We start from the raw sequence: 72,089 nt of genomic DNA, 5'->3' as shown, positions 1-72,089 counted from the left end.
TGCATAGTCAACTAAGTTTGTGCCAAGCACAAAGTGTGATTCAGTTCCCCTCTATGACCTGACTATTCAACATGTGATGACCATCTGAAATTCAGTTCCTACACACCATACATAAACTCCTAAACTACAAGACTACTAATACTTGTGGCATACATTCATCATATACAAGAGGGCCATGATGGCCCTATATTGCTCACCTGTTATCATTGCACTTGAGGACAAGAAGGTACTCAGAAAAAATATCTAATTCCGAAGGACAGGAACAACAAAGGGAAGAAAAACCAAAAAGAAAAAAAAATTCTAACAAGGTACAGATATGTCAAAATACACCTAAAAATTGGAGGTACCATCCATGTTGTACCACAGAAAAGTGGTCGTGGTTTTTCCCTACGGCCAATAATAAAAAAGTTACTAAAAAAAAACTATTTATAGTAATGTAAAAGGGAAGTAAAAAAAATTATTGTAAGTGAACAAAAGAAGGATCTGCCAAATAAATCTGTTGACATAAATGAAATTTCAGATCAGTATCTTCATTAGTTACGGAGATATACCTATTTTAATTTGAAATAAAGGGAGGTAATTTGAGATTAAATCAGTCCATATGTATCTACCCTGATTGTCTTAGTCCAACTAATGACAATAATGAAATTTCAAATAAGTCCTATAAGTACTTACTGATATAAATCCATTCTGATTACAATCAGGGGAGGTAATCAGATATAAAATAACTCTGGAACGTACAATTGGATCTGATTCATCATGGAATCCAAGATTTATTGTTGTTGAAGATATTTTGGAAGTTTGTATCAAATAAAACCTTAAATGAAGGCTCTATATGGCTGCAAAAGCCAAAATAGCCAATTTTGGACCTTTAAGGGGCCACAACTCTGGAACCCATGATGGAATCTGGTCAGTTCAAGCAAGGAACCAAGATCTTGTGGTGATACAAGTCGTGTCCATGTTTGGTTAAAATCAAATCATAAATGAAGCTGCAATTGTGCAGACAAGATCAAAATAGCTAATTTTGGCCCTTTCAGGGCCATAATTCTGGAACCCATTATGGGATCTGGCCGGTTCAAGGAAGGAATCGAGATCTTATGGTGACACAAGTTTTGTGCAAGTTTGATTAAATTCAAATAAAAAATGAAGCTGCTATTGTGCAGACAAGGTCAAAATAGCTAATTCTGGCCCTTTCAAGGACCATCACTCTGGAACCCATAAAGGAATCTGGCCAGTTCAAGAAAGGAACCAAGATCTTATGGTGATACAAGTTGTGCGCAAGTTTGGTAAAAATCAAATCATAAATAAAGCTGCTATTGTGCAGACATGGTCAAAATAGCTAATTTTGGCCCTTTTAGGGGCCATAACTCTGGAACCCATAATAGGATCTGGCCAGTTTAAGAAAGGAACCAAGATCTTATGGTGATACAAGTTGTGTGCAAGTTTGGTTAAAATAAAATCATAAATGAAACCACTATCGTGCAAGAAATTGTTGACGCACGCACGCACCCACGCACAGACGACGGACAAAGGGTGATCACAAAAGCTCACCTTGTCACAATGTGACAGGTGAGCTAAAAACAACACAGCCTTGGCATATGAGAAGAATACAGGTAGGAATATGTGAACATTGCTGACTTTCCAGGTAAGAAAATAAAATGAAAAATTACATGTTATAAAATAATTACATGTGTAATTAGATAATAACCTGTTTATAGTAAAATCTGCTAATGGATTAGGCCAGGATTATACCAACATCAGTAAACAGTCCACTCCACACAGAATTGTGTACAGTTACGAAAAGAACATCTCATTCAGGGAATAGAACAAAACTAGAAGATGCTTTTGCAAAAAAGCGCATGTCTCCCCCAATTTAAAGTGGTATAGGCAAGAAGTCAACAGGAATCGGGAGCGAAAGTCAAAGAGACACTGATGGTTGGCTGCAATAGGGATCATCTACTTGGCATGTCCAGTCATCCTGCTAAGCTTCAACACTCTTGGCCTAGTGGTTCTCAAGTCACTGTTCAGGCTCATGTGACCTTGACCTTTGATCAAGTGACCCCAAATTAAATAGGGGTCATCTACTTGCATGTCCAATCATCCTATTAAGTTTCAACATTCTAGGTCAAGTGGTTCTCGAGTTATTTTCTGGAAATGATTTCACATGACCAGGCCCCTGTGACCTTGACCTTTAATAGACTGACCCAAAAAATCAATAGGGGTCATCTACTCTGCATGTTCAATCATCCTATGAAGTTTCAACATTCTGGATCGAGAGGTTCTCAAGTTATTGATCGGAAATGGTTATCAATGTTCAGGCCCCTGTGACCTTGACCTTTAATGGAGTGACCCCAAAATCGATAGGGGTCATCTACTATGCATGTTCAATCATCCTATGAAGTTTCAACATTCTGGGTTGAGTGGTTCTCAAGTTACTGACCGGAAATTGTTTTCCATGTTCAGGCCCCTGTGACCTTGACCCTTAATAGAGTGACCCCAAAATTAATTGGGGTCATTTACTCTGTATGTCCAATTATCCTATAAAGTTTTAACATTCTGGGTCAAGAGGTTCTCAAGTTATTGATCAAAAACGGTTTTCCATGTTCAGGCCCCTGTGACCTTGACCTTTAACAGAGTGACCCCAAAATCGATAGGGGTCATCTACTCTGCATGACCAATCATCCTATTAAGTTTCAACATTCTGGGTCAAGTTGTTCTCAAGTTACTGACCGGAAATGTTTTTCAATGTTCAGGCCCCTGTGTCCTTTACCTTTAACAGAATGACCCCAAAATTGATAGGGATCATCTACTTTGCATGTACAATCATCCTATGAAGTTTCAACATTCTGGGTCAAGTGGTACTCAAGTTATTGATTGGAAATGGTTTTCAATGTTCAGGCCCCTGTGACCTTGACCTTTAACAGAGTGACCCCAAAAACAATAGGGGTAATCTACTCTACATGACCATTCATCCTATTAAGTTTCAACATTCTGGGTCAAGTGGTTCTCTAGTTATTGATAATAATAATAATAATAATAAAATCTTTATTTAATGAAGGTAACATACAAAGTGTACATAACATGAAAATGAAACATAAACTTATTTTCAGTGTGACCTTACGTTAACAACAACAACAATACACATGTATACGAACATTTATGATAAATTTCACAAAATCATATTTAAAAAAAAAAAAAATATATATAAATATATATCAATGTATACATCAATGATCAATGTATTAAATACGATTAGAAGCTTCCCATTCATCCATCCGACAGACACTCACATAATTATAAGACTATTAAAGAGAAAAAAAACCAAAAAACTAACAACAGCAAAACAAAATAATAATAAAATAACTGACATCATGGTATGTAAAAACTGTTATTAATATAATTATTTTAAGCACTGGACTGTAACATGAACAAATGTCATTTGATATTATTTTTGAATGTTTGTAATGTATTTGATTCCTTAATTTCAGCAGGTAATTTATTCCAAATATTAACGCTGAAGTACGAGAATGAATCTTTAAGATAATTTGTACGAGGTGTTATACGCAAAACAAGATCTTTGTGAGCTGTTGATCGTAGATTATGCAATTTATTATTTGAGACACTTAATATTTCAGTCATGTAGACTGGTACCATGTTATGCATAGATTTGTAAACCATCACAGCTGTGTGATATTTTACCCTGTTACTAAATTTAAGCCATTCTAGATCATTAAAAAGTTCTAATGTAGGTGACCTTATAGGTCTGTTAAGTATAATCTTGGCCGCTCTTTTTTGTATTACTTGCACTTTATTTATGTAACATTTTGTATCTTTTCCCCAAATAGTACAACAATAATCGAGAATGGGAAGGATATATGCATTATAATACATCAATTTTGCTTCATCGCTAAGATAAAAGATGATATTTTTCAGAAGTGCAATTTTTGCATTCAATTTTTTACATACATTGTCTATCTGAGCATGCCAATTTAGTGTATTATCTAGATAAACACCTAACAATTTTTGCACTGTAACATTTTCTAGCTCTAGGTCATTTACTTTTAATTTTAGAGCATTACATTTCTTTACTTTCATCGAAGAACCGATGATCATATATTTCGTTTTCTTTGGGTGTAAAGACATGTTGTTTAGGATACACCATTCATTGACGTAGTCGAGGTTTTGTTGTAAAGTGTTTTGAATTTCATCTAACTGATAACCGGTGTTATGCAGTGTAGAGTCATCAGCATATAAGTCTATATTAAGTTCATGATGTATCATTGATATGTCATTGATATACAGTGCATTTGTGGTGCTACGAATCGCAATTTAACGAAATACCGGTATACTACGAAAAGGTGTTGTGGTCCCGGCTGCTTTCCTTCTTATTTCTATGTTACAAAGTCACGGTTTTACGAAAATGCAATTTTACGAAAAATGTGCTCCTACGAATGTATTGTTATGCCCTTAAAGCCTGTTTTCAACTTGTTTTAGTTGCGATTTTACGAATACCTGTGTCGTCAAAGTTTTCACACCTTCCATAACAGTGTGAAAAAAAGGCTTAAGAGTGGAAAGTGTCACTATCAATTAGCTGGGCATAAACAGTAATTAAGGTGAGTAATTAAATTCGAAATATATACGCTGTATACTATGACACACTTTAGTGGTTAATTTTTTCTCATATAACTATTAGATCGGATGGCATACCAGGCACACTTACTTCGAAATCTATACGTCTCAAACAGTCACTGCATAAAGAATATAAAAGAATTCTTAAGTCCTCATCGTCTGTAAATTGTCGTTTAATTATTCCGAAAAAAAAACAGTGTATGGTAGCTGAATCGGAATAGGCAATTGCAATTTTTGTTCTCGTGCAACAATATACCCTGTATATAGTTTATGTACAGTGAAAAAAGGTGAAGAAAAAAAAACGATTTAAAGTTCTAGATACCATCTGAGTTCAGATTCGAATAAGATTTGTAGAAAACCAAGTGGTACATATAAAATTGTTATACATGTACTCCGATACGAAATACCACTGGTTACGATGTGTAAATATTAAAGTGTTGTATAGCGAAATTTCCTATACTGCGCTCGAACGAAAATGCGATATTACGGTATTATTTTCCGCACTCGTGATTTAATTATTACGCATCCAAAATCCTGCCCATATTTTATTAACTGATAAAATATAGGAACATATTTATTATTTCTTAAATAGTAAACTACTGTATACCATAGAATACAGTCCTTGAAAGAAAACTCCCTAAACTTATGGCCTGAGCATTGGTCCCAACATTTCTGCCTTTCATTATTTATGAACTGGGGTTCAATGCTCAAATTTTCCGGGTTCACACACAGTGAAAAGTGGCATATATACACGTGTAGGCCTTCGGGTATTTTTAAAATATTTTTAGTGGCCTGACACATAAGTCTGTGCACATAATATTGTTTTCTGACAGTTTCTCCAGGCAGTTTTGTGGTTATTTTTCCATAGCTAGGATTTTTATTTACTGTCGTACAACCAAGCCATTTCCGACACCCTTTTTCCCCCACCGGTATAGAATTATCATTTATTTTTTGCTTAATTCTTTCAAAAATCAATTGTCTGGGTTGATGTGCCATGTTTACAAATTTTTTTTTATTTGCAGACGACAGAAAATTTTAGTAATTCTACCGGGTGACAATTCTTATAGGTTATAACACACTAAATAGCCACCACTTTATATTCTATATAAAATGACAAGTTTTCACAATGCTGCAATACACATCTAGACCCATTTTAAATTTCTTTAACTTACATTTTCTTGTAGAGCAACATTTATACTGTAAAAATATCCAAAGATATTTCTGGTCAAACGGACACACCATAATTTTTACACTGAAATGACAATCACAATTTAGGGTAGGGGTGTATGAATAAATTTCACATGTTAAATCAGTTTGGAGTCTTTTTTCAACATGCAAATGCTACCAGTATGTCAAGTATAGGCATGCAATATGATTTCAACCAATATATAGCAATGATTTCAAGGAAAAATCCTTCTTACAGCAAAAAAAACTGAGAACTATTTGAATCCGCCATTATGCGACTACCATTTTTTCATAGGTGCTCAGGCTATTTAGTGTCTGTATGCCTTCATAGGCACATGTTTCGACAAAACAGTATTTAAAACAGAGTAAAAGAAATCTAAAGACTGATTTGGATTAACAATAGTTTCAGTTATTTCAAGTCCAGAGTTTAAAAGGTCGCACTGAAAATTGTTTTCATCAAAATGTTTCAACATTCTATATTTTATTACTTTATGTACACCTTTCGGTTTAGAGCTATTTCTATCAATTGAACGCACCATACAAATAGGAAAATGATCACTAATAGACAGTGATGGAACAAATACTTTTTTTATATTATCAACATTATTTGCATATATGTGATCAATTATTGTTGAACTTTTTTTTGTTGTTCTGGTTGGATTTTGTATTAACTGTTCCAAACCGAACTTAGTTAAAGTGTTTACCCATTTCGAATTACTAAACATTTCTGATTTATTTCCTGGCAAATAATTGATGTTCAAATCACCTAGGACATAATATTCCAGAAGTGAAAAATCGGCCATTTCGATTTGTGCTTCAAAAGAATCAATCCAAGACTGAGAAGAATTCGGTGGACGATAAACAAAATTTAAAAGAAAAGGTTTACTGTTTGAAATAAAAACCTGTATCCAAATCGATTCAATATCATTTGTTTCTAAGTCATTGCGACGCTTGTAAGTTATGGTGTCCAATATATATATAATTATCCCCCCACCTTTTCTTTTGAGCCTATCACGTCTTTCAAAAACATAATTCTGTATGTTTACATAATCATTTGTGATGTTATCATTAAGAAAGGTTTCCCATAAACCAAATATTTTAGGCAATTTAGAATTACCTAATATATGTTTAATTTCATCTAAATTTGGTAATAAATGTTGTATATTTAGACTAGAAATAAAGAGTCCCTTTCCTTCAAAATATATTTTTTTATGCTCAGTTTTTGAATTATTTACGTTCATGAGATCTGTGGATAGAATTACGACCTCATTCACTGGGGATTTAGGTACGCCTTTTGAATTCTTGTCATTGTTATATAGATCGTTAACTACTTTTGTCTCATAACACAAACAATTATCTTGACAAATTTTCCCACATACCTTAACCGCCGATAACATGGACTGATCTGTATTATATGTCGAATTATATTTGGTTAGATTTTTGGTAATTTTATCTGAAAAGTCAGATATATATGACGCATCTTCTGTAATCTTTTTGTCGCATGAACATTTTTCAAACACTAGAAAACATATATTACATACCATATTTTCTGAATTACTTAATAAACAAGGCAGTCTGAAAGACAGCTAAATCCCCCGCCACTGCTATGGATAGTGAAAGGGTAAAACCTTTGATTTTAGCTGTGACCTTGACCTTGACTGACACGGCTGACTCATGAATTCTGCACAACGTCTTGATGAGGTGATCATTTGACCAAAGTTTCATGAAAATCCTTCAAGGGGTTTAGGAGATACAGAGCTGAAACCTTTGACCTTCAGTTGTGACCTTGACCTTGAGTTGACATGGCTGTCTCATGAGTTCTTGATGAGGTGATCATTTGACCAAAGTTTGATGAAAATCCTTCAAGGGGTTAAGGAGATACAGAGTGGACACCAAATGGAAGGCTCAAACCTTCGACCCTTAGTTGTGACCTTGACCTTGAGCTGGCATGGTTGACTCATCGTCTTGATGAGGTAATCATTTGACCCAGGTTTTATAAAATTCCTTCAAGGGGTTTAGGAGATATAGAGTGGACACGAAATGGAAGGCTCAAACCTTTGACCTTCAGTTGTGACCTTGACCTTGAGCTGACATGGCTGACTCATAAGTTCTGAACATCGCCTTGATGAGGTGATCCTTTGACCCAAGTTTGATGAAAATCCTTCAAGGGGTTTACGAGATATAGAGCGGACACAAAATGGAAGGTTCAAACCTTTGACCCTAAGTTGTGACCTTGACCTTGAGCCGGCATGACTGACTCATGGGTTCTGCACATCGTCTTGATGAGGTGATCATTTGACCCAAGTTTTATAAAATTCCTTCAAGGGGTTTAGGAGATATAAAGCGGACACAAAATGGCAGGCTCAAACCTTTGACCTTGAGTTGTGACCTTGACCTTGAACCGACAAGGCTGACTCATGGGTTCTGCACATCGTCTTGATGAGGTGATCATTTGACCCAAGTTTCATGAAAATCCTTCAAGGGGTTTAGGAGATATGGACCGGACACGAATTTGTTACGGACGGAAGTACGGAAGGACGGACGGACGGACGCAGACCATTCCTATAATCCCTCTGCCACGGCGGGGGATTAATACGTATTTTGACCAGGTATGCTATTTCGATGAATATATGAGTTATTTCTTATATCTTCACAAAAATCTTGTTTCAATATATTAAAATTTACCTCATTATAAGTATATTTACTATTGTTATCTAAAGTATGCTGACTGGTCCAGTTGCCAAAGTTTGAGCATCTGTCATATTTTTCCTAATGTTTAAAACTTCCGTGACTACCCTCTCCAGGAAAAAAAATAGTCACTTCCGGGCATTCCGTAGTCCCATAGTTGTCTCCTCGGTTGTTCACGTCTTCCTTCGTAATACATAGAATTTGTTGTCTGCACCCTACAATCACGAGTCAAATGGTTGCCAACCATCCCACATTTGAAACAAAATGCCCTATTGTGCTGTTGAAGTTTGTTTCCATATGTTCGAATATTATTATTAGCAAATGAACGCTGAGAAGCAGGTTGTTTCATGGATGCATTTTCAGCACGCTGACTGTTTTTCACTATTGTAGCATATTTATTTATCATCGCTACTAAAGTCCTTGAACCGTAATTGTTGAGATGAATACCATCACTTGAAAAGTAATGTTTAACCGTATCTACATTGCCGTAGATAAATGCCTGGTAAGTCTCAATTAATGTTGCCCCAGTTTCCTGACAGATAGTACGTACGTTACTGTTAAAAATGCTTACATCAACATCTTGTCTTGGGCAGACAGTACAAAGGTATACTTTGCAATGTTCATCTTGAAGTTTCCTTGTTAGGTCTGAGAGCTGTATAATGACCTTGGCATAGTGACGTGTATCTAACCTATTCAGTCTGTCTGATAAATCTGCAATTTTAGCACCACTGCCTTTGTTTATATCCACGTAATCCTTCAATCCCTTTGATTGAATCCTCGTATTATCGAATCACCAATTATAAGAGTCTTTTCTCTTTTTGGTGTTTCGTATTACTGTGAAATATTTGTACTCGTATACTGATTTTCAGTTTCATTCGGTTTCTGTTGCTGCACTAGCATATTTTTGACACAATCCATCGTTTGCTGCAGCTTTCGTGAAAGTGATTCATGATTCTGTTTGATGTTTTGTTTCATGGTATTTGTAACAGCATTTATTTCATCAATTTCCGTTTTTGTTTGTTCACTTACACATGTCACATGACTTTTTATACACTGAATTTCATCAGGAAGTTGACCAAAATTTCTGTCTGTAATTTGCATGTGACTTTCTAGGGTATCACGCAATAAGTTCACACTTTCATGGATAGTTGCTAGCATGCATAATACCTTGTCATTATTAATATCATACACGCCGATATCATTTTCAACATTTTGAGAACTAACGTTAACATTTATTTGTTCACTTACTGTAGATTGGTCATGAATATTTGCATAGCTGTTCTCCAAATTGTAAACAGTTTTTAGGTCTGTATGATCGAAACTCTTCTCTAAAAACCTTTCCGACTCTGTAACATGTAACAGTTTTGGGAGGTCTATTTCAGTAAAACGCTGAGCATTCTTTCCATTGACTAATGCTGACCATTTAGTATGATATAAATTAAGTGTGTAAAGATGGGTTTTGTCGTCCGATATTTTATATTTTTCTTCAACCAAGTTCCCCTTTTTGTCAAACACTGGTAAATGTGAACATGTGTAACAGTTTCCTTGAGATACAAAATAGTTACCTGCGGTTGATTTCAGTGTCGAGTACGATTTTGCGTTGAACAAAATTTTGATGCCCCCTCCCGTTTCTGTTATTTGATAATTATCTCTTTCTGCTGCAAAAAGTTTCTTCTTTGTAGTGCGGTCTAGATTTAGGCTGTAATCTCTTGTTTCAGCTGTCCCTACCGGAACGATATCGTTCATTTCATCGTTTTCGATGAGTGGCACTGAATCTGTAACTGTATTTTCTGTCATTATTTCAATTTGCCTTCACTTTTAAACATAAAATTTACGTCTGGTTGTTTGTATTAAATTTCTCCAGAATGTCACAATATAAGCCCATCACAGCAAATTTCTTTACAGTAGCACCTGTATTTGCAAATGGAATTTTAATTTTCTAGTTCTTTACAATGTTTTTTTTTGTTTTAGAAATTATTGTAATTCTTTTATTTTTCTAAGTCCACAAAAAAATCCTTACCAGGTAGAGATACCTTAAAAAACACCAAAAATTTGAAAGTAACATCAATGTTGTACCACAGAAAAGTGGTCTTGGTTTTTCCCTACGGTCAATTATAAAAAAGTTACAATGTAAGTTATTTATAGTAACAACTAAGGGAAGTTAATCTTTAAAGAATGAGAAAAAAAAAAAAAAAAAAAATTACAAGTCCATACAAAAATCCTTACCAGGTAGAGATAGCTCAAAATACACCTCAGAATTGGATGTAATATGCATGTTGTACTACAGAAAAGTGGTCTCGATTTTTTCCTACGACTAGTAATGAAAAAGTTACAATATAAGCTATTTATAGTAACAGCAAAGGGAAGTAATTCAAAAGAAGGGACCAGTGCATGGCACTCCGTCTCATGATGGTGTACAATTGTGCCAAGTTACATCAAAATCCCTCCATGCATGAAGAAGAAATGCTCCGGACAGTCATTCTTGTATCTGACCTTTGCCCTCTAAGTGTGACCTTGACCTTAGACCTAGGGACCTGGTTCTTGCGCATGATACTCCATCTCATGCTTGTGAACATTTGTGCCAAGTTGTATCAAAATCCCTCAATGCATGATGAAGAAATGCTCCGGACAAAGTTTTCATTCTTGAATCCTTGACCTCTAAGTGTGACCTTGACCTTACCCCTAGGGACCTGGTTCTTGCGCATGATACTCCGTCTCATGATGGTGAACAATTGTGCCAAGCTACATCAAAGTCCTTTCATGCATGAAGAAGATATGCTCCGGACAAAGTTTTCATTCTTGTATCTTTTGACCTCTAAGTGTGACCTTGACCTTAGACCTAGGGACCTGGCTCTTGCGCACGACACTCCCTCTCATTATGGTGAACAACTGTGCCAAGCTACATCAAAATCCTTCCATGCATGAAGAAGATATGCTCCGGACAAAGTCATTCATGAATTTTTCATTCTTGTATCCTTTGGCCTCTAAGTATGACCTTGACCTTAGACCTAGGGACCTGGTTTTTGCGCATGACACTCGGTCTCATGATGATGAACAACTGTGCCAACTTTCATCAAAATCCCTCCATGCATCCCTGCCATACGTTTATAAGAACAATATCATAATAATAAAATCAAAGCCCTTATTAACGAGGGAACTCATTTGAATGAGTTAGTCTTCATTGAGGGCCATGCGTACGCGTAATTATTTTTCTAATTGTACAGGCTTGGATCCAGGGCTAGGCCCGATGGCCGTGCCACTCCCCCCCAACCCCCTGCTCCCAATCGGCCAACTGAGAAGAGACCTGTACTCATCAAAGTTGCACCAATCTATTTTGGCAAAGTAACAATATTTTCTCACAATTTAGAACCAAAAATGCACCAGAGGCCACCATTTCATACCTATAAAAATTATTTCAAAAATGTCCATGGGGATACCCTCTGACCCCTAAAATAAGGAGGGCATGACCCCCTCACTTACATCAATTGTTGGACAAAAAATGCAGCAAGGGCCACCATTTTATACCTATATTTCAAAAATGACAAGGGAGAGACCCTGTGACTCCATTGTCAGGAGGGGTTTAACCCCTCATGTACCTCAAAATTTGGACTAAAAAATGCAGCAGGGGCTACCATTTGATACATATATTTCAAACATTTCCAGACCGACACGCCCTAACCCACCTAACGGGAAGGGTTACCCCCTTTCGTACCTAACCCCACTCGGCCCGCCGATGCCGCCTTCATTCTTAAATGGTGCCGCTCCCCCACCCCAATGAAATATTTCTTGGAACGGGTCTGTTATAAGTACAATTTGTATTCTTAAAACGATAACTGATGTCTGACATATTTTTGTACTCTTTTATAATCTCACATCTCCTAATGCAGCTTTTGTATATATAAATAAATTCTGAACTGACGGTTCGTTGGAATAAAAAGAAAAAGGCCTCTAAAACCCTTTGTCACTGGCTTCAGAATAACTGTACATTTTATTAGCTCATCTTAGCCAAAGGGTCAGGGTGAGCTATTGTGATCACTCACCATCTGGCGTCCATTGTCCATCCGTAAACTTTTACTTTAAACAACATCTCCTCATAAACCGCTAGGCCAATTTCATCCAAACTTCACAGGAATGTTTCTTGGGGGAAGCTCTACAAAATTTGTTCAAAGAATTGAATTCCATGCAGAACTCTGGTTGCCATGGCAACCGAAAGAAAAAACTTTAAAAATCTTCTCAAAAACCAGAAGCCCTAGATCTTAGAAATTTGGTGTGAAATATTCTCTAGTGGACCTCTACCAAGTTTGTTCAAATCATGACCCTGGGGTCAAAACTGACCCCGCCTGAGGGGTCATATGATTTTACATAGGAAAATCTTAAAAAATCTTCTTCTCAAAAACCAGAAGTCCTAGAGCTTAGATATTTGACTTATAGCATTGCCTAGTGGACCTCTACTAAAGTTGGTCAAAATTGACCCCGCCCCAGGGGTCACTTGATTTTACATAGATTTCTACAGGAAAATCTTCAAAATTAAAAAAAAAAAAAAAAAACCAAAAGGCCTACAGCTTAGATATTTATCATGTAGCATTGCCTAGTGGACCGCACTACAAAATTTGTTCAAATCATGACCCCCGGGGTCAAAATTGACCCCGCTCCAAGGGTCACTTGATTTTACATAGGAAAATCTTCAAAAATTTTCTAAAAATAAACCAGAAGGCCTAGATCTTAGATATTTGACATGTAGCATTGCCTAGTAGACTTCTACAAAATTTGTTCAAATCATGACCCCTGGGGTCAAATTGACCCCGCCCCATGGGGTTACTTGATTCTACATAGAAAAATCTTCAAAATTTTCTAAAAATAAACCAGAGGGCCTAGATCTTAGATATTTGATATGTAGCATTGCCTAGTGGACCTCTACAAAATTTGTTCAAATCTTGATCCCCCAGGGTCAAATTGACCCAGCCTCAGGGGTTACTTGATTGTACATATGGAAATCTTCATAAATTTGCTAAAAATAATCCAGAAGGCCTAGATCTTAGATATTTGATATGTAACATTGCCTAGTAGACTTCTACAAACCTTGTTCAAATCATGACCCCCGGGGTAAAATTGACCCCGCCCCAGCGGTAACTTAATTGTACATCTGAAAATCTTCAAAAAATTCCTAAAAATAAACCCGAAGGCCTAGAGCTTAGATATTTGACATGTAGCATTGCTTAGAGGACCTCTACAAAATGTGTTCAAATCATGACCTCCAATGTCAAATTGGCCCCGCCCCAGGGGTTACTTGATTGTACATAGGAAAATCTTCCAAAAAATGTCTAGAAATAAACTAGAAGGCCTAGAGCTTAGATATTTGGTGTGTAGCATTGCCTAGTAGATCTCTACCAAGTTTGTTCAATTCATGACCCCGGGGTCAAGCTTAAATGCAAATCTTCATAGCAACCATTTAACCAGGTGAGCGATATAGGGCCATCATGGCCCTCTTGTAAGAGATGTCTGAAAAGTATTTGTCGTGTTTTTGTGTTTAGATATTTTTCGTGTTAGCGGGGCAAAAACACGACAAATAAAGGGTGCCAACACGTCATATGTATACTCGCCAACATGAAAACTCGACAGATAGATTTGTCGTGTCGGTGCCCTCTAAACGTTGTTTTTTTGAGTAAAAAATGTGTTGTCTTTTCGCCCTGCCAACACAAAAACTTGACAAACAAGCAAATTCAATGAATTGGTATCCACCGCCGAAAGGGCTTGAGGTGAGGAATGGCAAAAAATTTTATCTGGCAAAAATTTAAGGATGTTACTAAGAAGCAAATAATTTCATTAGTCAAAATCATTTTAACAGAAAATGAATGCTTTTTTTTGAAGGCGGGGGGGGGGGGGGGGGGGGGTGACCGGGTGAGGGTACAAAATTTCACATGTTGATTATAAATATTGATGGAAAATATAAAATGAAAACAAGAGGGCCATGAAGGCCCTGTATTGCTCACCTGTCCTATTGACCTAAAGACCATCAAGATTAACATTCTGACCAAGTTTCATTAAGATATGGTCATAAATGTGGCCTCTACAGTGTAAACTAGCTTTTCCTTTGATTTGACCTGGTGACCTAGTTTTTGATCCTACATGACCCAGATTCAAATTGGACCCTTGAGAATATCAAGATTACCATTTTGACCAAGTTTCATAAAGATACAGTCTTAAATGTGGCCTCTACAGTGTTAACAAGCTTTACCTTTGATTTGACTTGGTGACCTAGTTTTTGACCTGACATGACCCAGGTTCGAACTTGACCTAAAGATTATCAAGATTAACATTCTGACCAAGTTTCATAAAGATATAGTAATAAATGTGGCCTCTAGAGTGTTAACAAGCTTTTCCTTTGATTTGACCTAATGACCTAGTTTTTCACCCCACCTGACCCAGATTCAAACCTGACCTATACAGCCTCAAGACTAACATTCTGACCAAGTTTCATTAAGATACGATCATAAATGTGGCCTCTACAGTGTAAACTAGCTTTTCCTTTGTTCTGACCTGGTGTCCTAGTTTTTGATGACCCAATATCAAACTCGTCCAAGATTTTATTGAGAGTAACATTCTGACCAAGTTTCATTAAGATTGGGCTAAAACTGTGACCTCTAGAGTGTTAACAAGCTTTTCCTTTGATTTGACCTGGTGACCTAGTTTTTGACCCAAGATGACCCAATATCGAACTCATCCAAGATTAAACTGAGGGTAACATTCTGACCAAGTTTCATTAAGATTGGCTCAAATTTGTGACCTCTAGTGGTAACGGACGACGGACACAGGGCTATCACAAAAGCTCACCTTTGAAATATTGGGGTGGTGGGCAAGACTGAGTGGATAGTGAGGTGGGGGAACAGTACAACTTTGCATGCTAATAAATTTTCATGGAAGGTTTGAAAGAAAAAAAAATTTAAAAAGAATGATTTTTTTTTTTTTTGCCGGGGGGAGGGGGGCGGGGGGGAAGGGACCAAGGCAAGATGACCAGGCGTAGGTACAAAACTTCACATGTTTATAATAAATGTTCATGGAAAAGAATGAAAGAAGTTTAATGAAATTCTACCAATTGGTTGGTTTGTAGTACAAATCTGTAGATTTTTAAACAATTAAAGGGCAATAACTCTATGGAAAATTGACCAATTGAAAAAAAAAAGACAGACATCATCAAAGCATGATGGTTCATATTTATTTCAAGTTTTATGAAATTCTACCAGCTTGTTATTGAGAAATGGCTGCAGACGTGGATTTTTCATTAAATCAAGGGCAATAACCCTAAGGGAAATTTTTATGAGATTCTACCTGATAGTTACTGAGAAATGCCTGCGGAAGGACATTTTTGGGTATTTTTCATTAACCTTTAGCCTGCTGGCGGCGAATATTTCAGCCTTTGCGACCAGTGCAGACCAAGATCAGCCTGCACATCCATGCAGTCTGATCATGGTCTGCACTGTTCGCTATTCTATCAGTCAGTAAATTTTCAGTGAACACCCCTTCAAATAATAAATGGTATTGCCCAAATTGAATGATGGACCAGTCCATTTAGGAAATTTAGCAGGCTAAGGGTAAAATCAAGGGCAATAACTCTAAGGGAAATTGACCAATCCAAAAAAACAAATTAACGGGCATCATCGCAGTATGTTGGTTCATCTTTATTTCAAATTTCATGAAATTCTACCAGCTAGTTACTGAGAAATGGCTGCGGACGGACATTTTTGGGCATTTTTCAGTAAATAAAGGGCAATAACTCTAAGGGAAATTGACCAATCGAAAAAAAAACTTGACGGGCATCATCGCAGTATGTTGGTTCATGTTTATTTTAAGTTTCATGAAATTCTACCTGCTAGTTACTGAGAAATGGCTGCAGACGGACGGACGCACGGACTGACTGACGGACAACGCCATTTCAATACCCCCCTCCCGATTTCATCGGCGGGGGATAATTAGGTATTTGTCGAGTTTTTGTGTTTTCATTTTGACGTGTTTTTGCCCCTCCAACACAGAATGGCAGAAATCAGCCACCATAGTTAAGTGTTGTTTTTTCATGTACACAAAATAATAATGGCGGGTAATCCTTCGTTTTAGTAGTTGTCTTATTTTAAGGAAAAATTGTAATGACTTGAAGTTAGTATAATTTAAAAAGGCTTAAATATATTCCCTTTATATGCTGATTTAGTGTAACTAAAGCAAATTGCATTATCATTTTTGAAACACTCTTGTAGCATGGAAAATACTGACCTCGGTCTGCTAATGATATATCTTTGAGTGAATTAATAAATGTGAAACAAGAGTGGCAGACTGTCACAAAATACGCCCGTCATCGAACTTGGCCTAATTCAAGGGCCATAATCCAAGAGTGCCTGGGGCGATTTGGCTGGTTATCGAACTTGGCCGAGATATTATGCCCATAAACATTGTCAGCAAGTTTGGTGAAGATAGGATGAAAACTGTTTGACTAAGAGAGTGGACAAGGCTAAATTCGCAGATTTCAAGTAATTCAAGGGCCATAATCTAAGAGTGCCTGGGGTGATTTGGCTGGTTATCGAACTTGGCTGAGATATTACGCCCACAAACATTATCTGCAAGTTTGTGGAAGATCAGATGAAAACTGTCCTACTTAGAGAGCCGACAAGGCTAAATTCGCAGTTTTTCAAGTAATTCAAGGGCCATAATCCAAGAGTGCCGGGGGCGATTTGGCTGGTTATCGAACTTGGCCGATATATTATGGCCACAAACATTGTCATCAAGTTTGGTGAAGATCAGATGAAAACTGTCCTACTTAGAGAGCCAACAAGGCTAAATTCGCAGTTTTTCAAGTAATTCAAGGGCAATAATCCAAGAGTGCCTGGGGTGATTTGACTGGTTATCGAACTTGGCCGATATATTATGGCCACAAACATTGTCATCAAGTTTGGTGAAGATCAGATGAAAACTGTTTGACTTAGAGGACGGACAAGGCCAAATTTGCAGATTTTGACTATTTAAGGGCCATAACCCAAGAGTGCCTGGGGCGATTTTGCTGGTTATCGAACTTGGCCGAGATATTATGCCCACAAACATTGTCACCAAGTTTGGTGAATGTCCGATGAAAACTGTTCGACTTAGAGAGCGGACATGCTTTTGGACGCCGACCGCCCGCTACAGGTGTTCATAAAATACGCCCCGCTCTTTCAGACACGGGCGTATAAAAATGGTTGTTTTAAGTTTGTATACAATGTCACAACTGTACATATCTCTTATAAAGAGTAAGTTGAAAAGTTTTAGATAATTCCTGCTTTTATGCCCCCCACCCCGGAAGGTTGGAATATTAAAATCGCACTGTCTGTCCGTTCGAGTGTGCGCACCTCCGTGTAAATTCTTGTCCGGGCTGTGCCATCAATAAAGGAATTTTGAAATAACTTGGCATAAATGTTCACCATAATGAGACGACGTGTCATGCGGAAGACCCAGATCCCTAGCTCCAAGGTCAAGGTCACACTTAGAGGTCAGAGGTTAAAACATGGTCTGTTTTGTGTCTGGTCCAATACTCTGCCATCCATAAAGGGATTTTGAAATAACTTGGCATAAATGTTCACCATAATGAGACAATGTGTCATGCACAAGAACCAGACCCCTAGCTCCAAGGTCAAGGTCACACATAAAGGTCAAAGGTTAACAGGGTCTGTTAAGTTTCTGGTCCATAACTCTGCCATCCATGAAGGGATTTTCAAAATAACTTGGCATAAATGTTTACCATAATGAGACGATATGTCATTTGCAAGACTCAGACCCCTAGCTCCAAGGTCAAGGTCAGACTTAGAAGTCAAAGGTTAACAGTGTCTTTTTCGTGTCCGGTTCATAACTCTGTCATTCATCAAGGGAGTTTGAAATGACTTGGCATAAATGTTCCCCATAATGAGACAACGTGTCATGTGCAAGATCCAGACCCCTAGCTCTAAAGTCAAGGTCACACTTTAATGACTTAGAAGTTAAAGGTTAACATGGTCTGTTTCTTGTCCGGTCCATAACTCTGCCATCGATGAAGGGATTTTAAAAATTACCTGGCAAAAATGCTCAAGGGGCATTTGTCACTAATAGTGACAGCTCTGGTTTCTGTATGCAAATGTGTAGGATTTCATTATTTCAGTAAGCCACGGGGTTGAAAAAAAACCATTAAAATTTTGATTGTTCTGCTTGTTATTTGTATTTATTTCAGCTTGGAAGATTTTCAATAGACGGGTAAGCTGCACATAAGTGTACATACGAGGGTTAATCCAAAAGTTATGTCACTGGAGCCATGAAAATGTGTTTATTTTATGCTAACTCATGAAATACTGTATTTTATCAGTTAAATATTTTCATATCTCATCACTCACACTGTGAAAATATGAAATCTATATTTTCACACTGTGAGAGATATAGCTCCGCCCCCTCATTACATTGTGTATGAATTTTAAATTATTTGCTTAAAACAGTTTGTGGAAGATCAGATGAAAACTGTCCTACTTAGAGAGCCGACAAGGCTAAATTCGCAGTTTTTCAAGTTTCATGTTAACCTTTGACCTTTGACATCTTTTCGCCGCATGCAAAAATAGTGATTCTTTCATGAACAGTAAAAACAACCAAGAAGTTTAATGAAATTCTACCAATTGGTTGGTTTTTTATGTACAAATCTGTAGATTTTTAAACAATAAAGGGCAATAACTCTAAGGAAAATTAGTTTAAACATATTTATTTCGAAAATACATCAATTTAAATTTTTACAGGTATACATATTTAATACAAATACGAAAGGGATAAGAACGAAAGAGAACTTATATAGTTCCTCTCCCTAAGGAAAATTGACCAATTAAAAAAAAAAAAGACAGGCATCATTGAAGTATGTTGGTTCATATTTATTTTAAGTTTCATGAAATTCTACCAGCTTGTTACTGAGAAATTGCTGCAGACGTGGATTTTTCATTAAATCAAGGGCAATAACTCTAAGGGAAATTGACCAATCAAAAAAAAAATTTGATGGGCATCCTCGCAGTATGTTGCTGCATGTTTATTTCAAGTTTTATGAAATTCTACATGACAGTTACTGAGAAATGGCTGCGGACGGACATTTTTGGGCATTTTTCATTAAATCAAGGGCAATAACTCTAAGGAAAATTGACCAATCAAAAACAAAACTTGACAGGCATCATCGCAGTATGTTGGTTCATTTTTATTTCAAGTTTCATGAAATTCTACCTGCTAGTTACTGAGATATGGCTGCGGACGGACACACGGATGCACACACTGACGCGACGGACAGACAACGCCATTTCAATACCCACCTCCCGATTTCATCGGCACGGGATAATAAATGTGCAATGTACAAAGTGACATTATTTCTGGATCAACCCTTGAACATGCACGCTTGAAGCCATGTTAATCCTTTGATCATTTGAGATAATCTTATGAGATCTTTAAAAAGATCTCACTGATATCTTATAATTCAAAGCATGATGTTATATTTAACACAATATGATACAAAGTACAGAAAATATTAAAATACAGAGTAAAATATGCATTATTTGCATATTTCTCTTATTATCAAATCAACTTGATGCTGACAATAAACAAGAGCACCGCCTTACAGGTGCTGATGCTCATCTGATTTTTTTGTATAATAGAAAAATTGTCCTACCCATGATTTTCTAAGTCCAAAAAGGGCCATAATTCTTGCAAAAAGCAGGATGGAGTTATGTTTCTTGATGTACAGATTCAGCTTATGATGGTGAACAACTGTTGCAAGTTTCAAAGCAATAGCTTGAATAGTTTAGGAGAAAAGCTGAACTAAACATAAAACTTAACCAAGAAATCTGATATTTTCTAAGTCCAAAAGGGGCCATATTTTTGCAAAAAGCAGGACAGAGTTATGTTTCTTGCTGTACATGGTCAGCTTATGATGGTGAACAAGTGTTGCAAGTTTTAAAGAAATAGCTTTGATAGTTTATGAGAAAAGCTGACCTAAACATAAAACTTAACCAAGAAATCTGATTTTCTAAGTCCAAAAGGGGCAATAATTCTTGAAAAAAGCAGGATGGAGTTAAGTTTCTTGATGTACAGGGTCAGCTTATGATGGTGAACAAGTGTTGCAAGTTTCAAAGCAATAGCTTTGATAGTTTAGGAGAAAAGTTGACCTAAACATAAAACTTAACCAAGAAATCTGATATTTTCTAAGTCCAAAAGTAGCCATAATTCTTGCAAAAAGCAGGATGGAGTTATGTTTCTTGCTGTACAGGGTCAGCTATTGATGGTGAACAAGTATTCCAAGTTTCAAAGCAATACCTTTGATAGTTTAGGAGAAAAGCTGACCTAAACATAAAACTTAACCAGGCAATGCCGACGCCGACACCGACACCGATCAAGTGATGACAATAACTCATCATTTTTTTTCAAAAAATCAGATGAGCTAAAAATGTAATAATTATACGTTACACATCATAAAAAAAAAGCATTTCTTTTTGTATGTGTATTTTGAGTTCTCCAGTCTCATTTTCTTATGAAAGCCATCTTGAAAGTGTGTTTTGGTTCTGTAAGCCAACATATTATTATCCCTCACCTTGGAGGCGGAGGGATGTAATTTTGGTGTTGTCTGTCCATCCGTTCATCCGAAGTCATATCTATGACATGGTTTGGAGTAATTAAATACAACATGGTAAAATTATTAACTGCTGTATACAGAAATGCCACCAAGGAAGTTTTGGTCAGATTGCCTTAGTAAGACAAGATTTATGGCCCTTTGTACATGTATTTTTATATGTATATTACGTTTTCTGTCTCTCCGGAGTCATATCCCAGGCATGGGTGAAAGGATTTTAATAAAACATGGTAGAAATGTTAACTGTTATAGAGCAATGCGGCACTGCAAGTTTCATTTAGTTTGGTTGATGAAGACAAGATTTATGGCTCTGTGCAATCATATATTTATTACATAAATAGTTTTTATTCCATTTTGTTTGTCCGGTGTCAATATTTCAATAAGCAGTGAGTAACTTTTAAAAAGACTGAAATTGCATTTAAGTGCTCTTTTATAGACAGAGAATGCTTCTTCAAGGGTGTAACCTTTATTCCGTTTGGCGGGGGATACCAAAGTCACTGAATTTGTTTGTTAAAGGGACTGGTCTCCAGATCGTTCGACAACAAAAAATTTTTTTTTTAGATATCTGGAAATTATGCTACATTTCTTAAGAAGGCTTTAAAACTTAATTACTAACAAACTATATGTTACGGAAACACAGGAGAATTTGCTGTTTTTACTACTTTTTACGATGAAAATCGAAAAGCATTTGTAACGCTTTACTCAAGGTAAACTGCCTCGATTATAAATATCTATATTTTGAAGACATAATTCACTAATGCAGCTTTAGCGCTATTGGTTACGACGACGGGAAAATGTCTTTATTGCCGTGAAGTCCGGGATTCGATTCCCGATGTGGTCATCTTTTTTTCTTGATTTGGAATTTTTAAAACATTTTAGAAACAAAAACTTATATTCCAATGTTCATAATATGACCAAACTTCAATTTGAAAGGATTGTTTTTAGCCAGATCTAAAGGTCAGTGCCTTATAACAGTTGGTAGTTTAATTGAACTTTATTTCGATGTCTGCATTAACTTAAGTCTGATGTATTTAAACCATTTCAGAAACATTACGACTTAGCTGGGTTTCTTCTACATAAGATAGACAGATAGCAGTTTTTGTAAATTTGTAAGGAAATCCGCTTTCATATGAGGATATGTCAAAATTATCAGAAATGCAAACGCACTTTCATCTGCTTATTGTAAATAAGAAGTAAAAGCAAACTTGGTAGGACTTTCACAAAACAACAGATTTTTTAGTAAATGAACAGCATCCTGACACAACTTATCTGTCCAATGCATGTTTAACTGTTCTGTCCCAAAGAGTTGGATACTTAAAATATTCTAAATGAGTTGTCCCCCTTTAAATAAGAATGCCATTTGTAAAGAAATAAATGTAAACAATTGTCCAAAACGATGTTTTACCTAGTTATGTTAAGTTTAAACACTTGCATGATATTGCAAATGCATCAAAACGAAGACTGTGATGATGTAACAGCTTTTTAAAAATGGTGAGTTTTTAAAGGTGCTGAACTATTCCGAAGTGTGGACCATTCATGCTTTTGTTTGTTTGTTTGTTTATTTTGGATTTAACGCCGTTTTTCAACAGTATTTCAGTCATGTAACGGCGGGCAGTTAACCTAACCAGTGTTCCTGGATTCTGTACCAGTACAAACCTGTTCTCCGCAAGTAACTGCCAACTTCCCCACATGAATCAGAGGTGGAGGACTAATGACCCCGCGATCTGTAGACCAACGCTCTTACCTACTGAGCTAAGCGGGCGGGCATGGACCATTCATGCAGTCCCTTTCTGGAATTCAATATATACATGTATATGAGTAAATTGACAATGGTTTTGTAGAATAATATAAATGTTTCATATGCTGTTAAAATTTCATGTAAAACAATGCTTTCTTTCTTTGATTTGATGACGTTCAAACTTTTTTCTCCGAAACATGTACCTATATCTTAAGGCTATTTTTTCAGGGTGGGATTTCAGAATTTTAAAGAAATCAGGGTGGCTTTTAGGGTGAGATTATAAATATTTCTGTTAAAGGCAATTTAAAATGTTAAAAGTTAGATTTACAGTTGTTTTTATCTTTACTTTTAAAGAAAGTTCAATGTCTATTTTTGAAGCCCTGTGCATCTATTAATGAGATTTTCAGCAAATATTTGGGTAGACTTTTATACAGATTCTGTACAGACATTATTTTATACAGACTTCATTATGTCTGTACAGATTTTGTACAGACATTACATTTTTTTTTCAGATTCAGATTTAATGTTTGGCACACTTTTTTTTTTCTGTCCAGATTTTTTTTTCTGTACAGATTTAACTCTGCCTATTCTGTATGTATTCTACATGTAAAAACCAACACAAACTCTGGTTCAAATCTGCCAAGATAATTTCAAACAGGAGGTCAACTACCTTAAAGTGTAAATAATGAAAAAAGTCAAAATCCACCATACTCTCAAACCTTAAATTTCTTTCTTAGATAGAATTATACAGGATTATTCTGGCAGTCAAAGGCTTAAAATCAGGACCCATCCTGAACAGTTACAGGCCTGAATTGTACTGTCACCTTCCTCCAACAAAGTGTCAAGTCGGAACTATGAACTGTTAAAAGATTGCCAGATTTTTGGTTATAAAACTGGAAAATCTCCTAAATATGTATCTTTATTATATACCTATGTAAGTTCTGTAAAAAAATTGGCTTGTATTGAACAGGCCAAAAAAAATCTGTATTGTACCTTTTAAATTCCGTATTGTACCTTCTTTATTGTATGCTGCCGGACTACTTTCATTAATATGCATGACCTGACACAGTTTCATAAATAGCACACATAAAAACATCACTTAGTTACGTTTTAATATCGATAAACAATGAAGATTTCGTTCAATAATAAAACAACAAACAAAAAGGTAGAGGTATATAATAAAAGGGTCATTACAACAGTAGCTAGATCTGGGATTTTGTATTCGGCTCTCATGGATTTTGCAAGGTTGGATCACAATCGGCGCTTGCGTGCCTCGCAAGATCAGATCTGGCAAAAATCCACTCGAGCCGAATACAGCATCCCAGATCTAGATACTGTTATAGTAACTCTATTGTATTTAGTACATCTGCTTGTAGATTATGTAACATCTGACAACATTTTCCTTAATTTGCTATGTCAGCCATTTAATTTTGGTGTAACAAAATATAAAATAACACAAGTGTTTAAAATTGATACAATACTGAAAAATCCCTCTTCATTGACTGGACCTTGGCTGACTATGTTCTTCTTAGATTCAAAACAATTGTGTACTGTCTAAAAGCATGTGTTGGTTATATAATAGTTTTGCAGATAATTTACATTGTTTCAAAAATATTGATCTTTACACTGAAGTTTCCCATTGAAGAATTTACAGTTGTTTCATTAAACCTAAAATTATGTGTTAGAAAATTCTTCCTTAGTTTTGCCTGACTTCCTAATTTGAACAATTACCTTTTCTTTTGTTGTTGTTGTTCTAGTTCGCTATCGTGTAGCTGTTAACTCGTGTGCGAATGTGATGCAACATCATTGTCATCCTTTGTACTTAATTAAACTCATTTGCATATATGTCACTTTTGGGAAGGAGTTTATTCTGATTCGCTGCTGAAGCGACCAGAATTTTGTATATTTTGGCTGAAAACATCTATCAGTTCTCTCCTTGCCCCAACCCTGATATCAGCCAGTTCTCCTACTAGGGTAGCCATTGATATGTTACCACAATTAATGTTTTCCCTGTTTAGTATTGTCTCTATGTCTCTTTCAAGTATCTCTCTCTGTTGTGTAAATCTGGCACAATGAAAAATGTAATGTTGTACTGTTTCTGGAACCTTGCATTGGCTGCACATTGCTGATTTTGTCAGATCAATTTTTGACCAGTGTGCGTTTAATCTTGAGTGACTGCTTAATAACTGATTGATAATACAAAAAATCTTCCTGTTTTCCTCTCCTACCAAAGACCTAACTCCTGCTTGCTGGTAAACTTCCTGAATATTTTCTTTTGTATTTTCCCTGTTCCCTGTGACTGAGTTTTCTAGAGGACCTTCTTAGACATTCACCTGAGTTCATCTGAAACTGCAAGTTAAAGCTACTGTTATATTTAAACAAAGCAAAACTTACTCTTAATGACTTTTTTATTTCAACTTGAGAGACTAAGTGATGTCCAATCTATCTCTTTAAAGTAATATACATTACAAAGTCAAAACTAGAAGGTGTTTTTGTCACAAAAACATGTGTCTCCCCCCTATGTATTCTAAGGATGGAAGAAGGGCATGTTTGTTGGTATGCAGTGCCAAAGTCAACTGGTGGCCATTCTGTGCAGCAAAGTGGAAACTGTCTGCGATATGCAAAACTAGGCTTGGTACTGATCACTCCTGCGAAGTTTCATCAAAATCTGTCCAGCAGTTTGACCAGTGAAAGCGGGACAACATTTTTCTATTCTTAACTCTGGTGGCCATTTTGCGCAGCAAAGCAGAATGTGCCAGTGATATGCACAACTAAGGCTGGTACTGATCACTCCTGTGAAGTTTCGATGAAATCCAGCCAGCAGTTTGACCTACGAAAGCCGGATAAGATTTTTCTATCTTTAGCTCTGAAGGCAATTTTGTGCCAAGCAGAATGTGTCGGTATGCACAACTAGGCTTGGTACTGATCACTCCTGTGAAGTTTTGTCGAAATCTGGCCAGCAGTTTGACCTGTGAAAGCCGCACAAACTTAATGTGGAAGGACTGACAGATGGTGAAGGCAAAAACAGTATGTCTCCCCCACCTATGGGGGAGACATAATACTAATGCTTAAGACCAGACTTAATGAAAATCAAAAAGAGGTTTATAAGGATTTATTTTCTTCTTCATTTTTATAATAAAAGCTGTCTATACAAAGACAGTAGCACACTCAATGATTCAACAAAATCCAAGTCATAGGCCATAACTTAGCAAGACTTCTGCAACTGAATTATCTTATAAAATTTTAATACATATTGAAATTTTATTATGGCAATATAAAAACTTCAACCAAATTTTTTAAGTCAGATGACCATAATCTGAATAAATTTCAACCAAGAATAGTCAAGCTAAAAGTGACAAAACATGTCTTAAATGACAGAAGTATTTACTCAATTCTTTTTAGCTCACCTGTCATGAAGTGACAAGGTGAGCTATTGTGACTGCTTGATGTCCGTCGTGCGTCAACAATTTCTAATCAAGAGGACCATGATGGTCCTGAATCGCTCACCTCTTCCCACATGACCCAGTTTTGAGTATGACGTCATTTTTTCTATTATTTGACATAGTGACCTAGTTTCTGAGCTCTTGTGACCCAGTTTTGAACTTGACCTAGATACTATCAAGATAAAAATTTTGACCAATTTTCATGAAAATCCATTGAAAAATATAGTCTCTAGAGAGGTCACAAGGTTTTTCTATTATTTGACCTATTGACCTAGTTTTCGAAGGTACGTGATCCTGTTTTGAAATTTAACTAGATATCATCAAGGTGAACATTCTCACTAATTTTCATGAAGATCTCATGAAAAATATGGCCTCTAGAGAGGTCACAAGGTTTTTTTATTTCTATACCTACTGGCCTAGTTTTTAACCGGACATGACCCAGTTTCGAAACTGACCTAGATATCAACAAGGTGAACATTCAGATCAATTTTCATGAAGATCCATTGAAAAATATGGCCTCTAGAGAGGTCAAAAGATTTTAATAATTATAGACCTACTGACATAGTTTTTGACCGCAGTTGACCCTGTTTCAAACTTGACCTAGATCTCATCAAGATGAACATTCAGACCAACTTTCATACAGATCCCATGAAAAGTATGGCCTCTAGAGAGGTCACAAGGTTTTTTTATTATTTGCCCTACTGACCTAGTTTTTAAGGCACGTGACCCAGTTTCAAACTTGACCTAGATATCATCAAGTTGAACATTCTGACCAATTTTTATGAAGATCCATTCACAAGTATGGCCTCTAGAGAGGTCACAAAGTTTTTCTATTTTTAGACTTACTGACCTAGTTTTTGACCGCACATGACCCTGTTCCGAACTTGGTCTAGATATCATCAAGATGAACATTCAGACCAACTTTCATACAGATCCCATGAAAAATATGGCCTTTAGAGAGGTCACAAGGTTTTTCTATTATTTGACCTACTGACCTAGTTTTTGAAGAAACGTGACCCACTTTCAAATTTGACCTAGATATCATCAAGATGAACATTCAGACCAACTTTCATACAGATCCCATGAAAAATATGGCCTCTAGAGAGGTCACAAGGTTTTTCTATTATTTGACCTACTGACCTAGTTTTTGATGGCATGTGACCCACTTTCGAACTTGACCTTGATATCATCAAGGTGAACATTCTGACCAATTTTCATGAAGATCTCATGAAATATTTGGCCTCTAGAGAGGTCAAAAAGTTTTTCTATTTTTAGACCTACTGACCTAGTTTTTGACCGCATGTGACCCAGTTTCAAACTTGACCTAGATATCATCAAGATGAACATTCAGATCAACTTTCATACAGATCCCATGAAAAATATGGCCTTTAGAGAGGTCACAAGGTATAAATCGGACGGACGCACGGGCGCACACACGGACACATGCACCGACCCGCCAAAAGTGACGACTATATCGTGCTCACCGCAAGCAGCCCTCAAAGTTTAAGAATCTCAGGTGAAGGTACTGTAAAAATCAAAGCATAAAACTTCAGTATAGCTTTCTGTACCAGTACCTGTATATAATGAATCCCGATCCTTTCATTTCATCAACACATATATTGATATAAGCAAGAAACTTAGTAAGTGTAAAATAATGGCAGTACACTGTGGTATTTCTATTAAAATTACAATTTAAAGATACCACTGTACAAAATCTTTACCTGAAACAAGTTATTTCATTTAATTAAAGAATTGTTGTATTTTGTTTGAACCAAACTGAAAACTTAATATTATTATTGCTGAATAATGCTTTTAAGTCTCTGTATCAAATTTGAAATGCCTGATCTCTTTCTTCAATATCATACCTGGTATTGTAAGTCTGTTTTCTAACTCGTCGGCTCCTCCACCAACAACAGCCATGGCATTTCAACAAGTCTGCCAAGTGTTTGTTACCCTGGATAGTTGTGCTCTAGGTTGCTGCATGTTGCCTATTGTGGACATATAGTTTTCTGCAAGCAACTGGTGTGCCGACTGTATCTGATGGCTTGCCGCTTTCAGTGTATTTCCTGTGGACAGGTAGGGGCTCATCTCCAAATGTTGGGGGCTCTGATGTCAGCAGCTTGATACATGTCCCAGGCAGCTTATCTCCTGACGTAATTATCACTTGCATTTCATTTCAGTCCGATAATCATATTATGTCCAACTTAGCCACGTCTGAAAAACAGGCGTATTACATAATTAGTGATTAATATCCAAACATAAATATAAGCTTCACAGTATAAAAATGAAAGAAATATTTTAAGTTGCCGTACAGTACTTTACCTATGCGAAAAGGATAAGAACACTTTTCAAACAGTTCTAGCATTGTTCTTGAATAGTGTTCAAGAACTGTACTAGAACTAGTCTTAAAATGTGCAAGAACAATTCAAGTACATTTTTAGAAATGTTAAATTGGACAAATTTTCAAGAACATACTGTTCTTAAAAATGTTACAGTTCCAGTTCAAGAACTTTGTTTTAGGAATGAGTATCCTAGAATAGTTCCTAAAATATAATTCTTGAACTGTTCTTGAATTGAAACTGTAACATATTTAAGAACAATTGTTCTTGAAGATTTGTCCAATTTAACATTTCTAAAAATGTACTTGCATACTTTAAAACAAGGGAGAATATCCAACAGGGAAAGCCACGTTCTAAAAACGCCGCCTCCCCAAACACGCATATGATCAACACACGCACACCATACACACACACACAAAGCAAACACATAAGGACAAAACAAACAAATAAAAGAACACAGTGGGGCACCGCCTTGGAATGGTCAGTGGCAAAACCACCACTGGGGAGCTTAAACCGGTTTATGGTGCACCTAACCTCACTCTTACCCCAACCATGTTCCAAAGTCACAGGACAGTGTAAATAAAAGTTATCCTCGCCAGGTGAAACCCTAACATACACAAAGGCAACAGAAGGCATGTAATGTAAAACACAAAAATGCTCTTGTATTATATATATATATAATGCAACCCTTAAGAACCTAAAACGCATGTACTCAATGCCTTTGTAGAAGACAGAGCAACAAAGGGAAACACCCTTAAGGGCCAGACGAAACAGGCCAGAAGACGAAAATCAAAACAGCCCAGTCCCGGTGGGATTTAAGAACTACTTATCATAGAGTCTTCCAACTGTTCCGTCAGACACAATCAAAGAGGAAAGCGTAGCGTCCAACTGTAAAAGGGCTGTACACCAAACATGCGGTGTGTCTCAAAACAGTTGGGTCATAACCTCTTTTAACGTTTAATGACTTTACTAAATACAACTGGAAAATTGCCATGACCCAAAATCTCACTAAGATTGTAAACCACATCCCCATAAAAAACGGGTTTTGATATACCTTCTCGCAGAAGTGTCTTTAAATTGCTATATTGTATTTCAAAACCAAATCCGAATTACGATAGTAAAATTTAGCAAAGTATTTACGTAATTTCTAATAACGGTAGCCCTGTTGAAGAAGCTTATTTGCAATATATTGGTTACGTTCATTGAAATCCTTAACATGACTACACGCTCTTGCAAACCGAATTAACTGAGAAATATATATCCCATAAGCACACTGGCCATAGCTTTATCAGATCAAGTGGTTCCAACGTTGTTTGAGCGGTGAATTTTACGCCGATCAGATGGAGAAATATGGCTGATACTACAAATTTCCGGTATTTTAAGTATGATTTAAAGGAATTTCTACCCGTTAAAAAACGAATCAAATGAAAACGATGGGTGCACCTGGAGCGCAAATGTGTCTATGTTTTAGCACGTGTCCATTTAGCCGAGATTTGTGCCGTTTATTCAAACACTTCTGTACGGTCCGGCGGGGGAAGGAGATTTTTGACAGTTTTTGACAATATCGCATCAAATATAGTGTTAATCAGTAACAAGTAACTGTTAAAACACTTTTTGTGTAAAGGGCTACCTCTTAAAACAAAGCGTGTGTATTTTCATAGAATTATTCAGGATTATTTCTGAACAATCGGCCGAAAACCTAATGCAACGCCGTTTTGAGTGGGTCGTTATGCAACGCAATCAAGTGGATACCGTTCTGTGTCTTACTTGCGAAGTCTTACCCGTCTTAAAAACAGTCATTAAAGCATAACTATGAATAAATTTAGTGAGTTTTATAGCATTATAATGATCCCGCCATTTCTAATATATTGTACTTTTACATTTTTATGTTAGCTTAACATTTAACATATTTTTGTGGAAATTGTCAAAAAACATCAACACAAAAACATAAAGCAAGGATGAACATCGAACAATATCATTAAGTAAATAATAGTAATAGTTCGAAAAACAAGAACCATTTTACGGATATTTCTCCTCCACGAATGGTACTGAACTGCATACCAAAAGCAGGTTGAGTCTTTACATCAGTATAGTTACAGTTGGTTACTTTTTAGTTCCTTAAAACCATTACATTGCGATTTCATTACTGATTTGTTGTGCATTTAAGCTGTTCATAAGAAAATAAATAAAATTTGGTCCATGATAAAGTATTGATCAGTTGTTTGTATTTATTTTCATTCATATTGTTGGTGTAGCGTTCATTTATTTTCAGAGAGATAAATCACAGAGAACGTTAAAATTGGCCAGGGAAAAGACAAGATTTTATTTGTCCTCCATAAAACAGAAACGACGTAATAAACCTCTATGGTTGCCGTTCAAAAATGAAAATACAAATAAAATACAGACACCAATGAAAGAAAATAAACGGACCAGCAATACTAATAGAGACGTGTCATCAAGCAAACGATTAAAAAAAAGAGCATTTTCTCCATGTCCTCAAAGTGAATAAAAACACACACACAAAAAAACAACAACAAAAAACAAAAACAAAACGAAAAGACTGCTAACTCCAACTTCAAGCACCAAAATATCAAGAAAAAAAACCTGTTCACAATAAGGTATTAAAAGAATGAGTTTTATGAGATGAAATGTTTGAAGAATTAACAGAGGAAGATACAGATCTTTTAGACATTGCAAGCGACGAGGCTGTCCTGAGACAACTTTCTGAAGCAAAAGATACATTATTTTTACAATATTTCTAACTCTTATCAAATCGAATAAGTACCGTTGACAAACATCACTTTTCTTCTTTGGTTAGAGACAGTTAAATAGTACAACTGTGGCACATCTCTATTAGTATTGCTGGTCCGGTTTATTTTCTTTCATTGGTGTCTGTATTTCATTTGTATTTTCATTTTTGAACGGGACCATAGAGGTTTATTACGTCGTTTCTGTTTTATGGAGGACAAATAAAATATTGTCTTTTCCCTGGCCAATTTTAACGTTCTCTGTGATTTATTTCTCTGAAAATAAATGAACGCTACCACAGGAATATGAATGAAAATCTGACAAACAACTGATTAATACTTTTATCATGGACCAAATTTTATTTATTTTGTATGAACAGCTTAAATGCACAACAAATTAGTAATGAAATCGCAATGCATTGGTTTTAAGGGACTAAAAAGTAACCAACTGTAACTATACTGATTTAAAGAGTCAACCCGATTTTGGTATGCTGTTCAGTACCATTCGTGGAGGAGATAGATATCCGTGAACTGGTTCTTGTTTTTACGAACGATTACTATTATTTACTTAATGATATTGTTCGATGTACAATATATTAGAAATGGCGGGATCATTATAATGCTATAAAACTCACTAAATTTATTCATTGTTAGGCTTTAATGACTGTTTTTAAGACGGATAAGACTTCGCAAGTAAGACACAGAACGGTATCCACTTGATTGCGTTGCATAACGACCCACTCGAAACGGCGTTGCATTAGGTTTTCGGCCGATTGTTCAGAAATAACCCTGAATAATTCTATGAAAATACACACGCTTTGTTTTAAGAGGTAGCCCTTTACATAAAAGGTGTTTTAACAGTTACTTGTTCCCGATTAACACTAAATTTGATGCGATATTGTCAAAAACTGTCAAAAATCTCCTTCCCCCGCCGGACTGTACAGAAGTGTTTGAATAAACGGCACAAATCTCAGCTAAATGGACATATGTGCTAAAACATAGACACATTTGCACTCCAGGTGCACCCATCGTTTTCATTTGATTAGTTATAAAACAGGTAGAAATTCCTTAGAATCATACTTACAATACCAGAATTTTGTAGTATCGGCCATATTTCTCCATCTGATTGGCGTAAAATTCACCGCTCAAACAACGTTGGAACCACTTGATCTGATAAAGCTATGGCCAGTGTGATAAGATGTAGCCTGGGGTATATCCCCATCCAAATTGGGGAAATTTACAATACTAAAATTAAAATCATCCCTCTTGTCATAAATTTTGGTATGTATAAAATTGTCGTAAATTGAGAGATGTAAATCTAGAAATGAAGCAGTAGTATCTGAGTTGTTAGTCTTATTTAACTGCAGCTCACGGGGATAAATATTATCCACCAACTGAGCAAAAAACGGATTATCCATATTAAGTATATCATCTAGATAGCGTGATGTATTATTAAATGCAGTAATGGAGAAAGGCCAAACATAAAATCTCTTTCATAGCAATATAAAAACAAATCTGCGACAAGGGGTGCACAATTTGTTCCCATGGGAAGACTAGTTCTAGTACAGTTCTTGAACACTATTCAAGAACAATGCTAGGACATTTCTTAAAGTGTTCTTATCGTTCTCGCATAGGCACAAACAACATTTTGTTTTTGGGCATATCTAATGAAATCTGACAGTTCTAGGTCAAAGTGCTGTACAGTTAAATAGTGGATAGTGTTTCTGGAATCTCAGTCACTGTGACAATGATATTTTTAATTTGACACCCCCCTAAAAATGACATGAGTACCTGCATAATTCAAAAGCAAAATTGATTTGATATCTTAAACATTTCTATTTTCATAGATTCAGTTTTCAAAATGAATGCAGCATAAAAGATATGAATGTAAGTACTAAAAAATTATAACTTTTATCAGAAAGACCCCTAAATGTTTGCAGCATGCATCTTTTGACAACTCATTGTATAATGTATCGCAATTTTATGCAGATATACATAAATGACTATTAATAAAAAAAAAGAAGAATAAGCATATCAATAATACTTCGAAATGAAATGAGATTTCATAAAATAATGTTCCACCATCTTTTTTTAAGCTTCATGTTTTGGCTCCACATTTGTACATTCTTAAAAGATAAAATGGAAATATAATGGCCATAATCTCTTGCAAAACCTACGAAATTTTAGACTCTAAGATTGACTGGGCAAAAAACATGATCTCTGTTTTTATCAGTATTGCTAATTCGTTTAACAAGTTTGGTTTAGATATTGTTTTAAGCTGACACACTTATCAGAAACATAACACCTGTCCTACTTTAACTGACCACATGAGCTGCAATTAATGGTCTAAAAGTGACGATAAAATTATGTAAAACATAAAGAAAGTGTATGGTTAAATATTGGGTTAACAGCATTAACTTTAAGCAATCATATTGCATGAAACCCTCAGTACATCTCAACTTTCTTCGTCTATACACCGTACAGGATATTTCTGAAAACGGTCTATACCCTGTACGGCAAATGTCTATACCCCGTACACTTGTGACAAAATTCATTTGGGTGATGCAAAAAAACTGTTATAGTCAAATATCCAGGATTTTTCGTATGAATATTGAATAGAAAATAAAATAGAACTGCCTATTCAGAATTTCGATTAATCGTCATTTACCGTTTTACTAAAATATGCACAAAAATAAAGATTCGACAGTGAGCAAACGGAACATCAGCCTATTTATAAACTCGCTTGTGCACGTTGCCAGCTATATGGATGTATTTTTGGGCATAGGAATCATTCCACTTTTGATAAAATTTGCTGTTTACATCTTTCTTATTTTAAATGTGTTGAAATAATGTTAAATCTTACCAGTGGTCATACAGATTTTCAAAACACGCCATTATTTACAGCTCATTCTAACACGATCTGCAGCAATTGCTATATAAACATACAGCGAAATCGCCTATACATGAATCTATGATAAAATATGGTTGGCTGTTACATTTCATCCTCTATGATTGTGGCATAAGAGCTTCTACTTTAGTTCCATTACATACGAAATATTTCAGGGCCAAACGGTTGAAAACAGCATTCAAAAACACAAATATGATAAAAAGTCATACTGACTTATGTGTAGGACCGTAAAACACATTTTGATCTTTACGAGCGAATTGAATTAGCTTAATTAAGATTCAGCGGTGACGTCATAAATGTATGACATAGAGTATGCGTCATAATAATGTGACGTCATATAAGGTTAAGCTCGTAACTTGTAACACAGGGTCAACTCGCGTAATTTGATGATTCTCTTCATAATTAGTTTGCGAGCTGTTAGATGACTAATTCATAAATACTTCTCAAAATTCTGATAAAAAGAAACAAATATCTATACGTTCCTATGGCTATGCAACTCTTTCTAACCATAGGGGATAAGTTGTAACAGCATATGTCCCTAATGACGTATTAAGCTGAAAATGTAGTACTGTTAAATGCGAATTATTTGCATTGTTAGAATCGAAATAATAAATATGTTCCAATAATTTTATCAATTAATAAAACATGGGCAGTCGTTTCAATGCGTAAAAATTAAATCACTCGTGATTTAATTATTACGCATCCAAACTCCTGCCCATATTTTATTAACTGATAAAATATAGGAACAGATTTATTATTTCTTAAATAACTAGCTACATCCGCAGTACGATGTATCACCCTGAACATGTGCATGCACGATTATAGACTGATGTTCAAAACAATTTGCAAACCAGTCTTAAAATTACGTCATTTTACCGCCACGTGCCAAACTGTACTTTCGTTTTCACTGGCGTCAGTATTCATGGAGTGATCAGAGGATGCGGCAGTTTAGTCCTTACACAGAGTTTATGCTTTCCAATTTAAATACTTGCACAACATGCAAAAATATCGACAATTATTTAGCAAAAAAACCGGCGAGTTCGTAGAAACTATAGCAAATTTCAGACAAACATAAATTAGGATAAGTGATAATTAAGTGGGTATAAGCTATTTTCCAGAATTCTGCTGATATTTTTTCACTGCGTCCTATACACGAGTGCGACCTATAATCGGCCGATTACAGTAGAACAGTAAAACTTGGAGTGGGGTGGGGGGGAGGAGGCATAATAAGAAGTAAACAATTTCTGCATAGACAAGTTAATATCATAATTTAATTTAATCTAAAGATTAAAATTCAGGGTAGTGAAAACTTGTGACATTTTAAAAAGGATTCTTTATTTTTTAAAATGAATGATAAGTATAAGTTAGATAATACATAAAAGTGTGTTACCGACTGGTATCATCATGCGCGGGGGAATCTCAAGGAATGTAATTTGGGTAGCAAACGAGCCTCGTAGAGGCGAGTTTGCTATCAAATTATGTTCCCTGAGATTCTCCCAAGCATGATGATACTCGCCGGTAACACACGCGTATGTATTGTCTAACTGATTTATTGCATGATTAAAAACAGTAAACTGAACACATTTTTTAAATATCTTAAATCTAAAATATTTAAAAATATTTCCCCTCTTGAGCCTCCCTTAGAAACATTTCATGGTAAACCCCCAACTACCATATAAAAGCCAGAAGATTGCGCTTGGCAGGTTTTTATATAAATTAGTCATGCTTCACATCAGATCCCTTTTTCAAAATTTTAAATAAACTACTGAAAAAGAAGTTATACAAAAGTGCATAAATACGCATTGAAACATTCTTTATCAATTGGTGTAATTGTTTTTCAAAACAAATAGTTGTGAAATCAAGGGGCAGGACGTGAAGTGGCTGCACACTTGGTTCAAGCGAGCGAAATGGTTGCAAACTTACAAAATTGCGGACATTTTCTGAAATCATCGCATGTTCGCTTGTTTTTTTATTTGGTAAGTGGGTTTCTATGGTATTTTGGACTCTGTGGATATGTGCATGCATCAGTTCTATGTCTACGTCACACATGGTTTTGCGTTTCAGTGTTGTAGATTTCGAATTCTCGAAGTTATTGAAGTTATAAAATGGCCATGGTCATGTTTTGATATTTGAATTGCGTCGTTTCTTGCCGTTTTTAGATTCGAATGATAAAACTAGCCTGTTTTGGAGCCCTTAAACGAGACAAAACAACTAATTGTGAAGAATTCTATAAACGCTTGGCTCTGCATGTTTTAAGGACAGTGCTTAACCCAAATAAATTTTGTTCAAGCTCTTTTTTGTTGCAAACTTGTACTTCAAGCAATTTCTGTTGCAAACTTATTCTGAGAAAATAGTGTCCAACTATCAGGATGTTTATCGTGCAACTCGTGAATATTTCTTTCATATTTAGGGTCGTGCATTTTTTATAACATTAAATGGCCCTTTGATATTTTAATATAACTGTTGATAAAAAACCTTATCATGTTTTCTTGAAACCTGGTAGGATTAGGGTTAGTGTTCCTACATAATTTTAACATCTTCCCTGTAGATTCAGTTGTCTACATTGCAAGCAGAAATAAAACTAATTATATAAACTTTCGGAGACATTGTCTTTATGTACATTTTGTCTTTTTGATCTTGTCTGCCTATACACACTATACAGACAAGGACTTTAACATGCAGTTGTTTTCTTTCAGATCTTTTCAGGTCTAGATGCTATGAATGTCAGACGCTACTAGTATTATGGCCCAAGAGCATGAACATATATCTGCATTAGTTGAACAAACTATGCTAACACATATATCAGAAATAACCATTAGGTAAGTGTTATTGGTATCAAAGACAATTTATAAAGTTTTGTAAGCCTATTCTTATTTCTATTCCTATTCTGAACCAACAATTTCAGCAACCTAAAGTCAGATACATTTTTTGTGTAATATTATAGTACACACAAGCAATGTTGTTACCAACCAGTAATGAAAAGTAAATTAATTGCAGTGTAGTGCCATAATACAGAAGACATATAAGTATTGCTATAGAAATGAATGGCAAGTACAAACACTGAAATGCCATTTACTTGCAAAATTTATTTTAATTGTTGGAAACAAAACAAAAGCGTCAACTGCAACGGTATATAACGTTTTATGTTCAGTTTTTTTATATTACATTAATTTTGCACTACAATATATTACACAAATTACCAGTGTTACTTTTTTATTGCAGAGATCACGAGTTTAACCGAAGGAAAGGAAGCGTACCAAAGTATGGAACATTAAGAAAATTAAATGACATACCAAGAGGTGTTCAACCAGTTACGTCACATTACAAAGTCGATGTGTCCACTAAGACTATATTTTGAGCGAACTCACAATGTAAAATACAGCGCAACAGTTACACTGTATACAGTGGATTGAAATTGATAAACTATAACAAGAAAATGTTTGGCTGCGATTAAATCAGACTTCTCTGAAAATGAACACTCATAATGATGATGTTTTCTGTTGACTGCCACCACAAATTTAAATGCCAACTCTACTGTTTTCAATTTTTCCTTAATAAAGTTGCTTGTGTCCAAGATTACATCTTTTTGGATACCGTGCAACTTGGGTTTTGCCTCTTCCGAAGTTGTATGTGGTACTTCTTCTTTCTGTTTAAAACCATTCAATTTTCCAATCAGAAACTTTAAACGATAAAATTAAGCATGTGATAAAATGATAGGAACTACATTCATGTTTCTGCAGATGTTACACTGTAACATAGATGAGTTAAACATTTTATCTCAGTTTTACTCTCATTGTACAGTGTCCATGTGTTTTAGTGTTAGTATCGAATTAGTTATTGTTTTGATACACAGAAGTATGACAGAAGATATTCAAAGACGACGATTTATGTTTCAGAAACAAAATATGAAATATGCCGCATGTCCGTAAAGGGGTATTTTACAGGTATCTTATCACCAACACTCAATAGCCTTGTATTGTATTATGATCATGTTATATCGACGCAAGATTGCGCAGGTGGATAAACAACTACTATAACTTTTAATGAGTTCAAAACATTACGTCGCTGTTGTATACAAATGTTTCATTTTTTTCTATCAAAACTACATGTACTAATATTTTACGAAAAACAGTTTTTATGAACAAATCCTGTATCCTGACAGTTTGATGTTTCATATGACGACAAATGACGCTGAAGCACAAACCATGAACAAAATTTATTTTCGCAAATATCACATTCCAGAGGAAGGGAGAATTCCCATCGCTGGTCTAAGTCTTGCTTTTTTGCCTGAAAAAATAAATTGAATAAGGAAATACAATACTGTAGATTTCAGATCGATTGAAATTAAAACACAAGTTTGCTATATATTAGTTCGATTATAATATTTCTTTTATGTAAAATATCTTTTACAAATTTTCTGTCAGTTATATATACAGGTCAATGGAGATAGAAACTTAGAATTTGGACAAAGAATTGAGACGAGAACTTGTCAGATTACACTGTTTGTATTAAGTAATTTCTTGGGCAAGATACACACAAGACTAGTGCACACAATAGCAAAACATTGACCATATTATTTCTCTGATTTTCCAAAATCACAAAAAGCTAAAAATAAATCTCTGTTTTGTGCCCAAACGTCGATACACGTGATTAGAAATAGAATTATGAAATGTCGAGCTATCTGCTGCATCTTTGAGGAAATTCATGATTTGCTCTTCAGCCACATTCACAATAAACATTCTCCGATAGTTGGACACTATTTTCTCAGAATAAGTTTGCAACAAAAACTGCTTGAAGTACAAGTTTGCTACAAAAAAGAGCTTGAACAAGATTTATTTGGGTTTAGCACTGTCCTTAAAACATGCAGATCCAAACGTTTATAGAAGCCTTCACATTTAGTTGTTTTGTCTCGTTTAATGTCCCTAAAACAGGCTAGTTTGATCATTAAAATGTATAAAACGGCAAGAAACGACGCAATTCAAATATCAAAACATGAACATGACCATTTTATAACTTCAATAACTTCGAGAATTTGATATCTACAACCTAAACGCAAAACCGAGTGTGACGTAGACATAGAACTGTTGCATGCACATATCCATACAGTCCAAAATACCATAGAAACCCACTTACCTGATAAAAAAACAAGCGAACACGCGATGATTTCAGAAAATATCCGCCATTTTGTAAGTTTGCAACCATTTTGTTCGCTTGAACCAAGTGTGCAACCACTACACGTCCTGCCCCTTGCTATATGAATCATTGCGTCATAGATGGAAGTTAAATGATTTCAGACACACCCTTACCGAAAAAAATGCCCTGCGATGAATATGTGTGATGAATGTGCAGCAAATGTGAAGTTAACATTCAGTGAATGCAAGCTTTTGCATTTGTTAAATGTTAAAGGCACGAATATGCAACAAACAGATCCTTCACAGTATATTCGCTACAGGAAAAATTCGTTGCATGTTAGTCGCAAGTTCATTGTATATTCATCACAGGCTCTATTAATCACATATTCGTTCCATGTTAATTTTTTGCATGCAAATGAGCTCTGCAATGAATAGTTCTGATGAATATGTAATGAATAGCTTTGGCGAATATGCAGTGAACACCACCTAAAACTCTTCTTCTCCGGTGAGCTTCTGACTAATATGTGGTGAACAGCTTAAGAAATTTGTAGCTTAATATTTTCTACATAAGTTTTAACTCTTGAAATAATCTTAGTGTCTCCTGCGAATATGCAATGATCTATTAAATTTTCTAAGTATGTACAACTCTCGTAACAAAGCCTCAGAAATTTTCGAAGTGTCTGCAACTAATATGCTACGAGCACTAAAAATTTGTGAGTATCTGTGGGTAATATGAACAGAACATGGAGAATTGTTAAAGTATCTGCAATGAATATGCAATGATCAGTACGACTCAGATACTGTTAGCAGTTAATGTTTAACGAACACATCATAAAAACTAAGTGTCTGCGATTAATATGTAACAAACAGAAGACTTTTAGTGAACATCGCTATTCATCAAAGATTAACTATATATTAGTTTAATATTCATTACAGTCATGCTTTTCTGTAAAGGCACTGTCAAATATTCAGGGAAAACATACGCCTTAACTGTGCATCAGACTCGAAGCCCACAATCAAATGCACTCTCTATTGAGCTAAGCGGGCTATATTTTCTTAGAATGTACATGTGCAACCTTTTCTGTAAAATAAACAAATTCAGTTACAGAAAATTAGCTTGTGAAACGCAATAGACGCATTTACAGGGTTACCCATATTTTTTAAGATGCCAACTTTAGTTGCAATGGCCCTGAAACTTGTTCACATTAAGTATTACATTTGTAAAATCAAATCTGACTTGTAAATCTAAAATTTTAAGTTTTAAACAGTCATACTGATTTATCAGCTAAATAAAATTTATAGGATAACTTTTCGTAGAAGCATACTATAATGTATTTACGCCATACCAAAATGAAATACTTGCCTCCACACAAGGCCTTGAATGCAGACCAGGAAAAGAGCTTAAAGCTGGAATAATACTCAGATTACTATACTGGATCCTTACAAAAATCTGCTTTCACATTTTTGGAAAATTATATGAACAAAAGTCAGGGACGACAATTGGTACCAAATGCGCCCCGAGCAACGAAACACTTTTCATGCACTACTTCGAGCAAGAACTTCTAAAAAGATATCCGCTCTCACCAATAGTATGGTGGATGTTTATTGATGATATCCCAATGATAGCGCTTCACACTCGAAAGGAGTCAAATTCCTTCACTTTAGCCTTAAACTGTCACCATAACACAATCAAGATCAAAAGCAAATTCAACTCAGAATCAGCCATCTTCCTTTATGACACAGTATTAAAACACAAGGACAGCATCCTCATAAACATCATTTATACCAGACTTCGATCAAGATCGACCACATCTATGAACATTCCAGTTAAAGAACACATACAGATACCAGATGAAGAACCACAATCTTGTACACGACTGAGAGACAACGCCAAGTTTGAACATAGCACAGCTAAATCATCAAGCACAGAAACACTCTGCTAAGATGAGAACCACGACAAAAATCACGGACCTAAGAAAACATTTATACACTCTATTCTAAACAAACTCAAATAGACAATATAACACTTGCATTTATTTTATATCTACTTTATTTCCATGATATATATAATTGCACATAACTTTCTACTTTATTTAAGAAAAACACCGGATTCTATTTTTAGCTAATGGTCACGTGACTAAAACACCGGATTTTTGTACTTTAGAAATATTGTATATGATATCTGTACCCTGAAGAAGGCTCTGTAGAAGCCGAAACGTCGGTCTTTTAATAAAAATTGTCAAACTTAACCTGCTCTGGTTGTGTGATTACACTACACTTCGGTGTTTTTATATGATGTATTTAGTGTGTTAATGTACGCATAAAAATAGCAACCTCAATTACACATACAATAACTGACCAAATGACTAAAGTGATCGGTCCTCTACTTTATGTAAGAACTTCTTGTATAATTGAAATTCTAATACTGCTATTTTCATTTCCACAAATCTATTTTTATTTGAACCAATCAGACGAGTTATTAGCAAGCATTTGGCTGAAATGGACTTTTTTTATATTCATATAGTTTTTGAACCGTCTGTCAGTCTGTCTGCCATTTTCGTGTCCAGTCCATATCTTTGTCATCGATGGATGGATTTTCAAATAACTTGGCATGAATGTGTACCACAGTAAGACGACGTGTCACGCGCAAGACCCAGGTCCGTAGCTCAAAGGTCAAGTCACACTTAGACGTTAAAAGGTCATTTTTCATGATAGTGCATTCGTGTCCGGTCCATATCTTTGTTATCGATGGATGGATTTTCAAATAACTTGGCATGAATGTGTACCACAGTAAGACAACGTGTCAACCACAAGACCCAGGTCCGTAGCTCAAAGGTCAAGGTCACACTTAGACATTAAAGGTCATTTTTCATGATAGTGCATTCGTGTCCGGTCCATATCTGTGTCATCCATGGATGGATTTTCAAATAACTTGGCATGAATGTGTACCACAGTAAGACGACGTGTCGCGCGCATGACCCAGGTCCGTAGCTCAAAGGGCAAGGTCACACTTAGATGTTAAAGGTCATATTTCATGATATGGCATTGATGGGCGTGTCCGGTCCATATCTTTGTCATTCATGCATGGATTTTGAAATTATTGGGCATGAATGTGTACCACAGTAAGACGACGTGTCACGCGCAAGACCCAGGTCCGTAGGTCAAAGGTCCTAAACTCTAACATCGGCCATAACTATTCATTCAAAGTGCCATCGGGGGCATGTGTCATCCTATGGAGACAGCTCGTTTTTTTTTTGTTTTGTTGGATTTAACATCGCACCAACACATGATAGGTCATACGGCGACTTTCCAGCTATTAATGGTGGAGGAAGACCCCAGGTGTCCCTCCGTGCATTATTTCATCACGAGCGGGAACCTGGGTAGAACCACTGACCTTCTGTAAGCCAGCTGGATGGCTTCCTCACATGAAGAATTCAAGGCCCTGAGTGAGACTTGAACCCACATCGATGAGGGGCAAGTGATTTGAAGTCAGCGACCTTAACCACTCGGCCACAGAGGTCCCCTGAAAGGGACTGGACTCAAGATTTAGGGTAAAAATATCTTTCTTTAAAATTGAACATATTATGATGTAAGAGCATTAGCATCATGAAAATGCGAAATCAAGAAAAAAAACATGCCCGAGCTGGTAATCAAACCAGGGCCGCGGCGGCAACAAAATCTTTCCCGTGATGAAATATGTACTTCAGAATGGTTAAAATAAAGACAGTTCACCTCCGTTACACCATTACAAACGCTTTTCAATTTTGAATGCAAAAAAAAACAAGAGGGCCAAGATGGCCCTAGGTCGCTCACCTAAGAAACACTCCATAACAGTGTAAAACATGTTTGACCTAGTGATTTCATGGAAACAAATATTCTGACCAATTTTCATTAAGACTGGACCAAAAAATTGGTCTCTTGCGATAAAACAAGCATTTTCTTAGATATGACCTAGTTTTTGACCCTAGATGACCCATGTTCAAATTCGACCTAGATTTTATCAAGGCAATCATTCTGACCAAAATTCATGAAGATCAACTGAAAAATACAGCCTCTATCACATACAGAAGTTTTTTCTTTGATTTGACCAAGTGACCTAGTTTTTGACCTCAGATGACCCATATTCAAATTCGACCTAGATTTCATTAAGGCAATCAACCTGACCAAATTTCATAAATATCAACTGAAAAAAAACAGTCTCTATCGCATACACAAGATTTTTCTTTAATTTGACCTAGTGACCTAGTTTTTGACCTCAGATAACCCATATTCAAATCCGACCTAGTTTTCATCAAGGCAATCCCTCTGACCAAATTTCATGAAGATCAATTGAAAAATACATCCTCTATTGCATACACAATGTTTTTCTTCGATTTGACCTAGTGACCTAGTTTTTGACCCCAGATGACCCATTTTCTAAATCAGCCTAGATTTTATCAAGGTAATCATTCTGGCTAAATTTCAAGAAGATCAGTTGAAAAATACAGCCTCTATTGCATACACAAGGTTTTTCTTTGATTTGACCTAGTGACCTAGTTTTTGACCTCAGATGACCCATTTTCGAACTTGGTCTAAATTTCATCAAGGCAATCATTCTGACCAAAATTCATGAAGATCAATTGAAAAATACAGCCTCTATCGCATACACAAGGTTTTTACGTGATATGACCTAGTGACCTAGTTTTTGACCCCAGATGACCCATTTTCGAACTCGGCCTAGATTTCATCAAGGTTATCATTCTGACCAAAATTCATGAAGATCAATTGAAAAATACCGCCTCTATCGCATACACAAGGTTTTTCTTTGATTTGACCTAATGACCTAGTTTTTGACCCGAGATGACCCATTTTCGAACTCGGCCTAGATTTCATCAAGATTATCATTCTGACCAATATTCATGAAGAAGAATTGAAAAATACAGCCTCTATCGCATACACAAGGTTTTTCTTTCATTTGACCTAGTGACCTAGTTTTTGACCCGAGATGACCCATTTTCGAACTCGGCTTAAATTTCATCAAGGTTATCATTCTGACCAATATTCATGAAGATTAATTGAAAAATACCACCTCTATCGCATACACAAGGTTTTTCTTTGATTTGACCTAGTGACCTAGTTTTTGACCCGAGATGACCCATTTTCGAACCTGGCCTAGATTTCATCAAAGTTATCATTCTGACCAATATTCATGAAGATTAAATGAAAAATACCGCCTCTATCGCATACACAAGATTTTTCTTTGATTTGACCTAGTGACCTAGTTTTTGACCCGAGATGACCCATTTTCGAACTCGGCCTAGATTTCATCAAGGTTATCATTCTGACCAATATTCATGAAGATTAATTGAAAAATACAGCCTCTATCGCATACACAAGCTAAATGTTGACAGACGACGGACGACAGACAACAGACGACGGACGACGGACGACGGACATCGAGCGATCAGAAAAACTCACCTGAGCATTGCTCAGGTGAGCTAAAAAGAAATAAAAAAGGAAAAACAAGAGCTGTCTCCATAGGATGACACATGCCCCCGATGGCACTTTAAATGAATAGTTATGGCCGATGTTCGAGTTTAGGACCTTTGACCTACGGAGCTGGGTCTTGCGCGCAACACGTCGTCTTACTGTGTCACATATTTATGCGTAGTTATTTTAAAATCCATGCATGAATGACAAAGATATGGACCGGACACACCCCTCAATGCACTATCATGAAAAAAGACCTTTAACATCTAAGTGTGACCTTGACCTTTGAGCTACGGACCTGGGTCTTGCGCATGACACGTCGTCTTACTGTGGTACACATTCATGCCAAGTTATTTGAAAATCCATCCATGGATGACAAAGATATGGACCCGACACGCCCATCAATGCACTATCCCTTAATGTCTAAGTGTGACCTTGACCTTTGAGATACAGACCTGGGTCTTGCGCACGACACGTCGTTTTACTGTGGTACACATTCATGCCAAGTTATTTGAAAATCCATCCATCGATGACAAAGATATGGACCGGACACGCCCATCAATGCACTATCCCTTAATGTCTAAGTGTGACCTTGACTTTTGAGCTACGGACCTGGGTCTTGCTCGCGACACATCGTCTTACTGTGGTACACATTCATGCCAAGTTATTTGAAAATCCATCCATCGATGACAAAGATATGGACCGGACACGCCCATCAATGCAATAACCTTTAATGTCTAAGTGTGACCTTGACCTTTGAGCTACGGACCTGGGTCTTGCGCGCGACACGTCGTCTTACTGTGGTACACATTCATGCCAAGTTATTTGAAAATCCATCCATCGATGACAAAGATATGGACCGGACACGAAAAATGCGGACAGACCGACAGACCGACAGACTGACAGACCGACAGACAGACGGTTCAAAAACTATATGCCTCCCTTCGGGGGCATAAAAATCATTCCTACATCAGTCCATTTCATATACTCTTTTTGCTTTATTATTTATAAGAAAAAAATGCATGGGCAGTGATAAGAACTATAAACCTGTGATAATCATATATCGAAAGCAGGAATCTCAGGTTAAATATTTATATATTTTTAAATTTCTAATTTCACTTTCAACAAGGCAGTCTGAAAGACAGCTTAATCCCCCGCCACTGCTATGGATAGTGAATGGGTAAACCTTTGACCTTTAGATGTGACCCTGACCTTGAACTGACATGGCTGACTCATGAATTCTGCACAACGTCTTGATGAGGTGATCATTTGACCCAAGTTTCATGAAAATCCTTCAAGGGGTTTAGGAGATACTGAGCTCAAACCTTTGACCTTGAGCTGTGACCTTGACATTGAGTTGACATGGCTGACTCATGAGTTCTTGATGAAGTGATCATTTGACCCAAGTTTGATGAAAATCCTTCAAGATGTTTAGGAGATACAGAGTGGACACAAAATGGAAGGCTCAAACCTTTGACCCTAAGTTATGACCTTGACCTTGAGCCGGCATGGCTGACTCATAAGTTCTGCACATCATTTTGATTAGGTGATCATTTGACCCAAGTTTTATCAAATTCCTGCAAGGGGTTTAGGAGATACAGAGTGGACACAAAATGGAAGGCTCAAACTTTTGACCTCGAGTTGTGACCTTGACTTTGAGCCGGCATGCCTGACTCATGAGTTCAGCATATCGCCTTGATGAGATGATCATTTGACCAAAGTTTCATATGAATCCTTCAAGGGAATTAGGAGATACAGAGCATGCAGACACAAAATGGAAGGCTCAAACCTTTGACCTTCAGTTGTGACCTTGACCTTGAGCCAGCATGGCTGACTCATAAGTTCTGCACATCGCCTTGATGAGGTGATCATTTGACCCAAGTTTGATGTAAATCCTTCAAGGTGTTTAGGAGATATAGAGCGGACACAAAATGGAAGGCTCAAACCTTTGACCTTGAGTTGTGACCTTGACCTTAAGCTGACAAGGCTGACTCATGGGTTCTGCACATCGTCTTGATGAGGTGATCATTTGACCCAAGTTTCATGAAAATCCTTCAAGGGGTTTAGGAGATATGGAGTGGACACGGAAGTGTTACGGACAGACGGAAGGACGGACAGACGGAAAGACAGATGGAAGGACAGATGGAAGGATGGAAGGACGGACGGAGACCATTCCTATAACCCCCAACCACTTGTGGCGGGGGATTAAAATGTTGAAAGAAAGGCTCTGATTGGCTAGCAGAACTATCATCCAAACGTAACCCTCAAAATTGTACAAATAGGCCTATAGCCTTATGAAACACTAAGCAAATTAAAACATGCTCAATGGAACAGTGACTGTATATTATTTCAAAAGAGGACAACCCAACGTAAATATTGTAAATTTCTCAATATAGCATAAAAATTATGAACACAGAGCTATCTCCTTGGCGACATGACTATCTCCTTCACGACAGAGCTGTCTCTCACAATAAAAAAGTGAATATTTCTACTCGCAAACCATTTTTGGTACAAATTTTATTTCCAAATACATTGTATACCTTACAGCTATCTCACGACTACTTGGTTTGCTTCTTGATATCAGTTAAAATGCAAATATCTGACAATGAAAGTGGCGGATAGATTAGTTGGTAACCATTCATTTAACTACCTCGCGGCTCACGAACAGGCCTTTTCAGAACGAGTCCCATGACAAACATCCCCTAGACAAACACACCCCATGGGGCCGGAACCTTCAACCTCCCGATCGCGAGGTGGACGTATATCAATCGTAAACCATGGTTTACGTTCAATAAACTAGGTTTCTCGATTGAACTATGAATTTCAGTCGTTATCTTACGTTTACAAGCATGAACCGGGATTCACAAGCGTGACCATAGTTTACGAACGTGAACTTATGTTTACAACGGTAAACTTGGGTTTACAAATTTACCAGCGTAAACTATGATTAACGACGTTATGGTATGTTTTTGCTCGAAAGAATACATTAACATGTTTTTACGTTTGAAAAACCTAGCGACAGTAACAAAGATGTCAAAACTAAGTACTTTAAAAGTGAGAGTTTTTAATATAGTCGGAGTATTCAAATTCTTTTAGGGGGTCTGAATACATTCTGTTATTTTGGTACTTATTAGAATATTCACCTGTGGTAAATCTGCGGGGACACAGTCAAATGCACAATACTTATAGATAATGCGCGTGTATAGATCTATATCCAGATTCTAAAATCCGGGTAAACACAATCAGTTTTACTTTGCTTGGTTTCTCTTTGATTAAGAACTAGGAGAATTGTCTGTTAAAATGACATTTAGTTTGCACTGAATACTGACACTGAACTAAGAAAGATAAGACTTTTAATGTCCGTAGTTTTAGACACCAAAAAATTGACGAGAAAGTTCGGACAGTAGAGATATAATTATACTCACATTACACGTTCATTTTGATTGATATAACCTATAAACAATGTTCGATAGCCTTTTATTGCGTTAATATGCCGCAAAATGCATGAAAGAGATATAGAATTACAGTACATAAATTCAAATAGTGACGGCAAGTTTCAAGCACACTAACTCCGGGAAACTCGACACCATCGCACTTAAAACATGTCACAGCTGGCGTCATTGGGCAGCCAGGAGTATCTCATCTTAGTATAGACCCGCAAAGGATTTAAAAAAAGAAAAGGAGGACAGAAAATGAAAGGTGGGTGGAGTACAAATTAAGTGGTTAAAGGCATGTTTAGTGACCGTGTCCGTAGCTACCCTAGTGTCCGAAGTTACCCTAATTGACCCTACAGTCTGAAACTTAAAACTTTCATTTGCTTGTGAGTCAATTCTATTACAAATTAAGATTTGCAATATTTCAATTATTAATAGTATAATATAGTGAAAATCAAAAGAACATCAAAATATTTGACCAAGATTACGGTAAATCAGCATGTTTAATTTTAGGCAGTGGCTAGAGAACCGGAATCAGTTCCCTAGACAGCGAACTTATTCGTTCGGAACCGGTTCTCTAGTAGTCATAGCTTCTATGCCGTCTAAACAGCTGATTGCATGTATTGACATGCTGCCGTTTGATAAATTCTGGTTCCCTAGCCTATGCACGGTTTACTGGCTACAGAACTGGTTCCGGACGAATAAGTTTGATGTCTAGGGAACCGATTCCGGTTCTCTAGCCACTGCCTTAATAATTTTACTGGGTAGTGAAAATACATGACTTTTAAATTTTCCGTAACTGTTTAGCAACGATTTCTGTTTAGCACCAATAGTAGTTGAGGACAATGAAAACAAATAACTGTAAAATAATTAAAAAGTACCTTTACATTGTGCCGATACATCAAGGGGCAGGACATGAAGTGGTTGCACACTTGGTTCAAGCGAGCAAAATGGTTGCAAACTTACAAAATGGCGGACATTTTCTGAAATCATCGCATGTTCGCTTGTTTTTTTATCTGGTAAGTGGGTTTCTATGGTGTTTTGAACTCTATGGATATGTGCATGCATCAGTTCTATGTCTACGTCACACTCGGTTTTTCGTTTCAGCGTTGTAGATTTCGAATTCTCAATGTTACTGAAATTATAAAATGGTCATGTTCATGTTTTAATATTTGCGTCGTTTCTTGCCGTTTTTTATATTCTAATGATCAAACTAGCCTGTTTTGGGGCCTTTAAACGAGACAAAACAACTAATTGTGAAGAATTCTAGTGCTATACCCAAATAAATCTTGTTCAAGTTCTTTTTTGTTGCAAACTTGTACTTCAAGCAATTTCTGTTGCAAACCTTTTCTGAAAAAATAGTGTCCAACTATCAGAGAACGTTTATTGTGCAACTCGTGTACATTTCTTTCCTGTTTATGGTCATACATTTTTATAGCATCAGCTGGCCCTTTGATATTTTAATATAACTGTTGATAAAAAACCTTATCCTGTTTTAAATGAAACCTGGTAGGATTAGGGTTAGTGTTCCTACATAATTTTAACCTCTTCCCAGTTTATAGATTCAGCTGTCTAGATTGCAAGCAGGAATAAAACTAAACTTTCGAAGACATGGTCTATAGGTACATTTTGTCTTTTGGATCTTGTCCAGCTATACACACTATACAGACAGCGACTTTGACATGCAGTTGTTTTCTTTCAGATCTATATGCTATGAACATCAGACGCTATAAATGACCCGAGAGCATGAACATGAATCTTCATTAGTTGAACAAACTACGCTAACATGTATATCAGAAATAACCTTTAGGTAAGTGGTATTGCCTATTGGTATCAAGTAAAAATTTATAAAAATTTGTAAGCCTATTCTTATTTTCTATTCCTATTCTGAACCAACAATTTTAGCAACCTAAAGTCAGATACATTTTTTGCCTAATATTATAGTACACACAAGCAATGTTGGTTACCAACCTGAGTAATGAAAAGTAAATTAATTGAAGTGCCATAATGATAATACAGAAGACATATAAGTATTGCTTAGTACAGAAGTGAATGGCAAGGACAAACATTTATTTTAATTGTGAGAAACAAAACAAAAGCGTCAAGTGCAACAGTGTATAATGTTGTATGTTCAGTTCTTTATATTATATTAATTTTGCATTACATTGCAATATATTACACAAATTACCAGTGTTACTTTTTATTGCAGAGATCATGAGTTTAACCTACGGAAAGGAAGCGTACCAAAGTATGGAACACTAAGAAAATTGAATGATATACCAATTAAGAGATGTTCGACCAGTTAAGTCACATTACAGAGTTGACGAGTCCACTAAGACTATATTTTGAGCGAACTCACAAATTAAAATACAGCGCAACAGTTACACTGTATACAGTGGATTGAAATTGATAAACTATAACAAGAAAATGTTTGGCTGCGATTAAATCTGTCATCTCTGAAAAAGAACAAATATAGTTATGATGTTTTCTGTTGATTGCCACCACATATTTTTGTTGTGAAAATTGCTAAGATGGATATATTGCCAGTGTATTGCCAGTGTGTAACCAATGTATTGTCAGTAGGACTGGGACAATTACTTGGTTAATCGGATCCAATTCGATTACTAGGTAAAACCGGTTTCAATTTTGCAAAACTGCTAATCGCTCTTAAACAATAAACATCATGAATTGTACTTCATCTTCACATTTCTTTGACCACATACTATATGAGACCCGCAGTATATTTTCACTAAAACACATCAACTTGAAGATAATTAAAAATGGTCTCAGATTTGCCTGTCATTATATATCTGAAACAATGAACTAAAATACGACTTCTTAATTATCACACTGCTTGCAAACGTTAAAGTCTGTAAGTTCCTGATGAAGTCAGCTGCTGAAAGTACCTTGATACGGTCATCAGGAAAGAAAACAACATTTTAAATATGGCGGCCGATTAACTGGTTCGATTCAATTTCATACAAATGATTAAGTGATTTCAAAATTTAGAAATTGTCCCAGCCCTAATTGTCAGTATCTGCTCTGCTCATGGGTAAATTTATATCCAATGTCGGTCAGACAGAGTCTGACAGAAAATCCATCCATTGTGAGATCAGATGCTATTTTTCAAACAAACATCTTGTCAATTTTATTCAGTGTGTTGCCATTCTGTAATCCGAAACTGACAATACACTGACACAAGAATAGCCACTAGACTGATAATAATATATTTCTACATTTTCCCCTTTTTGTCTAATTCAATTTCATAGAGACAAAAGCCACCCATAGGAAAAAACTGCTCAATATTGCAGTCTTTTTGCAGTGAAACAGCAGTTTTTCAGAAAAACTGCCTTCTTTGCCAGTTATTAAAACTGTTTCCAGCATGAAATTACTAGTAAAAACCAGGTTTTTCTTAGAAACTGCATATAACTGGAGGATTGAAAACTGGTGGTGGCCAGTTTTTTGTATTTATTTTGAAGTTTTTGTAGATGTTTTCGAAAAAAAGCAGTTTTACGGGTAGTTAAATGCAGTTGTTTTCTAAGAGCAGTATTTTTAGCATCTTTTATGAACAGCAGTATTAAAAACTGCTAAATACTGCATCCTGGTGTCCCATAATGCAGTGCGAAAGATGGCCGCTCACAGTGAAAACTAAAGCATGTGGAAGGTAAAAATGGATTATAACTGCTCAAAAACAATTTTTATAACAAAATGATGCACAAATAGTTAAATTATTGATACCAACTGTTTTAATGGCGTTAACAAATAAGGCAGGATTAAAGTGTGAAAATCATGCACAGACTGATTGGATTTATAGTCATTTGGTGGAAACTGGTGAAAATGTGCAAATTCAAAGGATTTACAAGATAAAAGGACAAACCAGTTTTATTACTTGTATAAATGAATCTGAGGTTTTGTATTTAAATAGAAAGTCAGCTCATTGTACATTTGATGGCTAGTTAAATCATCACAGACAGTTTAATATTCAAATGAAAGTATAGAATATATTACTACCCTTGGAAAAGTTGATGCAAGTTCTTCTGCAGTTTTTTTTGTGATGTCATTTAAATGGTTGAAGCAAGAATTGTAGTACTTTTGCAGTATTTTGTGATAAAATTTTATGATTTAACTGCATAAAACTGATCCTGCAGTTTTTTGTGATATCATTATACTTCTTAGCTCATTTACATATTTCGGCCAATTTAACTGCTTTTTCACTACATTTTCACTGCTCTTCTATTAAATATGTTAATGCAGGCATTTGAAGACAAATAACAGCTAAAAACTGCATTTTGAATGCCCTGAAATATAATGCTGAAAAACTGCAGTTTTACTGCCTTCCTTTTTCTTAAGGTATATAATTATGCAGTCTATTTTAGATATTTTCATAGAGGAATGATGTTAAAATTATCAGAAAATGCTCTTAGAGAGGTGATTGGCACCTTTGGCTGTTAGATTACCCATGGATAATTTGGTACATCATGCTAGTGATCGAGTGTTATGCTGCTGCCGATTAATCTGTTTTAATGGTGATAACTGTAGAAACCTTCTCATAAACCATTTTGCTACTTTGCAAATCTTGATGGGTCCTCTTGCAAATATATTTATTGACAACAATATGTTTATTTTATTTAAAGGGTTATTTTAATCAGTAACAAGAGATCACAGAGTGATCTTGGCGCCCACCAATGTGCCATTTTTGAGTGTTCCAAATTTCAAGACTTACTGACTAGCTCAAGGTCAAATTTCATTTCCGTACACAACACTGTGCAATGGTCCAAATTCGAAAGCTGTAGCCGGAGTAATGTGAAAGTAGGTCACTAGATCAATTTCAAGGACAAAGTTCTTTGTACACAAAACTTTGCATGTGCAACAAGTTTGAAGGCTGTAGTTTGAGAAATTTGGAAGTTGGTCACTAGGTCAATCTTAAGGTCAGAGTTTATTTCGATACACAAAACTATGCAAGTGGTCCATTTGAAGGCTGTAGCTTGAGAAATGTGAAAGTTGGTCACTAGGTCAAAATCAAGGTCAAATTACACTTCAGAACACAAATCTATGCATGTGGTCCAAATTTAAAGCCTGTACCTTCAAAAATGTGAAAGTAGGTCAATGTCAAGGTCAAAGTTTGTTTCGTTACACAATCCTATGCATGTGGTCTAAATTTGAAGCCTGTAGCTACAGAAATGTGAAAGTAGGTCACTAGGTCAATCTTAAGGTCAAAGTTCATTTCGGTACACAAAACTATGCAAGTTGTCCAAATTTGAAGGCTGTAGCTTGGGAAATGTGAAAGTAGGTCACTAGGTCAAAATCAAGGTCAAATTTTATTTCGGAACACAGAACTATGCATGTGGTCCAAATTTGAAGCCTGTACCTTCAAAAATGTGAAAGTAGGTCACTAGGTCAATGTAAAGGTCAATGTTTGTTTCGGTATACAAAACTATGCATGTGGTCCAAATTTGAAGGCTGTAGCTTGAGAAATGTGAAAGTAGGTCACTAGGTCAAAATCAAGGTCAAATTTCATTTCAGAACATGAAACTATGCATGTGGTCCAAATTTGAAGCCTGTACCTTCAAAAATGTGAAAGTAGGTCACTAGGTCAATGTCAAGGTCAAAGTTTTTTTCAGTGCCCAAAACTATGCACGTGGTCCAAATTTGAAGGCTGTAGCTACAGAAATGTGAAAGTAGGTCACTAGGTCAAAATCAAGGTCAACTCATGTCAAGGTTCATCTTGCCACTCAAAACCATACATGTTGTCCAAATCTGAATGTTGTAGGTTATTGACAAGAAGATTTTAAAAGCTTTTCCCTATACAAGTCTATATGAACCATGTGACCCCCAGGGTGGGGCCATATTTGACCCTAAGGGGATAATTTGAACAAACTTGGCAGAGAACCACTACATTAACAAGAGGACCATGATGGTCCTGAATCACTCACCTCTTCCCATATGACCCAGTTTTGAGTATGACGTCATTTTTTCTATTATCTGACATAGTGACCTAGTTTTTGAGCTCATGTGACCCAGTTTTGAACTTGACCTAGATATTATCAAGATAAAAATTCTGACCAATTTTCATGAAGATCCACTGAAAAATATGGTCTCTAGAGAGGTCAAAAGATTTTAATAATTTTAGAAGTTTTAGAAGTTTTATTCAGATATATTCCACTGGGCTATAAGCCCACGGTGGCACACATATACATAATATAAACGAACAGTGGTGATATACAATATATATGGGGAAAGTAAGACAAACATAATTTTTCACAAATATATAAAAACGTTACAAAACAGAAAGTTGTATACCAAAAAACAAATCTATGACATCATATAGAGAAATGCATAAAACACTGGCCGTATTATGTTTGATATCCCAAATTGATCAGTTAGATCTATCAATTTAATGAATTCCATATACATAATTATTTACAACTCAAATATAATTATAATTATTTACCACATTTCATGAACATATCTAAATTTTATTACTACCATAATCTTACCGAAACGAAAAGTAAGATTGATGGACAAAATGTAATAGCAAATATAATTCAGTTGATTTCAATGATTTTCAACCAATGGATATCAACCTTACCGGAAAACGAATTGTAAGATTGATCACGGTCTCTGGTGTTAAATATAATTCACATTCTACAACTAGAAAACATTATATCAAGCTTTTTATAAGAGACCTGATAATAAAGTAAATTTATAAAGAAATGGGAAATCCTTCATTAAATATATCCATCTAGATAATTAAATGTTATTTGTACCATAAACTATTTCATTTCTTAAAGCAAAAGCATAGTATGTATATTTTCCAAGATTTCTAATCTGACTTACGCTTTTGCATTCAAATAACTGCACCAATTTAATCATACTAGGATGTCTCCAATACTTTTTATGTATGTACTTCTTTCTAATATCTCTATACAATGAACATTCAAGAATAAAATGAAACTCGTCTTCTAAAACATTACATGATGAACATTTTCTATCATTTATAGGAGTACTTATTGGCCTTGTCCATCTACCAGATTCGATTTTTAATCTATGTGAAGAAACTCTCAATCTTGACAAGGCTTTTGAATATTTATCAATATTAATTACATTTAAATAGTCTTGAAACTCAAATATACATATCATTCTATAAAAAAGTGCCCTCGATGAATCTTCTAATCGACTATGCCAATTTTGAATAAAATTATCTTTAAGTCTTTGTTTTAGAACAAATAGAAAAACATTTACATCACCAACATTTTGTTGCAACCATACGTCATAGAAACCTAGTGAACATAGTAACACTTTAACAGAAGAACACCAATTCACTTTATTGGGCGCAATTTCAAAATCACCTTTCAACAATTGATAAACTTTATAAACATATTTTCTATCATTACTATGTAACAACTTTATCCAATACTTTAATATATTATACGATTGCAATGTTTGATAGGTCATTCTTCCTAAATCTCCATATATATAAAATCATTTTGTGTTGTTTTCTTTACTCCTAATAACTTTTTGCAGAACTGTAAATGTATTCTTTCAATACTTTGACAATCACCAAAACCAATAACTTCACTACAATAATTTAAAATTGGTGACACTAATTTGTCAAATAGATCTAATTTGTACTTAGCAGTTATATAAGTAAATTTATACAGGTATTTGTTTAATTGAAAAATTGCTTTCTGTGCCTGGCCCGCTAAAGTGGTTTTAGCAGCATTAAATGCCCCTCCAGTAGAAAATACTATTCCAAGGTATGTAAATTTATTGACGATTTCTATCTCACTATTATTATAATAAAAAGAAAGGTTTGCGGGTACCCTACCGCCTCTTTTAAAATCATAATCTTTGTTTTTGATGTATTTACTTTAAGTTTCCATGTATTACATAATTATTTAATAATTTAAACTGTCTTGTAATTCATTAGCAGAATTCGCAAAAATTACAATATCGTCTGCATAAAGTAACAAAAATATCTTAAACATTTGTACATCTATTCCATCTAAGCCGCTACTTATGAACGTATCCTCAAGGTCATTAACATACATAGAAAATAGAAAGGGAGATAAGCACTCCCCTTGACGAACACCAAGTGTACATGTAAATTCTTCACTAACTTTGTTCAAGTATTTCACCCTTGATTTAACAGAACTGTATATAGATTGTATGATGTCTAAAATTTTACCACGTAAACCTAGTTTGACAAGCTTATACCACAAATTATCCCTAACTACGTAATCGAAAGCTTTACTAAAATCGACGAACAAACAGTAGAGTTGTTTCCCCTGGTTTAACATATGTGATATCAAACCATGCAACACAAAAATATTATCAACAGTACTCATATTAGCTCTAAATCCAGCTTGCGCTTCAATATATACATTATACAATTCAGCCCAATTTCGCAATCTATTATTAAGTAGATTTAGATCTACTGACCTAGTTTTTGACCGCAGTTGACCCAGTTTCATATTTGACTTAGATATCATCAAGATGAACATTCAGACCAACTTTCATACAGATCCCATGAAAAGTATGGCCTCTAGAGAGGTCACAAGGTTTTTTTATTATTTGACCTACTGACCTAGTTTTTTAAGGCATGTGACCCAGTTTCAAACTTGACCTAGATATCATCAAGATGAACATTCTGACCAATTTTTATGGAGATCCATTCACAAGTATGGTCTCTAGAGAGGTCACAAGGTTTTTCTATTTTTAGACCTAATTACCTAGTTTTTGACCGCACATGACCCTGTTTCAAACTGGACCTAGATATCATCAAGATGAACATTCAGACCAATTTTCATACAGATCCCATGAAAAATATGACCTTTAGAGAGGTCACAACGTTTTTCTATTATTTGACCTACTGACCTAGTTTTTGATGGCACATGACCCACTTTCAAACTTGACCTAGATATCATCAAGATGAACATTCAGACCAATTTTCATACAGATCCCATAAAAAATATGGCCTCTAGAGAGGTCACAAGGTTTTTCTATTATTTGACCTACTGACCTAGTTTTTGACCGCACATGACCCACTTTCGAACTTGGCCTAGATATCATCAAGGTGAACATTCTGACCAATTTTCATGAAGATCTCATGAAATATATGGCCTCTAGAGAGGTCACAACGTTTTTCTATTTTTAGATCTACTGACCTAGTTTTTGACCGCACATGACCCAGTTTCGAAACTGACCTAGATATCATCAAGATGAACATTCAGATCAACTTTCATACATATCCCATGAAAAATATGGCCTCTAGAGAGGTCACAAGGTTTTTCTATTATTTGGCCTACTGACCTAGTTTTTGATGGCACGTGACCCAGTTTCGAACTTGACCTAGATATTATCAAGGTGAACGTTCTCACTAATTTTCATGAAGATCTTGTGAAATATATGGCCTCTAGAGAGGTCACAAGGTTTTTTTATTATTTGACCTACTGACCTAGTTTTTGATGGCATGTGACCCAGTTTCAAACTTGAACTAGATATCATAAACGTGAACATTCTGACCAAGTTTTATGAAGATCTTGTGAAATATATGGCCTCTAGAGAGGTCACAAGGTTATTCTATTTTTAGACCTACTGACCTAGTTTTTGAAGGCACGTGACCCAGTTTCGAACTTGACCTAGATATCATCAAGATGAACATTCTGACCAACTTTCATAAAGATCCCATGAAAAATGTGACCTCTCACGGACGGACGACGGACACCGCGCGATCACAAAAGCTCACCTTGTCACTTTGTGACAGGTGAGCTAAAAATGCCAAAGCCCTAGTCTTTGTGGTTTGGACCAGAAAATTTTCAAAGTTTTTCCCTATATAAGTCTTTGTAAACCATGTGACCCCCGGGGCGGGGTCATATTTGACCCTAGGGGGATAATTTGAACAATCTTAGCAGAAGACCACTAAATGATGTCACAAACAAAATATCAAAGCCCTAGGCCCTGTGGTTTTGAACAAGAGGTTTTTCAAAGTTTTTCCCTATACAAGTCTATATAAACCATGTGACCCCCGGGGCGGAGCCATATTAGACCCAAGGGAAAAAATTTGAATCATCTTGGTAGAGGACCACTAGATGATGCTTCATACCAAATATCAAAGCCCTAGGCTCTGTGGTTTTGGACAAGAATATTTTCAAAGTTTTTCCCTATATAAATCTATGTAAATTATAGAAATAAACAAAGGGCCATAACTCATTCAAAAATTGTTGAACCAGTCTGATTTTCAGGGGGACACAACTAGGGTACCAATACATCATTCTGACAAAGTTTGGTCAAAATCCCCCTGGTAGTTTCTGAGGAGATGCGATAACGAGAAATTGTTAACGGAAGGACGGACGGAATGACTGACGGATGGACGGACGGAAGGACGACGGACCACGGACGCAGTGATTTGAATAGCCCACCATCTGATGATGGTGGGCTAAAAATGGATTTTAAAAGTTTCTTACAGCATGTCATTATCAAAAGCACATTTTAAAAAATATGAAGCTGTTAAATTTGTTTCAACAATAAAGAATAAATACTGTATTATATGTGGCAAAAAAAGAAGATTAGGATTGCTAACATATAAAAATCTCAAAGGTGTTAAATAAAACTGAGGCTTGTTGTTCCATTGGAAAGTCAGTTAATAGTTTATGTAGGAACTGTCACTCTGACATATGTCATTTATGTACTTCATGCATTATAGACTAAAGTATGAGAAAGCTGTACCAAAATTGAAAGAAATACACATAAGTATCAGCAAAAATTATTTCCATTCAGTGAACTCCCAGCATCGTACCGAAGTCACTGCAGCACCAAACAACAAAAAAAGTTTTTTCTTTTCTTAACAAAGATTGATAAATGGAAAAACTATTGAAGGTTGATGCATATATGGAAGACAGTTGCACCATTCTAATTGCCAGATATCTAAATGCTAATAGGTAAATACCATATTCTTGCTCTAATAATGCATCTAATGTTTATTGCCGAAAGATAAATGCTAATTGTCCACTGATTTTATAAATTAACGATCTTTAATTATCATGTCTTATGTTAGCTGATTTGAAGCACTTGCATGTTCTACCAGTCATGCAAACAAGGGACAATACATGTAAGCATTCAGCTTTGTATAAACACGGCTGGTGCACCATGCTAATTGCCAAATGTCAATTTTAATGCTAAATGCTACATACGTACCAATTGCTTTGAGTCATATTATAAGACCCCCTACCAAGCTTGTTCAAATTATTTTGATTTGTCGAAAAACATGGCTGCCAGGGGGGTGGTCACTTTTTTTTCTCTGACTGGAAACTTTAAAAAATCTAAACAAGAAGCAAGTCCGATTTTAAAATAATTTTACACAAATGGTTCTTGTGTGACCCCCTACCAAGAATGTTCAAATTATTCTGATTCGTCAAAAAACATAGCTGCCAGGGGGCGTGGTCACTTTTTTTCTCTGAATCAATTATAGCTACAGCCTTGATATTTGGCATGTGATATCAGATTTGCAATGTCTAACATAATTGTTCAAACTATTGCCCTAGGTTCAAAAGTGTATGTGACATGTATATAATATAGGCTAACATAGAAGAAACCTAAACTCTGTACTAAGTCTTATACAAACACACTTGAAGCCTTGTACACAGGTGAGCGCTTTAGGGTCAATGACCCTCTTGTTAATAAAAAGTTGCTAAACTGCACTTTTTATGGTCTAAACATGGTCAGTGATGTTAGAAATCAACTTACTGATGCTGTAAAGGTATTATCCCTTGATCTGTATTCATTTTTTGACACAAAAATAATTTCTGAAAAGTCTTACTTAATAAAAAAATTTCCCCCCCAAAAATATTTCCGACCTACCCTACCCTACCCTAATTTTTTTGAGCATGTTACCGTAAACAAAGAATTTTTTGTTAGGCCTAGGTATCCTGGAGGAACACCCATGCAGCTCTGATGAATCCTCGGGATCCTGAGACACTGTAAGTGTCAAAAAACAAAGACAAATATCAAACAGGGAATGCCAAGTACCAAAAACGCAGCCTCCCCAAAAAGAAACCCACAGCACGCAGACCCGCACACCACAAACACAAACACACACACATACTCGCACACAAAGCCGACACACGAGGACAAAACGAACAAACAAAGGAACACAGTGGGGCACCGCCTTGGAACGGTCAGTGGCAAAATCACCACTGGGGAGCTTATACCGGTTATGGTGCACACCCAACCTCACTCTTTACCCCACCATGTTCCAAAGACACGGGACATTGTAAATAAAAGTAATCCCCTCCAGGTGAATCTCTAACACATGTAATGGAAACAAAAAAGGCATGGCATGTAAAAGACAAAAATGCTCATGTATAAATATATAAAAAGCAAACCTAAGACCCAAAAGCATATGTACTCAATGCCTTGGCAGAAGACAGAACAACAAGAGAAATACCCTTAAAGAGAATTCCTATGTTTTTTTTCCTTTCATAGAATTTTTTTAAATTCACGTATATGATAGGAAAATTTGTGCTGAAAACAATGAACAAATAAAAACAATATGTCACCAGGCTTGTTTTTGTGAAAAATTGTTTTGAACACACCCACTGTTGCTGAAACTGCCAGCGATTTTTCAACATTTTCATAATTTTCTGCTTTTTTATAAATACCAACCAAAATATACATCCAGGCAGCACAATACGTTTTTTTCTTTTTACAGATTTTATTATATACTTATTTGATATCATAGTCATATTTGTAATACTCTATCCTTACAATAACGGGTACAAATGAAAAAAAATATTGTTTCATATTTACTTTTGTGAACATTTTTCAATGAAAAATACCCATATTGAAGAATATTTTTTTTAATTTTGAAAAAACTCTTTCATAGAATTTTTTCTTCTTCTTCTTGTGTATAGATAGTTGTATTGTGAGCATAAAAATGGCTAAAAATGTATGGGTCACCAGGCTAAATTTTATGTTAAGACCGCTAGAATACAACACCTGTCCGGACGGAAATGGCGCGAACCTGGCCAAATTGATTACATGTATGTCTGCTAAAAGTTAAAAAAAAGTTTTAAAAATTCTTAATTCTTTCTATAATTGAATACTAAATAATCTGAAAGGTGATATTGTCTTATCAGTACTAAGTCAATTATCTTACATTATATGAACAACACTGTCTTTGTACTAAAATGTGATGTGAAAACACAACCACAAAAATAGCAAGATACCTGTCAGGCATGATACTTGTCAATACAACATAAACCAGTATCAACATTTGATTACTGATATAACTTATCAAAATGTTATTTCATTCAAAATTCCTCATATTTAAGATTGTATGTAACATGTTTCAACAAATGTTGACTTCAGTTCAGTTTTCCATAGAAAGGGATGGCTGCGCAGAAAGATGCGCATAAAAAACTATAGGAATTCCCTTTAAGGGCCCGACGAAACAGGCCAGAAGACAGATATCAAAACAGTTCAAGCCCTGGCCATTTACTACTCCCACACAATAATTTACAAGATGTTTATATTATTGTTTGATTGTTATGGTTCTCATGCACACTCAGAAAAGTTGTCAGTGATAGAAGTTAAGCATACTGTAATGTTACACAAAAATATTTTCTTTATTTGAAACGTTTTAATGAAGAAAAATCATAATTATCAAACATGTTATCGTTTGAGTTATCATGCAGGATTTATACTCATCTGGAAATTTTTAACATTTTATTTACTGACAGATCATTGTACAAAGATCAGAATGTGTGACTGAATCTTTGGTATCAATTATAGATAATAAACTGGTTTGTCAGCAATGTTTTCCTAAACATTACAATGATCATGGGAAGTTGGGCCTACAGTACTGTCCTGTGATCACACATCTTGTCTTTTCTTGATTTGTATGGTGGCATATTTCTTTCACAGATAGCTATAGACAGCTATCACCATAATATTGTAAACTTTATAAGAAATTAGAGCATTTTTCTGAAAACATTTCAGCAAACCATAATATTTGATAGATATTTCATTTGTTTCCTGAAAATATTAAATAACTTTTAGCACAAAATTTTATGTTAATGCTTGAAACTGCCACAAGATGCTTGGTAACTATAATTATGATAACATTCTTAACTTTCTAGAAAAGTTGTGCATTTTTCTAAAAACATTATTCAATAAATTATTGTTTTCAACAAATGCTTTTTTTTCCAGGAAACTTAGGTTAGGCTATTGAGATAATAAAAGTTTTCAGAAAAGTTAGAAATATCAAGATAATTGCTGAAAGTATCAGTATAGCTATATCTTGCTAATATCAAGATATTTATGTAAATTTTACAACAACATTTCCAGGAAACTTTCGGCTATTGAGATAATTAATCTATATAGAAAACTTCGCTGGCAGAAATAGGCCACCATGGATTTAAATACCAATTTTATTTTTAAGTTCAAAGATGTAAAAGCTAGAATAATTTCAAGCAAATCGACTTGGACTTTTTTTTCTATAAAAGTCCCTATTCCCATAGAACTCCCTCCAATTTCAAATGGATGACTTAGAAAATTTGGGACAGATAAATAGACAGAATTATAAAGTGATTCCAATATACTCTCAAAACCTTGTGTTGTAGGGGTTGGGGTTTAATATATATTTTAATATAATAGTTATTATTCATTCAATCTCCTATTATGTACCCCCTGGACATACTTTGTACTATTTGTATGGATGACCAATAAATGAACAGTTATGTGTTAATTTTCATGACTTTAAAATAGAGTACACAAACATTACTACTCTACTTGCTGTGCACAGATTTTTGATTTAGTAATTTTTGGTAAACTAATAAAATTGACCTAATTACATTTGAGATTTTTGCATCAGTCTCATAGGAAAAATAAAGGTATGTGTTACAATTATATTTTACTTTTGCCTCCTTGGCCTAACCTAATTTTTCAAGCAAACCCTGGCTATAAAATTTAGGGATAAAACGGTCAAAATCTAGGTATGAAAGAAATGTGTTTTATGGGTAATTCAGGGTATTGTTTACCTTTATAAATTTAAGAAAATTATAATAGGGACCACATTAGACACATTTGTTCACCCGTGGATAGATTCACTGCAAATTACATCCAGAATAGGGAATTATACATGATTTTCATCAAACAATTTAGAAATGCAAATACATAGTTACAGTTTTCCTCATTATGTATTAAATTATTTCAAAGACTGGAAACTGCAGATTTGAAACTATACACTGTCTCCCAAAGTGAAAGTACTATATGTATTGGAATGGGGCTAAAATTTCATTTTCATTGTTTTACTGAATGGCTGTGTATCTCTCTAAAAATTAGGGAAATTTATCTTTAAAGCTGAGCAACATAATTTCTGACATTTTTCAGTTTTCATAATATTCTGTTAAGAGATTTATTTAAGGAACAAAATGACCCGTTACACAAGAGTTACATTCATATCAGAAATGTATAATTTATTGCTTTTTTTGAAATTTTATAACTATCTCCCTTTAATACAAAATGTTTAAAAAGTGGATTATTTATTTTGATTTCAATATAATTTCTAGTTTACATTTGCATGTGGTAAATATTGGAATATTTCAACTACCTGAAACAAAAGGTAAGTTTTAAAACAACATGTAGCTTCGGAATGAATTCATTTTCAGTCTGTCTTGGTTGCACAACCAAGATAGACAAAGAAAGGTAATAATAATTTTATAAACTTGCATTTCTAATGCATTTTGGCAAAACATGATCTGGCCAATCCAAATATTTGACAAGTTTATTACAAAAGTGCTTATATTCATATCATTCTTTAGGGAAAATGTGTTTACTGAATTTATACTTATGCTAAGATAATGCTATCTTAATTTGGCTGCACCAGGATAGGGAAAATCTGATGTGTATTAAGAACTGGTGAACACAAATGAGTGTAAATGATCAGAACAAATCCATTCGACCAAACCTTTAAAATAGATAAATAAGTCATACTGAAATAAATCAACTACATGTAGGAGTAAAAAAAAGCAATTCACTGCTGTTACTTTTGTCAAAGAGCTTTTATACTTCTTTGCTTTTGCTAAAAACTGTGAAAAGTTTGTTATATGTGTCAAAATTTAGGACATGACTTTAATACTCAATAAAATTTCATCAGTAAATTACATGTTCACAAACACAATTGATTTGACATTCATACACAAGAGTTCAAAAACATAATTTTCATTTTGAAATCAAAACTAACAAAAAAGTGGTGGTTGTTGCTAATTCTTTGAAAAAGTCCCGGACTTTCATCATTAGCTCAACTATTCGAAGAATAGGGGAGCTATCCTACTCGCCCTGGCGTCGGCGTGAGCATGAACATCACACAAATGTTAAAGTCCATTGAGATATTGCTTTGATATTTTGCACACTTGTTTACCATCAAGATCCCAGCCTGAAAAAAGGAGGAGGCAACTCTATCAAGCATTTTGACTGAATTATGGCCCCTTTTCGACTTAGAATAAATGTTAAAGTTTGCGTACCACCATAAATATTTTCAAAGTCCATTGAGATATTCCTTTCATATTTTGCATACTTGTTTACCATCATGACCCCAGTCTGTAAAAAGGAGGAGGCAATTTTATCAAGCATTTTGACTGAATTATGGCCCCTTTTAGACTTAGAATATGCTTATTGTAATGTTAAAGTTTTACTCATAGCTTATTATACTATCAAGCACTGAGAATAGTCGAGCGCGCTGTCCACTGACAGCTCTTGTTTTTTTTTACCAGCTCATGTGGCTCCCGTCCCTATCTTTGTTCTTATTTACACACATGTAAGTTTTATTCAATAAGAAGGAAGGTTGTTTCTACATTGACATTTTTATTGCCAGTGGCTCCGAACATAGACCTGTATGGCTCAGCCATCAGATAAAATGTGCTATTTTGGAGGCTTAAAATCTTATAAAATGTTTGCAGTATTTATATAAAAAATAACCATGCAGCCAGGGAGCCAGGCTAGTTAACAGGTATTTCATAATGACAAAAATATCTGCCCAAATCGTAATAAGCCTAAAAAAAAAATTCTTTGTTTCCGGTAACATGCTCAAAAAAATTAGGGTAGGTAGGTTGCAAAATGTTTTTGTTTTTGGAATTTTTTTTATTAAGGGAAACTTTTCGGAAATTATTTTTGAGACTTTGAAGTTCCTTTTACAATACTTACACACAACGGTAAAAATGTGCAATCAGTTAAAATATCATAGCTGAAACTGACTGTTAAATTGCACACATAAGACAAGTGAAAGTTAAATAGGCACATAATATTCATATAGATATTCAATTGGTTTTCAGCTTGACTATTCGAAGAAAAGTCTAGTCCTAAGCTATTCTACTCACCCTGGCGTCGGCGTCACTGTGACCTTGGTTAAAGTTTTGCATGCGATGGTACGATGGTGAAAACGCAATGGTACAATGGTGAAAACGCGATGGTACGATGATGAAAACACGATATTACATCGAGATTTCACCTTCGCACCATCATGATTTCATCATCGTGCCATCGTTGTTTCATCATCGTGCCATCACGTTTTCGTCATCATACCATCGTGCATCGCGGTTTAGTATTAAATAAAAAGTCATGATTGTCCAAATAGAACACCGTAAGATATCGAGTTGAAACTTCACATTATGTCTTCGGGGTTCTAAAAATAGTTGATTGCATAAAGTCTCACAACTCTGACTTGTACTTTGGGCAAATTAACACGAATTAAATTAACGCAATATTACATCGACATTTCACCATCGTACCATCGCGTTTTCACCATCGTACCATCGTTGTTTCATCATCATGCCATCGCGCCATCGCGTTTTCGTCATCGTACCATCGTGCATCGCGGTTTAGTATTAAATAAAAAGTCACGATTGTCCAAACGGAACACCGTAAGATATCGAGTTGAAACTTCACATTATGTCTTCGGGGTTATAAAACTAGTTGATTGCATAAAGCCTCACAACTCTGACTTGTACTTTGGGCAGATTAAGCCCCCTTTTGGACTTAGAAAACTCTATTGATATTTTAACATTAGATTAATATTCCTGCTTCTGTGACAACGGTTCGAATAGTCGAGCACGAATGTGTTACGGACATCTCTAGTTTATTATGTTCATTAAATTGAGGATTCTCGAATGTGAAATATTAAGTCGAATAGTCGAGCACGACTGTCTTATGGACAGCTCTAGTTTATTATGTCAACTTCATTAAATTGAGGATTCTCGAATGTGAAATATTAAAATAAATCAATTGGCCTAGTTTCGAACTGGGAAGTGGCTACAGTAAGCGTCCGGTAACTGTATTATCGATGCATTTACAGTAGCTAGGGAGGTGTGTTTGATCAGTTGTAAGATAAGATAAGACAATCTTTATAACGTCGGGTTTATCAAACAATTTAACACCAGCTAATATAAGTTTTTTCCCCGACAAAACAACACCCAGTATATCCTTTAACATACAAAAAAACAATCTAGAAGCTATATAGGTAAGAATGCAAATTAATAGGAGTGATCGCCCTGACGTCACGCATCAACACCTGTTTATCTGGTGGTGGGTAAAACAAAATAGTTTTACATCGTTTGTGTATGGGATCGGAATTTTCAATTTTTAACAACTTCTTCGTTCATTTATGGATTTTAAAAATTCAAAAAGTTTTGAAATGCTTACGATTTTCATATTTTCTTATTCAAATATCTTTTGAAAATGAATAACCGTTTTAAATGACATATGATTTTAATAGCAGCGTAGCGATGCTCCAAACTTTTAGAAAAAACACTGTAAGTTAAGCGTTCATAATTAATCCATTTTATTTCGAAATAATGATAAAAGTTATCAATAAATTGCTTGTTTTATATCTTTCCATTGATCAAAAATTATTGATATTATTTGTATTTTAAGAAAGTTTAAGCCGTTAGAAAAACATCACTGTAAACAAAAAACATGGACGCCCTTCCCACCCGTTTTTGTCTTTCATTCTAAAAAAAAAATAAACACGATTTTGTAAAACACGATTCCCCTTTTAAAACAATAGAAAAAAGGTTATTTATAAAACCCCTCCCCCCAAAAACCGCAAAAATACCGATTCCTTTGTAGGGAAACCCCGAAACTTAGGGAAAGGGGCTAATAAATTCAAGATATCGTGTCGATATCAATTTACATATTTAAATTTATAAAAAAACCTGAACTTTTGAGCCCGCGGGGAATTCTTTGATAAGGGGTTAAAACTGGTGTTCTTTCGGGTTGAAAAAAACGTCTTAATAAATTTGTAAACTTTTACACGGGAAGTCTTTTTTTTTGACGAACCTTCAATTAGTTCCCAAAAATTTGTTCGTTATCTTAATACTTTTTTATAGTCCCTTTTGTCCAAAAAGTTGTTTTTTTTCGAAAAAGGAATTCCCCCGGGGCCTCAAAGGTTTTTGTTCACTGTGCTTTCCCAAAGCTTAAAAAATTTTTGGCCCGGGAAACACCTAAAAAATAGGTAGTAAATACGGGGTTTTTTTAATATTTTTTTGTTAAATGAACTTTACAAAATTATTTTTTATTTAAAAAAAAAAAAATACGAAAATTTTTCAAATCCTGACAATTTTTTAAAAATAGGCATTTTTTTAAAAACTTTTTATTAAAAATTTTAAAAAAAATTCCCCAAAGACCATAAAAATTTGGGGTCATTAAAAACATTGGATGGGTGGGGAAACCGTTACGCAGAAGAATGCACGTTGAATTTTAAAAAAGTTTTACACCGGGTACCCCATTTTTTTAAAAATATTCCTGTATAAAATAAGAAAAAAAATACAAGTTTGTTTGTTCACGCAGTTTTTCTGATCACGATTGACGTAGATGAAAGTCAAAAATTGAATTATTGGGGTACTTTGTATTTGTGGCATGCCTTTGCATTTTCCCGATAATCGATTCATATCCGCATTTGCTATGTTTTTTTAACTCTTTTTTTTTTAAAGTTTGCAAAAAATCTCTGAATAAACTGACTTATTAAGTTATATTCAAATTGTTAAAAACTATATAGATAAAAGAGATACAATTTTCCCTTTTTTTTTATTTTTTTCAGTGCCCGTAAACCGGGGGCTCGAATCCTGTCAAATTTTGAGGGCCCCAAACAGCCCCTTCTTTCGGGCAGTACGGGTATTTCCCCGGGAAAGTCTCGAGTTTTTTTTCACTTATTGTAACCAAAAATCGACGCAAAAAGAAATTTTTTTGAGGGGAAAAAAAATTACCTTTTAACGCATCAAAATAAAAAACGATTCACACTGTTTCGTGAAAAAACCAATAAAAAAATTTTTAAGGGTTTTTTTGGGGTATTTCCAATGCTCTAACTTTCAAATTTTTCATTTACTTCAGATTTAAAATTTTAAGGGGCAGACATACTTGCAAAACTTTTCAATTATTTAGGGTGATTTGTTATTATTGATACAAACCTTTTTTATCATTGCTAATATCCGGCATTTTGATACATAACAACTAAGAAACGTTTGAGCCCGCTAATCTAATTTACAAATAATCTGGGAAAAAGCAAAAAAAAATTTGAATGATGTTGTTTTTCAAAACGCCAAATTTTTTCATTAAATTTTTTTGTAATTTTTCAAATCCAATGTACTGCAGACGATTTATCTAACATCTTTCTTTACTATGGGCACTACCAACCGAAATGAACTGTACTTGGGTTATATTTAGCACTTTAAAAGCTTCGCATTCTGGCCCCTTTTTTGGTTTTTATTGGAAAAACCCAAAACCAAATTTAAATTTGAAAAATTAAACTGTTTCTCTTTTTTTTTATAAGAGAAATTTTCGGGGTTTTTCAGTTTTTTACGAAAAATCTGATGTAATTTCCCCCTAAAAAAGGTTTTTTTTAACTGCCCCGGGGTTGGCTAAATCCATAAAGCACCAGAAAATTTTTAAATTTTTTTTTCAAATTTTTGGGAAAAAATGTAATGACGTTTTCCAAAAAAAAGTTGCTCCTTTTAAATTGTTTAAAAAAAAAATAAAAGTTGATCTTCACCCCTTTACATTGTATTGACAATTAAAATGTTTCTCCTTACGCAAATCGCGCCCAAAACCGTGTGAAATCAATTTGCTCAAACCCAAAAAGTATTTTGTTGTGACGTTTTTGTTTTTTGGGAATTTTTTTTATTTTTTGGGTTTGTCCATTATACCAAAAGTAAATTTTTTCATTTTGGGAAAACAGGGCCATTGAAACCTATATTTTTTCAAATGGAAAGACTAAGGTGTGTTCTTTTTTTCACAAATATAATTTATAAAAAAAAGAATTGTAATATGAGCGAAAAAACACAGGGGGCTCCTTTTCGTTTTTTTTATTTTTTTCCAATTTTCTTTTTCCCCCCCCATTTTTTTCCGGGAATATTGCACACACAATTTTTGACATACAAATGCTTGTATTAAGGAAAAAAAATTTTAATCACCAAAAAACGTTTACAAAACATAAATTTCTTTTTTAATTTTTATTCTTTTTTTGTTAGCCTTTTTTATTTCTTCCCATCTTTATTTTTACGCGTGTATACCGAATACATGTTACACCAAAACCGGGGAAGAAAACAAAAATATCTTTTATTAAAATTTTACGACGTTCCCATTGTATTATCTTTTTTTTTCTGAAAATGTTCCGAAAGTTTTTGAAGAAATAAAAATTTTAAAATGAACCCCGGTTCTTTTTATGCTGCGGTCTAGGAAAAATTTTTTTTGTGCATATAAGTCCCCACCAAATTAAAAGTCGAATTTTCCGGGAAAAATTTTTCCTTTTTGGCCTTTTAGGATTTTAAGCCCATTTTTTTCAACATTTTATTTTTAAAATTTACATTATAAATACTAAACTCTTTCTCTACAGTAACTTACAATTGTCGCATTGAAAAATATTAGTCACGGATAGAGTTATTTCGAGCGATCACCCTCTCATGAATACATTATTTATTTTATTATACCGAAAAATTAATGAAATGATTTATTTAACATAAAAAATCAGAAAAAGTCATAGATAGCATAGTTCATTGTAGTTGATTGTAGTTATAAACATATTAAAAGATGAGGGGGAAAGGCTAATCAAGACCGATGGTCTAAAATCAGATTACATTTGTAGAAGAAAATGAATTAAAAAACGGACAGTGAAAAAAGACACAAGTGTGTAGTGATTAAAAAATGTCTTAATACAGGTACGATTAAGGTCACTGACTTCAAATCACTTGCCCTTTATCGATGTGGGTTCGAGTCTCACTCGGGGCATTGAATTCTTCATGTGAGGAAGCCATACAGCTGGCTTACGGAACGTCTGTGGTTCTACCCAAGTGCCCGCTCGTGATGAAATAATGCACGGAATTCCTCTACCATCAAAGCTGGAAAGTCGCCGTATGACCTATAATTGTGTCAGTGCGACGTTAAACCCAACAAAATAAATAGAGAGTTTGAGATTTCAACCTTCTATGTGAAATAAAAAAGCTTAGTTTCAGGATTTCTGCTTCAGTATTAAGTTATTCGATTATGTGTAAAATTTTGGTGTGTATATATGCAGGTGCTCTCGTGTGTTGAAGAATTTAATACGCATATATTAATTCCCACATATTGCATGTACGCACGCACTGAGTGTATTTTATACTGACTTTAAAGGTTAGGGTTTTGTTTAACATAGTTAGTTATGCTTATATTGTGCAGTCACTACGTGAATACGTTAAATGTGGGAGAAATAATGTCTACAGAGTTTATATTGCGGTCAAATACACATAAAGTAACCAAAAAGTTTTTTTTTCATTGTCATATTAAACATTAAGAATGGATTTTCTTAGAATACCCAGTATTGCATTTAGCTAGATGGACTTTTTGCTAAGCTAAAATCTGGTTAAATACCACATTCAGTATTCATATTGATTACCGGACCTGTAGGCGTATACGGGTTGTCTAGAGGATCGGTTACCGGACCTCTAGACTCTGGGTCTTGAGGTCCGGTTACCGGATCGCTAGCCACTGCCTTCGAATTGTGGCCCGGGTACGTTTATTAAATAAAATAGGTAGATATATTTTAAAGGCATTTATATTCAACCGGTTATTTATGTTGTTCATAGAACTAATGATTCCTGCGGACAAGTAGTTACTGTGTAAAATAAATAAGTGCTTGAATCGATTTTTCTAGCTCCGTGTATAGTCGGTCGGGTCTAAAATCTTTTCTTAGGTAACAGAAGTCGGACGAATCGGAAACGGCCATCCATCCGTCTAGATTCAACTGAACAGTTATGAGATACTTTATTACCACCATTATTTTCATCTGGTCACATGCTTTGAAATATGTACATACGCTTTAGGTCAGTCATATGCAGAAAACACTGTACAGGTCGCGTAAGATGTGTATTTTGGGCCAGTTTCGCCTCAAAATTCTGTGTCCCGAAACTGGAGTTTTACTCGTTTTTATCATAGAAACAACGAAATCGACAGGCTTGAAACTGTAACAGGATGAAGTGCTTAGTATACGCAATATATCCACTCTACGCTCTCTTGGCATTTCTTAATATTGGATATTTTATGATTTTTTTTTCGCAATGGTATCAAATCAGATTACCCAAAAACCTAAGTTAGAGACCACCAGTTTTATTCCCATAGACTTCCATTATAACATTACGACCTTCCATTAATCGAAAACTGGATGCAGCGTGGAATTCCGTCATTCAGACTGTAGCGCGTTTTGTACTAGTTCAGATGCGAA

The 72,089-nt window shown here is 35.3% G+C and overlaps 1 long non-coding RNA gene across 1 annotated transcript; it reads right to left on the bottom strand.

Annotated features, from left to right (window-relative positions):
* Positions 1-23,968: 23,968 nt before the first annotated feature.
* LOC128555252 (uncharacterized) lies at positions 23,969-67,186 on the bottom strand. The gene is made up of 3 exons (XR_008369918.1): positions 65,722-67,186; positions 28,183-28,531; positions 23,969-25,223 (listed from the first exon to the last, which is right to left on the bottom strand). It is a non-coding gene; the product is annotated as an uncharacterized LOC128555252 (long non-coding RNA).
* Positions 67,187-72,089: the final 4,903 nt, after the last annotated feature.

Source organism: Mercenaria mercenaria, chromosome 2 (genome assembly GCF_021730395.1).
Source record: "Mercenaria mercenaria strain notata chromosome 2, MADL_Memer_1, whole genome shotgun sequence".
NCBI lineage: Eukaryota > Metazoa > Mollusca > Bivalvia > Venerida > Veneridae > Mercenaria > Mercenaria mercenaria.
The sequence above is the reverse complement of the archived record's forward strand: the minus strand, read 5'-3'. Positions and strand labels throughout refer to the sequence as shown.